General features: G+C 34.1%; 14 protein-coding genes across 22 annotated transcripts in view; 1 reads left to right on the top strand and 13 right to left on the bottom strand.

Annotated features, from left to right (window-relative positions):
- The window catches only part of LOC102589600 (uncharacterized), a 3,236-nt gene extending 2,299 nt beyond the window's left edge, over nt 1-937 (bottom strand). Inside the window, exon 1 of the mRNA XM_006359606.2 lies at nt 1-937. This exon is cut by the window's left edge and continues 787 nt beyond it. Within this exon, the coding sequence (XP_006359668.1) occupies nt 1-609 (609 nt within the window). The 5' untranslated portion in view covers nt 610-937.
- A 7,681-nt stretch (nt 938-8,618) lies between these two features.
- LOC102589273 (PI-PLC X-box domain-containing protein DDB_G0293730-like) lies at nt 8,619-10,136 on the bottom strand. Of its 2 annotated transcripts, none has more exons than XM_015314521.1 (2): nt 9,747-10,136; nt 8,619-9,660 (listed from the first exon to the last, which is right to left on the bottom strand). In XM_015314521.1, the coding sequence occupies exons 1-2, from the start codon at nt 10,031-10,033 to the stop codon at nt 8,991-8,993; spliced, it is 957 nt and encodes a 318-aa protein (XP_015170007.1). In that variant the 5' UTR covers nt 10,034-10,136; the 3' UTR covers nt 8,619-8,990. The 2 variants fall into 2 exon arrangements, with proteins under 2 accessions (XP_015170007.1, XP_006359667.1); XM_006359605.2 differs by having other exon boundaries at nt 8,619-9,665; nt 9,752-10,133.
- A 3,051-nt stretch (nt 10,137-13,187) lies between these two features.
- Nucleotides 13,188-14,600, bottom strand: LOC102588952 (PI-PLC X-box domain-containing protein DDB_G0293730-like). Its single transcript, XM_006359604.2, has 2 exons — nt 14,200-14,600; nt 13,188-14,125 (listed from the first exon to the last, which is right to left on the bottom strand). The coding sequence occupies exons 1-2, from the start codon at nt 14,479-14,481 to the stop codon at nt 13,436-13,438; spliced, it is 972 nt and encodes a 323-aa protein (XP_006359666.1). The 5' UTR covers nt 14,482-14,600; the 3' UTR covers nt 13,188-13,435.
- Nucleotides 14,601-18,517: 3,917 nt separating this feature from the next.
- LOC102588407 (translocase of chloroplast 120, chloroplastic) lies at nt 18,518-25,368 on the top strand. 2 transcript variants are annotated; one of them, XM_006359603.2, is made up of 3 exons: nt 18,518-18,708; nt 19,427-23,649; nt 25,070-25,368. In XM_006359603.2, the coding sequence occupies exon 2, from the start codon at nt 19,446-19,448 to the stop codon at nt 23,553-23,555; it is 4,110 nt and encodes a 1,369-aa protein (XP_006359665.1). In that variant the 5' UTR covers nt 18,518-18,708; nt 19,427-19,445; the 3' UTR covers nt 23,556-23,649; nt 25,070-25,368. The 2 variants fall into 2 exon arrangements, with proteins under 2 accessions (XP_006359665.1, XP_006359664.1); XM_006359602.2 differs by having other exon boundaries at nt 25,047-25,368.
- A 691-nt stretch (nt 25,369-26,059) lies between these two features.
- Nucleotides 26,060-26,626, bottom strand: LOC102588083 (dirigent protein 1-like). The gene has a single exon (XM_006359601.2). The coding sequence runs from the start codon at nt 26,624-26,626 to the stop codon at nt 26,060-26,062; it is 567 nt and encodes a 188-aa protein (XP_006359663.1).
- A 1,317-nt stretch (nt 26,627-27,943) lies between these two features.
- On the bottom strand, nt 27,944-28,743 carry LOC102587761 (dirigent protein 23-like). The gene has a single exon (XM_006359600.2). The coding sequence runs from the start codon at nt 28,561-28,563 to the stop codon at nt 28,012-28,014; it is 552 nt and encodes a 183-aa protein (XP_006359662.1). The 5' UTR covers nt 28,564-28,743; the 3' UTR covers nt 27,944-28,011.
- Nucleotides 28,744-31,272: 2,529 nt separating this feature from the next.
- Nucleotides 31,273-36,903, bottom strand: LOC102579686 (putative amidase C869.01). Of its 4 annotated transcripts, XM_006359659.2 has the most exons (10): nt 36,211-36,901; nt 35,324-35,538; nt 34,893-35,132; nt 34,574-34,772; nt 33,285-34,410; nt 32,904-33,212; nt 32,565-32,779; nt 32,226-32,468; nt 31,839-32,037; nt 31,273-31,723 (listed from the first exon to the last, which is right to left on the bottom strand). In XM_006359659.2, exons 5-10 carry the CDS (start codon nt 33,501-33,503, stop codon nt 31,370-31,372), a joined length of 1,539 nt encoding a protein of 512 aa, XP_006359721.1. In that variant the 5' UTR covers nt 33,504-34,410; nt 34,574-34,772; nt 34,893-35,132; nt 35,324-35,538; nt 36,211-36,901; the 3' UTR covers nt 31,273-31,369. The 4 variants fall into 4 exon arrangements, with proteins under 4 accessions (XP_006359721.1, XP_015170004.1, XP_015170003.1 ...); XM_015314518.1 differs by having other exon boundaries at nt 32,226-32,779; nt 35,324-35,417; nt 36,211-36,903; XM_015314517.1 differs by having other exon boundaries at nt 32,226-32,779; nt 36,211-36,902.
- On the bottom strand, nt 34,979-36,668 carry LOC107063080 (putative amidase C869.01). Its single transcript, XM_015314496.1, has 4 exons — nt 36,654-36,668; nt 36,211-36,528; nt 35,324-35,538; nt 34,979-35,132 (listed from the first exon to the last, which is right to left on the bottom strand). Exons 1-4 carry the CDS (start codon nt 36,666-36,668, stop codon nt 34,979-34,981), a joined length of 702 nt encoding a protein of 233 aa, XP_015169982.1.
- A 130-nt stretch (nt 36,904-37,033) lies between the features above and the next one.
- LOC102587102 (uncharacterized) lies at nt 37,034-39,835 on the bottom strand. Its single transcript, XM_006359599.2, has 4 exons — nt 39,584-39,835; nt 38,933-39,066; nt 38,383-38,699; nt 37,034-37,606 (listed from the first exon to the last, which is right to left on the bottom strand). Exons 1-4 carry the CDS (start codon nt 39,732-39,734, stop codon nt 37,255-37,257), a joined length of 954 nt encoding a protein of 317 aa, XP_006359661.1. The 5' UTR covers nt 39,735-39,835; the 3' UTR covers nt 37,034-37,254.
- Nucleotides 39,836-42,263: 2,428 nt separating this feature from the next.
- Nucleotides 42,264-45,305, bottom strand: LOC102579361 (eukaryotic translation initiation factor 4B3-like). Its single transcript, XM_006359658.2, has 4 exons — nt 44,487-45,305; nt 44,299-44,368; nt 43,435-44,250; nt 42,264-42,613 (listed from the first exon to the last, which is right to left on the bottom strand). The coding sequence occupies exons 1-4, from the start codon at nt 44,878-44,880 to the stop codon at nt 42,535-42,537; spliced, it is 1,359 nt and encodes a 452-aa protein (XP_006359720.1). The 5' UTR covers nt 44,881-45,305; the 3' UTR covers nt 42,264-42,534.
- Nucleotides 45,306-45,693: 388 nt separating this feature from the next.
- Nucleotides 45,694-51,066, bottom strand: LOC102586755 (probable magnesium transporter NIPA6). 2 transcript variants are annotated; one of them, XM_006359598.2, is made up of 9 exons: nt 50,624-51,066; nt 49,048-49,104; nt 48,857-48,947; nt 48,605-48,765; nt 48,374-48,501; nt 48,072-48,209; nt 47,315-47,407; nt 47,093-47,210; nt 45,694-46,321 (listed from the first exon to the last, which is right to left on the bottom strand). In XM_006359598.2, the coding sequence occupies exons 1-9, from the start codon at nt 50,745-50,747 to the stop codon at nt 46,233-46,235; spliced, it is 999 nt and encodes a 332-aa protein (XP_006359660.1). In that variant the 5' UTR covers nt 50,748-51,066; the 3' UTR covers nt 45,694-46,232. The 2 variants fall into 2 exon arrangements, with proteins under 2 accessions (XP_006359660.1, XP_015169994.1); XM_015314508.1 differs by having other exon boundaries at nt 49,048-49,132; nt 50,624-50,700.
- A 7,375-nt stretch (nt 51,067-58,441) lies between these two features.
- Nucleotides 58,442-59,262, bottom strand: LOC102586427 (peptidyl-prolyl cis-trans isomerase-like). The gene has a single exon (NM_001288676.2). It carries the CDS (start codon nt 59,212-59,214, stop codon nt 58,699-58,701), a length of 516 nt encoding a protein of 171 aa, NP_001275605.1. The 5' UTR covers nt 59,215-59,262; the 3' UTR covers nt 58,442-58,698.
- A 1,496-nt stretch (nt 59,263-60,758) lies between these two features.
- On the bottom strand, nt 60,759-63,298 carry LOC102585195 (proline-rich protein 4). 3 transcript variants are annotated; one of them, XM_006359595.2, is made up of 3 exons: nt 63,072-63,298; nt 61,702-62,730; nt 60,759-61,620 (listed from the first exon to the last, which is right to left on the bottom strand). In XM_006359595.2, the coding sequence occupies exons 1-3, from the start codon at nt 63,232-63,234 to the stop codon at nt 61,133-61,135; spliced, it is 1,680 nt and encodes a 559-aa protein (XP_006359657.1). In that variant the 5' UTR covers nt 63,235-63,298; the 3' UTR covers nt 60,759-61,132. The 3 variants fall into 3 exon arrangements, with proteins under 3 accessions (XP_006359657.1, XP_006359655.1, XP_006359654.1); XM_006359593.2 differs by having other exon boundaries at nt 60,759-62,169; nt 62,239-62,730; nt 63,072-63,293; XM_006359592.2 differs by having other exon boundaries at nt 60,759-62,730.
- A 2,724-nt stretch (nt 63,299-66,022) lies between these two features.
- LOC102584880 (translocon-associated protein subunit alpha-like) overlaps nt 66,023-67,985 on the bottom strand; it is a 4,535-nt gene continuing 2,572 nt past the window's right edge. Inside the window, exons 5-8 of the mRNA XM_006359591.2 lie at nt 67,362-67,439; nt 67,016-67,219; nt 66,482-66,559; nt 66,023-66,337 (exon numbers count right to left, since the gene is read on the bottom strand). Coding sequence (XP_006359653.1) covers nt 66,287-66,337; nt 66,482-66,559; nt 67,016-67,219; nt 67,362-67,439 — 411 coding nt within the window. The 3' untranslated portion in view covers nt 66,023-66,286. The remainder of the gene's footprint in view (nt 66,338-66,481; nt 66,560-67,015; nt 67,220-67,361; nt 67,440-67,985) is intronic.

Below are 67,985 nucleotides of genomic sequence, written 5' to 3'. Positions count from 1 at the left end.
ACCTTCCATTCGTCCTTCTTTAGCCAATTTCAACAATGGTGCAACCCCACCTTCTTCTATAATCAACTTCCCGTAACGCTCATTGTCCCTAGCCAATGATACAAGCGAAGCCGCTGCATCAGAACGATCTTCTAACGACCCTGTACACAAAATTGCAATCTGTTCCCATATCAGACACAAAATCGGTTCATTAGCTGCAATTGGAGGAAGCCCGAGATACTCATCATCACGATCATCCGCTGGAGTCGACACACGTAACAGCCATTGAACATCACCACATGAATTCTCAAGCTGTTGTGACGTTTTCTTCAATGCAGCATTTGGGATAATCGTGAAAACCCGACTCAATCCCCTGGCACAACATTTGAATACAAGAGTAAGTGCCTTGTCCAAGACTTGTTCCGTGTCATCAATAATTCGACGCGTTGGACGCTCGTACAAGTCATTGCTCGCCCGCGCTGCCTGTCTTAGCAGCGCGGCGAGCCTCTCTGTTTTGGCTTTAATTTCAAGACAATCTGCCTTAAAATTACAAACTTCATCAGCCGCTTTTGTTACCTGGTCTGCCAATTGTATTGGCCGTGCTAGAATTTGTTTCACTATGTCCGCCATCGTAATAGCGGACAATTAATTTTTTTTTCTCAAACGAAAAAATGAATATTGATAAATCAAAGAAAATAATAAAGGTGCAATCTTTTATTTTTTCTTTCTATGAGGGGTTTAGGGAAATGATGAAATTGGCCATAAACGGAAACGGAGGTCAGGAGGTGGTGATAGTGGTGACGGCGGGGGATGGATGATTCAGTATGGGTTTTGGAATGGTGAAACGCAAATGTCTCTATAGCTTTCCATGAAAATGGAAAACAAAAAATTGATGGACGTTACAACCTTATTTATAGGAATTAATGTTTGTAGTAGCCGAAGAAATTGAGTCACCATTTTAGCCATTGGATATCTTACAATGTCAATTTTTTCAGTTAAGTGAATGCGAATGTCAAAAGGTTGGCTAGGAAGTAACGGAGCAGACAATTATTGTAACCGCTCTATCTATTATTGAGGTCCGACTAATTCATATTCATGTTATGTCTACACCCAAGGTATATATTGGTAGTAAGTAAGTATTCGTAACATAGGATTGAGAAATATCTCTGCCGATTACTCTTAGTACTACGGAATATTTGCAAAATAATTTAGTTGAATTATTCAGCTATTATTATTTTACCCGCAGTTTATATAACACATTTTGAATGTCGAACGGCAAAAGAATTTTTTAATATGTCTATTAAATATTTTAAATTATCAATAATTATGACTATTAGTAGTATGTTTTACATAGTTGCCAACTATATAAATTTGTTTTTAAAAACTTAAAAAATTTCATGTCCAAATTTATGATCAAATTTTAAAATTGTCTCACAAGACTAAGAGTACAAATTGTGCCACATAAGTTAGAAAAAATAAAAATTATTGAAAGTTAAATATTAAGAAAACATCCATTTTACCTTCTCCATTTCAATTTATATGACAAAATTGAAATTTCAATAGTCAAATGAGGTTTTCTTACAACAATGTTTTTACCTATTAAATATTTTAAGTTGGCAATTATTGTAACTGATAATATATTTTATGCCGTTGTCATAATCTATACGTAATTATTATGATCAAAATTTAATAATTTGATTTTCTAAAAAGTGATATTTTCATACAGTTTATACGTATGGTAAGTTATGCTATAAACTCTCCATCCCACAAAGACAGAGGTAAAATTTGCATACATTCCATCTTTCTCAAACATTACTTGTGAGATTACATTGAGTATAGTATCGTATATTATGTCATACACGATTTTAATTAACTCTACCATTTTGGAGAGCCTTCATTTTTAATTTTAATTTTTAAAAAAACGTAACACAAATGCACGTATTACAGATTTACTGGACAGCTACAACACAAAACTATGGACTCATTTGGCCCTAAGAATACTTGGGGAAAATTTGAGAAAAAATTGGAGAAAACTTGAGACGTGGTGTTTGGTTATATAACTTGGTAAATATATTTGTCAAGTATCCCGAGTTCTCAAATAGTAGAAAAAACTAGTATTTGGGCCAAGTTCTAGTTTTTGAGAATTTTAAAAATTACTACTTTTATATTTTATAAAAAAATACTCATTATTTATTAATTTCAACTAATATTTGTTACTACCGCCTCCGAAGAAGTTTGAGTTTTAATTTGAGTGATAAAATTAAGAAAAAAGGAACATTTTGTGTTTAATGAGTTATAATTATAACTTAATCAGACAAGTTTGAGTATGCGATTAATGTATTGTCTTACCTATATTGTTATTTTGTTATTTTTGATTGTTAACAATTATGTTATAAGGCTATTTTTAACGGAACATATTCATTATAAAATGATAATATAAATTTATGCGTATTTTTAATATTTTTTAGAACTTATGGATATAAATCATATTTTTTTGAAATAGTCAAATATTTTTGGGAAAATTTGGGACCAAACACACATAGTGAAACTTCACCAAAAACTTCACTCAAATATGATTTACCAAAAATATTTGAGAACTTGCGGCCAAACGCTAGCTATGTATATGTTTCAACTCTTTGCGTGTAATTATTATCAACATTAAGCATGGTGCATTATATTGTGTACGTACATATATATAATGTTTTTTGCAATAGAACAAGAAAAAGGCTACTATGGTTTTGTAACATCAAGTACAAGGATATGCATGATGCATCATGATTTATGATTATTGTACTTTATAATATGAGAACATTCGTTATAATTAGTGCAATAATTGAACTTTGTTTTGTTAGGTGTATTAAATTAAATGTTCATGAGATATCACATTAGGAGCTTCATTGTCCAAACATTTATGTGCAATTCGAAAATGAAACATCTATCGTGTATAATATGGATTTGGAATTTTGTTCCATTGTCATTGCATTGTCAATATCCCCCCTACTACTTGTTTCATTTATTTCGTGAAGGATTTTATATACTCTAATAATGTTATATGACACTGAATATTATACTAACGTCTAATATATTCACAAAATAAGTGTTGTAGAACTACTCATGTTAAGATGGATATGCAGTACGTCATACAAGATTAACTTAGATTTAAATTGATTATATTTGCTATATCGTCGCACGTAACATATATGATGAGTTAGATTAAATAATAAGTTTTGTTTCTAATTATGATCATGATATGTAATAAGCTTAAATGGAGAAGGAAAGATTTATATAGCCGATTCTAACTTATTCGTGGATTGAGACATACTTTTTATTTTATATACATTAATAGTGCAAAAAAAATTAAACAATCTATGTGCTTTAACCGATTGTAGCAAGTTATTTTCTGTGTGACTGTATCTTTTTATTACTATATAATTTTGTTACCTATTTTCTAATGAAAGGTATTTAATTGATCACCCTTTTATGTACCATATATCAGTGCCCATAATTTAGTTAAACTTTTTTGTGAAGTATTCAGACTTGGTAATTACACTAATGTTTTTCAAAAATATATATTTGTCCACAAGAATTAAAAACTCAGGGTGATTGAGAATTGAGAGGTTTTAAGTACATACATATATACTTGTGATCTCACAATGGAGTCCCCCTTTTTAGGTTAAATTAAGTTTAGCATCATTAGGAAACTGCAAAGAAGGTTCAGATTTTTGGACACTTCTAGGACAAACTTATAAGTTGCAACCAATAGATTTTGATATTTTTTATTGAGATTAATTTTCTTTTATTTCCTTATTTAGTTCATAATGGTCATAAAAATAATACTTTTTTTATCCCATTTATGTGATTTATTTTGTCAGTTCCAAAAAGTATACTATATTTCTAGAGTTGGAAACAATTTATTTCCAAAAATATAGAATTATGAACGGAATTTATTAGTAAATCCTACTAATATGTCGCTAAATATCTCCTAGCTAATTGGATTTTGATATAATCCATCACTAAATGAGGTTTGCTTGACATTTTGTTGTTTAGTTGTGAAATTTTGTATGTGGCTAATTCCTTGTTTTCTTGTAGTGTTTTACCCTTACTGGAAAGATTCAAATTCACAAGTACAAATTTTAGATGTTTTTTTATTCTTAAATTTTGTATCAGGTCAAATAGTGCCACAAAAATTGAAACCGTCACGAGTACATATTTCTAATTTTGGATAGTCATCAAGCAGCTTATAACCACTTCTTCCACCTTACATTTTATGCAGCTCACTGTCTAGTTATCTTTAGAGAAATGCCTATATATTATGTATCTAACGTTTAAGCCACGTTAGTACTTAAATTGGAAACATAATTTCATTATACTATTTGATGCATTCAATGGATTTCAACTATTTGATTGGGTTCGCATTTCACTATGTGTACTCTTTTCCAACATGCGATTGATCTTAGCTATAATTATGAGATATTGGTACAAAAGAAAGTACATAAAATCATAAATGAGTTTTTTTTTGTTTTTGTTTCATGTATGTTTAATGCATGGTATCTGTATTAGGGTTTAACTAAATTTAGATTCAAACATTTCTATAGGCGCTGCTCCTTATAGGAATTTTTTCATTTCCAGACTTAAATTTGAAACCTCTAATTAAAGGTGGAAAAAAATAAGTTGATTTGTCTTTTATGACGACAAACGTAGTAAACAAGTTTTTTTTCTTCTGTGTGGAAAATAATGTGTTAATGCATTTGATTTAAGGAAAAACATTTACTTTCGTTTTAAAAGAATTATTTTGAACAAGAATCAATTATATTTTTACTTTTGAAAAATAAAATACAACTATTTCTCAGAAATTAAAAAAAAAACAATTGTTTCCTGCGAAATGAAATGAACCAAACTTATGGGCCATCTGCACGCTTTTCCGGAGGGAAAAAATTAATTGGATGGGTACCTTTTAATATATAATAACTGATTTTAGCGATACTTTTTATTTATTATCATTTATAACAATACATAGCAATATTATGATAAACTGCAAGATGTATTAAAAGTGAATTATGTATGCAATATATATGTATTATAACCTATTTAAAATATATTATGATTGTTTGGTAAGAAATTGACACATTATATTAAAATATGTGATAAATGTATTATCCATCAATAAAACTGGTATTATATGTGTTTTATAAATTGTTCTCTATAATATTTAATAAAATTGTATTATAAATGTATTGAGAGTGATCAAGTGAAAAAAAATTGTTATTGCAATAACTGGTAAATATTTTCCTAATATAGTATATTTATGTAAGTTTCCCCGGTGCATAATACATTTGGGCCTTAACGTTGGGCCTCTTCATTATTAGGCATTCTACTAGAATTATTACACAAATAGCCAGTTGGACTTACTAGGTATACACTGATCGATTATACATGATTCCAATATAATTTATGATAAATTTGTCTCATTTTCATTTCCATTTTGTTTTCTGTTTAATATTGTTCAAAAAATATGTGGGACTATATTTGATTTTAATTTTTATACTCAAAAATAAATAAAAAAATTAGAAGATCAGGTAGTTATGAAAGAGTAAAGTGAGTATCATGAATGTGTATGTGATTAAAAACGTATTAAGAGTTCTATTGAAGAAAAACTAATTAAATTATAAACTGTACATTGTACAAAATTATATAAATATGTCAACACTACATTTCTCAACAAAGTACTTACTCTATGTAATTTGAAAAACTCTGTATGCATAGAATTGGACTATATATAAATAATTGGAACAGATCTGGTACTCATACTATATATAAATTGAATCTTTGAACGTTTAGGATTAGACATATGAAGCATTGGACAACATCTTAAATAAAAATTATTATGTCTTGTCAAAGAAGAAATCCATGTGTTATCAATAGAGCTGTCAAAATAGGCTTGGCCCGCTAGGCTGGCCCAACCCAACCCTTGAATTAGATGAGGTTAGACTCAATTTTCCAGGACATTTAGGAACGAGGCTTTTTAGCCCAGCCTCATTTGGCCAGCTGGCCTCGTAGGCCCAACCCGCAGCCTCAGAGGCCAGCTCGCGGGCTGTGAATTTTAAAAATATTTATTATATATATTTTTAGTAGTGTTTTACTTGTTAAGATTTTGTCAATAAATAATTTTAAAATACCAATATAAAATCAAGACTATATTTTTTTACATATCTTTTACATTTTAGGGTCATTAACCCACTAAATTTTCTTATTAGCCCAAGTCCATTATAAACTAAGAATCTTTGACCTCTTTTACTTTTGTTTTTATGCCTAATTTTTCACTTCTCCTTTATCGTCTTGTTTATGAAAATAGTGATCATGTAATGTTTTTTGCTCGGATGAAACTTATGAATGTTGTATCGTGGCTATTATGTATTTGTTTTGTAAATATTCACTGAAGTATGTGTAATTCATCAGCGTTCGTATTGTTTCTACGAGGAAAATGTTATCCGTTTTTTGGTTGAGCTGGCCCGCTTAGGGCTGGGTTGAGCTGCTATTTTATAGGCCCTTCAATTAAAAGGGTCAGCCCATCCCAACCCATTTAACTCTCTAGCCCGTTAGGGTTGGGTTGGGTTGAGTTAGGCCAGCCCATTTTGACAGCTCTAGTTATCAAGTAAGTGGGATTTTTTATTTAATCGAGATACACACAATCTTACTGATAATAAGAGTTGGTTATCAAAAAGTGTTTTCTTCAAGAATGTGTATAATTGATTCTACTGAATTTGATTAAAATACTGAGCTAGCGTTTGATCATAAATATCGCTTCTACGTTAATCATTGCATTTGTTTTCCAATAAAATGTTGTTGCAATTCGTTTGTTCTATATTTCCTATTTGTATATATTAGTACTATTGAAGGAAGCTTAATTTTGTAATGGCCTACTTAGTTGTCGGTAAAAGGTATCGATAACCTTGAAGTTGTCAAAATTTTCAATAATTACCAGACATTTTCTTCATATTTGCTGCCAAAAGAAGCTAATTTCTGGTCGACAAAATCATAGACTAAGTAGAATCATTTGCCTAATTATTAATTCCGTCTGGTTTAGGTGGGGTGACAGACTTAAGAGAAATGAACATACCAAAGTTCTCACGTGAAAATGACGGTACAACTAAAAGAACATTTATTTTTAAAAAGAAAGTTTGGTGCACAAAGCATTCCACGTTAATAGGTTCAGGAAAGAATCCCACCTCAAGGAGTGTGATGTAGACATTGTATTCTAATGTAAGCACAACTCAAATTCATAACCTACATATGTCTCATGAAATTACATAACTTTACTGTTACTTCGAAACTTTTTTCACCATAAAATTGATTTTCCAGGACAGCTTAGAGAGTTTCTTCATAAACTCATTTTTTCGTGCATCACTCATTTGGGTTCGTGGATAAAAATAATGGGCGTCAATCACTCTTTAGCACCTAACTTTCATCATTTATGTCAATCATACATAATAAATAAATATTTTTTCTTTACAATAATCTTCTTCTGGCCCTATAGATGTGAACTGAATTGGGACACACGGCATAAGCTGCTGAATGTTAGTAATAAATATCTTCTTGTGCTTATTTGGTAACTAGGAAACTTATCCGCGCTTCGCACGGTCACTAAAAAATCTATTGAAACATAGGCAAGAATTGCCTTTTGTTCCACACAATATCTCAATCAAGATGGTAAAAGGAAAATCAGATTTTAGATAGTAATAGTTGTGTATTGCCTCTCTATATTTCCCTCGAAAAATTATGGAGTGGGAGACTCTGCTCTTCACTTTACCATATATATATCTAGTTGATTGCCAAAGGGCACAGGTCATGGAATACAAAATGCTAAATCAGTTTATAATGGATAATCGGGTTAATACCTCAGATAGTCACTCAACTATCCAGTCTTTCCTCAGAAAGTCACTCACATGGTGACTTTTTAGTGAAAATTAAAAGTTGAGTGACTTTCTGAGGCAAAAGTGGATAGTTGAGTGACCATCTGAGGTATTAACCCATGGATAATCACATTAATGACAGTTTAAATGCTATTGAAAAGGTAAAGAATGGGAGTAGTAGCCAAAAATTTAAGCGAATTGATGACAACTTTTACTACGTGAATGTTTGCCTCTTTAATAGGGTCTTTTAGGCATCTGAACATTAAACTTGATATAAGAAATAAAGAAAAAGATTAAAAAAAAAACAATTGAAAAAAAATCCAAAAAAACCAGAAAAAGGATAAATGTAAATGCCGGATAATGAGAGGTGCCACATCACTCTTTTATTATCTAGCTTTATATATATAGATTGGAAAGTGACAGGAAATTGAAATATATTACTCCGTTCTTGCCGTATTTGAGAAAACTTTAGAATATTGTTTTTCTTATGTTTTATTTTTAACTTATATATATACATCGACCACTAATTACTAGTCGGCCGGCACCACACTTACTGCGCAGTACTATTATAGGCGCATTGTCAAGTGTATTTTGACTTGTTCTTATTTTTCAGTTTACTAATCTCACTATTTAGAAATCATTACTTGTAATTATCTTTTAAAATAATCTAATAGTGAAAAACTACTCATGTACGTAAATTGTGTAAAATACATATCCTTCCAAACAATGTGAATTTCAGTACAACTTACCTATTATTTCGTTTACCTACAATTTCACTACATTTAAGAATCTCAAATTCCAAGCCAAGCAATTTTTACAAAGTAACAAGTGGTAACAAAACAATACATAGACACACATGAATTTAATAAGTACACTGAAAATTATACACACACACAACTGATAATTCTTGAGTCAAACTTCTCGAACAATCACTCAACTAATAATTCTTACCTCATAAATCACTTACTTTGTTGTCGAAAACTAGAATTAAGAACAAAAGTGATTTTCTGAGATAATAACTATGATTATCTAAGAAATCAATTCTCATAATAATATTCTTGAAGCAGAACTGGAATAGGAAAGAATAAGAGCTTGACATCATCAGAGCTTGCCTTCAATCCTTGCATTTGTAAGCCCAATACAAGCATCCACAAAATCTTCATCAATAAAATCTGTTGAATATATTTGTAACCGATCACCATAACCTCGACAAATACACTCCTTTATAAACAACCTTGCATGTGGACGAATCCGATTTGTCACCGGTTTCACACACAACACAGGATTATCTGCCTGAGGCGTCACCGTATTCTCCACTCTGTAAAAATATTTCCGGGATGTCACCGGTTGTTGCTCACTCAAATGCTTCATATTGCTCTCGAATTTCGTTTCAGGCAAATCAGTGTCAATCCAATTGTCCTTTAAATACCCAGCGTTCCACAACGGACTTCCATGTTTTGGCTGAGGTGATTTTCTTGGTTTCCAAACACATATTACTCTTTTTGGCAATATCTCTGCAACTGTCTTGTTAAAAACAGAGTCGTCTTGGTGAATAAGAAATTCCCCCAATTGATTCTCTAAATACTTGTCGAATTCCGGTGGATCATCGTGTCCGAACTCTGTTCGGATCTCCAGAATTATGATCTCTGATTGAGTCTCCGACAGGAATTTCTTAACATCGCTGATCACAGCGTCAACGTTGTAAGAAACTAGAATACCATGACATACACGACCATCTTTTTGAACTCTGATGTCAAGAACACGGGTGCCCATTACCTATCAATCAAAAACATACAGTAAATAAAAATGTACTCCATAATCACATAACTTAGTAGTAAGATGATCGCACAATTTAACATTACCAGCTGATTGTAAATTGAGAGAGATTGTGTTCGGGCAAAAGGGCGAGAAATAAATGGGATCCCGATTTTGTTAGTTGCTGAATCATGTGTACCAGGCCAAACCATCTTATTCACGTGAAGTTTATCGAGGGCAAGTGTTGACATCCAATTTTTCCTATCTTCTGGGCAATGATCACAACCAGGGAAATCGGTGCTATCTTTCTCCTTGAGATCACAAAGAAGTTTCTTCTGAGTACTAATTGCTTTTCTTCTTTCCATCTGTTTAGACAAAAAAGAACCCATTTTCACAATACCTCAAAAAGAAATACAATCTCTTTTTTCTTTCTCTCTAATGTTTATAGTTGGAAAGCATTTAAGTTTTTTGCGTTTAATATAACGCCTTTTTTTTCCTTTTTCTAATACATCAATTATTATGACAATTAAAGCAAGTTCCTTTTCAATATTTTTAATATCCATGTTGTGTTGACATGTCTTCAAAGTGAATTGGTCCAGTTGTCTTAACTACTGAGGGGTCGGCTTCATTGGAATTATTGATACAAATTTAGAAAGTCACAATTGTTAGTAATATTTTATTTTATGATTTTTGGATTGAATTTGATTTTATTATTTTTCCAGTTGGCTGGTTAGGCATGAGCCAGATGGCAATTGGAGAATTTAACAACAATTATGAGAATTATCATCCAAGAAAATGTGACAATATGATATATTTTACAAGTCCAATCCGGGACTTGAAAAGGTACAAAACTATATGTTTCATTTTCTAGGAGATGGGATTGATACGTAAAATATAGGAGATTTTTATGATCTTAATAGTCAAATTGTAACAGGTCAGATGAGATTATACTCAAACATTTTGCAACTAGAAATTTAATACTCTCTTTCTTTTAATTTGTTTGGCTTATAAAGTATTAGGATTAAATTAATTATAATTTTATGAATTAAAATTTATTATATTTTTTAAAAAAAGGAATAAAATTCACATGTTTAAAAAATATTTTAAAAAATCATTATTACTATCCAAATAGTAACTAAAACAAATAAATTAAAATATGTTGTAAAACAAGAGGAAAATGCAAGAATACTTAAACAAGAAAGTAAGGCAAAGTGTGATGGAAAGTATAAAGTTGAGAGCCTTATTTTAATCTCTTCAATTGTGTATTTCTTAAGGGTGAAGAAGACCCTTTTATAAGAGGTAGAAATCATCTGTTTACTACCTTAAAGAAACATCCATATTAAATGGATTTGTAACAAAATAGAGATTATAATTTCAAAGCACAGATGCATTTAGGCGAAATAAATTTGGGCTTCCAGCTTTCCAGCCCATCTTTATGGTTTGGTCACATTCATCTCCTAAACCCATGAAAATACTATAAATGAAGAATGGAATTATATATTTATGGAAGTTTCCCTATATGAATCCTCTGCAGTTCGAACACAAAAAATTGAAGTTCTAAAGCATTTTTTTAAACCATTATATGATTTAATTAGTTATAAAGGTTATTATTTTATATTTTATGTTATCATGTCATTTGATATGAATAGCTACATATTATTGTAAATTTATCTAATCTAATGATGCGACAAAGTTATACTCTTTTAAGTGGGGTTTGGCCCTACGATACCATATCACAGTATGAAATTGTGAGATAGAATCAACTTTTGGACATGCGATCATATCATGAGATAGAATCTCATATTCTCCAAAAATCATGATTTGAGAATTCCATATCATGATTTGAGATTTTTTAAATACAAAAATCGACTCACAAGTTTATATTTTGTTAAAACAACCACACATTTATATCTACTAACCATTTATTTCATATGTAAATAAAATTTATAATCACATCATTACTTTTTAAAAATTATTATTCTCACCAACATAAAATTTATTATTACTTTAAATTTGGTGAATATAAATGATAAAGTAGGAATTGATTTGGTGAATATAAATAAGAACGGAGGGAGTAATACTTTTTTGGTTTTTCATAATAAAAAAACTTCTCTTTCGGCTACATATGAAAATATTTAAAGCAATTTAATATGAAAAATTACAAAATTGGTGATGTATGTTTGATAATCACTACTTCCAATATGTTTGATTTTAACACGAAATTAATGCACAGAAAATGTGTAATTGCACACAAGTGAAACAAGGCATGAACCATTATGATATTGACACACAAGTGAAAATTGTCATAGCTTTTACAGTGTTACATAATTATTTGCGAGATTATCAAAGAAGTGATAAAATAGTTATAGTCTATGAGCATGAAAATATAGTTGCGAATGATATTGACCAACAAATGGCTCAAACGTAACAATGTTGGTTCGTCTTCTCGGTCATATGATCGAGAAATGCAAGTTCAACGTGAGGAGATTGTTCATACTATGTGGAGGATTATATTAAAGAGTAGTACATTACAATTAATTATGTTCAATTATTTTTTAATAGAATTAAAGTTTGATAAATTAAAGTTAGATGAAACAGTTTCTTAAAGTGGAGAACAAATAACTTTGTAATAATTTATTATGCGATGTTATAATTTTTTTTATTTGGTAAGATAGTTTCACAACTTATGAGATTTTTATGTTTATGAAAAAATATACAATACAAAAATTTTATATCCCATATCCAAACAAAACTCCAACTCCATATCATGATTTAATATTATGATTTCATATCATGATTCTATATCGCATGGCTTAATGGACCCTAAGTCAATGCATTAGCAAGGAGGAATGATAAGATTCTGAAAAAATGTTTATGAGACAAGTGAAGTAGGATAATCCATCAAAGGAAACTTCATAAATATACTAGTATATTAATAAAATATTTACCATTTATAGCAATAACATTTTTTTTCACTTGATCACTTTTAATATATTTATAATACTGTTTTTAATACATATTACAAAGAACAATTTATTATTCACATATAATGCAAGTTTTTATTGATCGATAATACATTTATCACACATTTTAATTACACCTTATAATACAATATGTCAATTTCTTACCAAACAACCATAGTGTATTTAAAAAAAACAGTTATAACACATATATATTGATTGATTGTAGCAACATAAACTCAGGCATATATAGTTGGGTTCATGCCTCAAGTCAACATAAATATACTAGCTACTTATTGAATTGGGGGTCCAATTCAATAAGGTGTGTAGCTACCTACTTACCTATCATTTTTATCCAACTTTACATTTTTTGAAATCTTACCCACATTAACGCAATCAAGTATCGATTTTATTTGAGTGAGACTATTCAATGCGCAAATCCAGACCGTGCTCTAAAGTAAGAGTTGCAAAATATATAGTGTTATATGTACCATGTCTATCAACTAGTAGTAACAACAAACAAAAGCTACTAAGATAAATCATAAATTCTCTTTTATAATTTTTGTTTCCTTGCTAATACTCCTCTCATCAAAACTTTGATTACTCTTATCCTTCCAAATAATGTGGAATTTCAGTACAACTTACAATAAATTCATTTACACGCAATTTAACAACATATATAATCTGAAATTCATAAGCAAACATTATTTTACCTAGTAACAAGTGGTAATTAATAATAATTAAAATACATACGAACACGGAACAACCACATATTAATGAAACAACATAAATTGACACGTACGATTAGTTGAAGGAAAGCATGGCAAATCTTCACCTTGTACTCAAAGTCACGTTGCCTTCAATCCTTGCATTTGTAAGTCCAATACAAGCATCCACAAAATCCTCATCAATAAAATCAGTTGAATATATTTGTAACCGATCACCATAACCTCTAGAAATACTCTCATTTATAAACAACCTCCCATATGGACGAATCCGATTCGTCACCGGTTTCACACACAACACCGGATTATCAGCCTGAGGCGTCACCGTATTCTCCACTCTGTAAAAATATTTCCGGGATGTTACCGATGGCTGCTCACTCAAATATTTCAAATTGCTCTCGAATTTTGTTTCAGGCAAATCAGTGTCAATCCAATTGTCCTTTAAATACCCAGCGCTCCATAATGAACTTCCATGTTTTGGCTGAGGTGATTTTCTTGGTTTCCAAACACATATTACTCTTTTCGGCAATAACTCTGCTACTGTCTTGTTGAAAACAGAGTCGTCTTGGTGAATAAGAAATTCCCCCAATTGATCCTCTAAGTACTTGTCGAATTCCGGTGGATCATCGTGTCCAAACTCTGTTCGGATCTCGAGAATTATGATCTCCGATTGAGTCTCCGACAGGAATTTCTTCACATCGTTGATCACAACGTCAGCATGGTAAGAAACTAGGATGCCATGACAGACACGGCCATCTTCCTGAACTCTAATGTCAAGAACTCGGGTGCCCATTACCTGTTAAAAATATAATTAAGTAAATAAAAAATAAAATAAAATTCAAAGAGATTGATCACACGATTTAACGTTACCAACTGTTTGTAAATGGACAGAGATTGGGTTCGGGCGAACGGGCGAGAAATAAATGGGATCCCAATTTTGTTAGTTGCTGAATCATGGGTACCGGGCCAAATTATCTTGTTTATGTTGAGTTTCTCTAGGACGAGGGTTGACATCCAATTTTTTCGATCATCTGAGTGATAATCAGAACCAGGAAAATCAGTGTTATTTTTTTCCTTGAGATCATACAAAAGTTTTTTCTGAGTATGAATTGATTTTCTTCTTTGCACTTGTTTAGAGAAAAAAGAACCCATTTTCACAATAGAAGAAGAAATTTAGCAGTTCTCTTCTTCTGGGAAGTTTTCTCTATGACGTTTGTAGTTGGAGAAAATTAAGCTTTCTGCGTTTAATATTTATATGCATTATAACGCCTCTCTTTTTTTCCAATGCATATATAGTAGAAACTTTATCCAATTACGAAAAATAAAGAAACTTCCTTTTAAATATTTTTAATAACTCGGGTATTGTTTGGACAAATTTTAAATTGGGTTGGTTTAGTTAGATACAGATTGGCCTGCTTCATAGGAATTATCGGTAATAGTATTTAATGGTATGATTTGTCCTTCATATGGGTTCACTTTTACTTTTTGATTTTAGAAATCGAATTAAGCATAATAGGACATAAATTCTTTAAGAACGTGAGACATAATTAATGAAATATTATGATACGAAAATATTAAAAAATATATTTCTCTTTAATAATTAGATAAAGAAAATTTAATTCAATCCTAGTCATTACATAAAGTACCCTCGATTTGTCATGATGTTCCAAATGGCAAACGTGGATGAATAAGCATATGCGACATCTTAGAATTATACAAGAAGTTTCAACAACCAATATGAACACAATAATGATATATTAATCAAAATATTGAATGTGATTCTTGTAATATTTGAAGTGAAAAGTATTAAAACGTGTAGCAGGTGAAAGTGATCTGTCACTTTTTAAAAAGGAGAAGATTTAAGTCATAAACAATTATAGTATGTTGAATTTCTTAGAGTATTATTAGTGTAACTCTCTAACTTATCATGGTGTTTATCATTTATTATAGGTCCCAAAATCAGAGTTGTTAAATAAAGTTGTTTGCAATTACATCATGACTTGATTTATAATTATTATTTTTATATATTTTAATATATAAAACTCATACTAAGAAAAAAAGGTAGATTATTTTAAAGATTGTTGACTAAAAACTTCTCAATAATATGTTGAGAATAGGCTATTCATGGTTATGGTTAAAAAATCAAATCAAACTGTAATTCAAACTAAATCAATAATTTTTTTTTGGATATTTGGTTTGATTTGGTTTTAAATTTTGAAAATCGATACTATTTGGTTTGGTTTTTGTTTTACTAAAAAACAACCGCAAAAATAACCAAATCGAACCGATAAACTAGGTATATAAATTTTATAATTATTTATATACTATTCATAAATAAAATATAAATATTTTGTTAAATTTTAATTAACTTGCCTTTAACTTTACCATTTTCTCAAGCCCACCACTTAAATTTTAGCCCAACTATTACAATCCTCAGTCCAAGTCCAAGTCCAACAAAATCTAATACCTTGGTCTTTACCTACCCTATCTCACATAAGATAGTCACACATTAATTGAATCACTTTGTTCGTGTAATAATAATTATAGTTTCGCTTAATTGATTAACTGAATCGACAATAGTTTTCCCGTGGATTGTTCATGTACTAGGTGTTTGTCTATCGAGATACGTATGTCCTCTAAAAATTTATTACTTTTCAAATCGAAAAAACTAGAAAACTAAACCAAACCGACAATTATTTTTTTCATTTGGTTTGGTTTTAGAAATTAAAAAAACCGACTAGACTGATTTGATTTATGTTTTTACCGATAACCGATCTAAACCGAACCACGAACACTCCTAGTTGAGATCTATCATATCAACAAGATTCATGAAGTTATAAGATATGGCTAATAACTTAATCATGGGACAAACATGTACTTCAGTTTAGAGACGGATTCGAAATTTAAAATTAATAACTTACAAATGGATGCAGTTTTTTTATATATATGACTAATAATGTATACATACAAGTAAACCAATGAACAATTTCCATTTGGGCTTCCCAGCCCATTTTTATGGATTGGTAACATTTCTCTTTTTAAAAACGGGCTTTAAGATAAAGGCTTAAAATGCAATCTTCCTTTATCTCGTAAAATTATTGGTTACCACTTACCTATGTAAGTATGTCAAGTTCATCAAGAACGGATGATGCTTAAACTATATTTAAAGTTGAGAAAATTGTATGAAATAACAAACTCTTGATTCAAATTAAATGTTATAGCCATAGTTTGTTTTATTTGTAATTCGCAGTAAATATCCCATTTTTTTGCCATCTGATTCGGTATACAATTAGCCATTTTTGATATACAATTAGCCATTTTATACATTTCGGTATAAATGTATTTGTGTTTGTATTTGTATAACGCGAGAGAAAAGTGTATATACAAATACAAATACATATATTTTCGTCCTATACACTTATAATTATACAAATTACAATGTATAAATGAATATATATAAAACTGAACAATTTATATTAAATAGGATGTATCTAGCGAATTATACAAATCAAAAGCTCCATAGCAAACATAAAAATTGTTATGGAGTGCAATTATGCAAACCATAACTATAACATACAAATATGATTTTTATGTTTGCTATTAGAGCCGTCAATATGGGTTAGGCCCGTTGGGCCGGCCTGACCTAATCCGTGATTTGATAGAGCTGGACTACGATTTTTTGAGCCCATTTAAGAAAATGACTTTTTAGCTCGACCTGAATAAGCCTGCCAATTTGTAGGACTTCAGAAATATGGATAGGGCCGACCCGTGGGCCAAATAAAAATAAAATAGATTATTAAAAATAATAAGAGTCTAAACTCAAAATCTGTTTAAAGTTCGAAATATTACAATTTAAATACAAATTATGTTTATAAAATATGTATTACATAAAATAAAAATTCCTTAAAATTTCTAGGGAATTACTACATATGCCATAGCCTATGGAATATTGTCATAGTTTTTGTGTTTTATTATGATTATTGGAAAATAATTAGGTTAATATTTCTATTTAGTTATTTATGCTTTTACTTGAAATCAAACTCAATAAATATTATAAATATAATTTTATTTGTGTATTTGATTAACAACTAGTAACACTAACACCATGTAATATTGTCTAGTTGATATTTTATGATAATATTTTTAAATTATAATTTAATTTAGAAAATTATAAAAAAATATACTTTTAAGAAAAGAGGGTTGGCCCAACAAAGCCACCACGTACTTGTGGGCTGGGCCAACCATTTTCTGGCCCACACAAAAAATGGGCTAGCCCGACCTGACCCATCAAATTTCAAAGCATGTATAGTTTAACTCGGATGAGGTGGACCAACCCATATTGACAACTCTATTTGCTATATGTGAAAGTCGCTTTTTAAAATTAGGTTACTTTTATAAGTGTGTTAAAAACTTAAAATAGAAAAAAGGAGTTAAACTGAATTAAGTGGCATGTAAATAATTTTTTTTTAAAAATTAGAGTATTTTCTTATAATCTAACGATTCATCACCATCGGTTGCTTCATCAGTAAATTAGCAAAAGATCATTATACCACAATTTAATTTTAAACTGTTGCTTAATCTCGTTTATATGAAGCCTCCACATATAAAAGATGTAGGTTACATGCATTAAATTACTAATATAGTATAAAAGTTGTACCATCATTTAAAGTTAACTATCATAGATTATTATTCTATATCTTAGGCTAATCTAATTGATGAAATGGTTAATGACCATAACTACAAATTAAACTAGCTCAAAATAAAATTTAAAAATTTAAAAATCTTAACTACAGTTTAAATTCGAAGATTTGAATCCAATCAAATTATTAGATATTCGACCCAACTCAATCTTAATTAAAATATTATAAGATAAAGAACTACTACTATTTATTTTCCGTCTCAATGTTTGTCATTAAGAGTCCCCACCCACACCTCTAAATGTAGTCAGAATATATAAAACTCATTAATCATAAAATATAAACACACACAAAGAAAAATCTAATTAATATTTTTTTTTCAATACAGTTTTTTTTTAATTAATTTAAATTTTATATTAAATGAAAAGGGAACAAACAAATGAAATAGTGATAGAGAACACGTGATAAATAAAGAAATAGAGTGTGATTTTTAGGACCGTTGGATCTGAAATCCCTTAACCCTCTGAATCCGTCGATAAACCCCTTATCCTCTCAAAACTTCACCTACTGCTCTTCTTTTTCCTTTTTTCGCCTCTTCAGAAATTGAGGTAACCACAAGGAAGATCCTCTCTTTTCTCTCTTTTCACCAATCTTAACCAACACCTTTTTTCTTTCACCATCTTCATCATCATCATCATCATCATCGTAATCTACGTAGACGGATCAGAATCGACATAGACAGGTACTTTTCGCTTTTCTTTTGGTCATTTCTACTGTTTTTGTTAGTATCCTTTATACTGGGGGTTTTAATTCATAGAAATGGGTTATCTGAGCTGTTTAACTGTGGTTGATTCAATTTCTGGGTTTTTAGTCTTTTTGGATTTGCTATATGGGTCCGACGAGATAATGTGATTTTTTGGGTGCTAGGGTTTATTTTTGGCTTGACTCATGGTGCTGATATTTAATTCTAGACGTATAGTTTAAGTTATTGTGAGATCTCTTTTTACTATGGTTAATTGGATTTCTGGGTTTTAGTTCGTTTGATTAGAATTGAAGAGAATACTGATTTGTAGTCTAAGCTATTGTAAGATCTCATTTGATATGGTTAATTGGGTTTTAATTCGTCTGGTTGGTTCATGGGTACTAATAGATAATGTTGTCCTTTGGATGTTTGGGTTTTTCGCCTTGATTGTTGTTTGCTGCTGATTTGTAATTCTTGAAAAAAAAAGTTCTATTGGGTATTCTGAGCTCTATTTTAAAATTTTACAGTAGTTGATGGAGTTTTATCAGTTTGTATTGCTTTATGGGTCGGAATAGCTAATTTGGTCTTTTGGGTGCTAGTTTTTTTTCTTTTCTTGATTTTTGTTTACTGCTGATAGTTTTGTGATTTGGTTTTCTTTTACTGTTATTTTTTTGTGATTATAATTCTGTTTGATGTTGATTTTGTTCTGTGGATCTAGGTTTTGTTGAAGTTTATTTATGATGGAAAATGGGGAGGAAATATTTGGCAAGGCCCGAATGGACGAGTGGAATGGTGTAGTAGATGAAACTATTGAAGTGCGGCAGGAGGATAAGGTAGCTGTGGTGTCACATGTATCAAAGGAATCGGAAGGGGATGAAGTATTTGAGGAGGCAATAGAGCCAGAATCTCCTGGTTTTGGTGTTGAGGATGGAGTTGTTAGTGAGGGAAGAAATGATGGCAACTCTGGGGATATTAATAGTTCTATTGAGGACAGTAGGAACTCTGAGTCAAGGGACGATGTTGAGAACTTTGAGGAAGCGGTTGAAGTTTTGCATGAGATGCAGCATACTGATGATGAGTCTAATCAGAAGGCGGATGTTATCTTGAAAGAGGAGCCTTCAGTTGAGAAGCAAAGTTCTCATGAAATCGCTGCACCGGATGAAACAGAAGTGGTTGAGAAGAATATCATAGTGGGGAAGGGTAAAGATGACATGTCTGAGGTTGCAGATCTGGGTGCTGCTATAGAAACTGAAACTTCAGTAAATTGGGATGAAAGGAAAGATAATTCTGGTGAACCAACTGAATTTGACAATGGAGTTTTCGATCATGTGAACTTGGGAGGAACTCAAAGTCATGATGATGCAAAGGAAACAAATTCTGATCAACAGGATCAAGAGGTTCATGGAAAATTGGATGCTCAGGATGCCAATGAGGCGGAAGCGGGTAATAATGTTCTGCAGAACCAGGTTCATTCATACAAAGATGCTTTGCTGCATGACGAAAAGAAGGTTGATGTGTTTGAAACATCTGCTGTTCAGCCTGCTGGGCATCAGGACACTGCTGACGTCCACAACAATGTCTCAGTTAGTTCTGGCTCTGTGCTGAAAGATGAAGGAGATACCGAATGGGAAGGAGTGCTTAAATCTTTGGATTCTGATGTTAAGGATGAAGAGCAGAAAGATATTTTCCCTAATGATGCTTCCACAAATGGTCACCTCAGTGAAAGCTTGAACCCAAGTGATGAACTCAAAGAAGAAGCAGGGCCTAGTCCAGAACGGATTAATGGTTATAATATGAATGAAGAGCAGATAGATGTAGAAAGAACAATGCCTAGTCCAGAACTAGTTAACGGTAGTAATAAGGATGAGGAGCAGCAGATAGATGGAGTAAAAGCAGTGCATAGTCCAGAACCCGTTAACGGAAGTAATAAGGATGAGGAGCAGCAGCTAGATGGAGTAAAAGCCATTAGTCCAGAACCAGTTAACGGTAGTAATAAAGATGAAGGGCAGCAGTTAGATGGAGAAAAGGCCGTGTGTAGTCCAGAACCAATTAACATTAGTAATAAGGATGAACAGCAGATAGATGGTTCAGACAACGACTCTGTTTCTATTCTACAAGGAGGACACTTCCCCGTAAAGGCAGAAGTGACAGAAAAAGAATCAACTGGTCCAGAACTAATGGGTGATGCTACTGATGATCAAGGACTGAAATTAAATGAGTCCCCTACTATGGAACCAGGAAATTTGAATGACAGGACCAATGAGCAGAAAGATGTTTCCGTTTCTGACTCTTCAGCTTCTGTGAACCATACCGGAATTTCAGTAAGGGGTAGAGTGACTGCAGATGATGAAATGTCTAAATCATCAGAAGCGTTGCCGTCTGACAATCATGAGAAGGTCTCGAAGGTTTCTCAAGATGCAGGGGTTGGAGTTGAGAAAGTTGCAGAGAAGGAATCAGTGTCAGTTGTTGTAAAGGGCCTGAAACAAAGTGTTCCTAGGGTTAGGGAACCTGAAGCCAGATCTGCAACGGAGCACCCATCATCTTCCAATGCATCTGCAACTCGGATACCGGCACCTGCCGGCCTTGGTCGTGCTGCCCCACTATTGGAACCGGCTCCCCGAGTGGTTCAGCAGCCTCGTGTAAATGGAACAGCATCTCCTGCACAAAACCAGCTTGTTGAAGAATCTACAAATGGAGAGGCTGATGAATATGATGAGACACGTGAGAAGCTCCAGATGATAAGAGTCAAGTTTTTGCGTCTAGCTCATAGGAATGGACAGACTCCACATAATGTGGTTGTTGCCCAAGTCTTGTATAGATTGGGATTGGCTGAACAGCTGCGGGGGAGAAGTGGAGGTCGTGTTGGTGCTTTTAGTTTTGATCGTGCAAGTGCTATGGCTGAGCAACTTGAGGCAGCTGGACAAGAACCCCTGGACTTCTCTTGTACAATAATGGTTCTTGGAAAAACTGGTGTTGGTAAAAGTGCAACCATAAATTCGATATTTGATGAAGTTAAGTTTGACACTGATGCTTTCCAGATAGGGACAAAAAAGGTTCAGGATGTTGTTGGCACTGTGCAGGGAATCAAGGTTCGGGTGATTGACACTCCTGGGCTTCTTCCTTCCTGGTCAGACCAGCGCCAGAATGAGAAGATCCTTCATTCTGTCAAAAGGTTTATTAAGAAGACACCCCCAGATATTGTTCTGTATCTTGACAGGTTGGATATGCAGAGCAGAGATAATGGTGATATGCCATTGTTGAGGACAATTACTGAAATTTTTGGACCATCAATATGGTTTAATGCCATAGTTGTTCTGACACATGCTGCGTCTGCTCCACCTGAAGGCCCCAATGGTACTGTAACAAGCTATGACATGTTTGTAACTCAGCGCTCTCATGTTGTCCAGCAAGCAATACGTCAGGCTGCTGGAGATATGCGCCTTATGAATCCTGTTTCGCTAGTTGAGAATCACTCAGCATGCAGGACTAACAGGGCTGGACAGAGGGTGCTGCCTAATGGACAGGTTTGGAGGCCTCACTTGTTACTTCTGTCATTTGCATCAAAAATTTTGGCTGAAGCAAATACATTGCTTAAATTACAAGATAGTAGCGCACCAGGACAGCCTTATGCCACTAGAACAAGATCCCCTCCTTTACCTTTCCTATTGTCATCCCTTCTACAGTCAAGGCCACAGGTTAAACTACCAGCAGAGCAATTTGATGATGATGACGAGGCTTTAGATGATGATCTGGATGAGTCTTCAGAGTCGGAAGATGAATCAGAATATGATCAACTGCCACCTTTCAAGCGCTTGACCAAAGCACAGCTGGCAAAGTTGTCCAAAGAGCAGAAGAAGGCCTACAATGATGAGTTAGAATACAGGGAAAAGCTCTTTATGAAAAAGCAGTTGAAGGAAGAGAGGAAGAGGCGGAAGATGATGAAGAAAATGCAAGCTGCGGCTGAAAGTTTACCACCAACTGATCCCAGCGAAAATGTAGATGAAGAAACTGGTGGTGCATCATCAGTGCCAGTACCCATGCCAGACTTGGCGTTACCTGCTTCATTTGATTCTGATAATCCAACTCATAGATATCGATATCTGGATTCTTCAAATCAGTGGCTTGTGAGGCCTGTCCTAGAACCCAACGGTTGGGACCATGATGTTGGTTATGAGGGCATCAATGTAGAAAGATTGTTTGTTGTCAAAGACAAGATCCCTATATCTTTGTCCAGTCAGGTTTCAAAGGACAAAAAGGACACCAATCTTCAAATGGAAATTGCAAGTTCAGTAAAGCATGGGCATGGAAAAGCAACTTCTTTAGGTTTTGATATGCAGTCAGTTGGTAAAGACCTAGCTTATACTCTTCGCAGTGAGACCAGATTCTGCAATTATAGGAAGAATAAGGCGACAGCTGGTCTTTCAGTGACTCTCTTAGGTGACGTCATGACAGGTGGTGTGAAAATTGAGGACAGGTTGACTTTTAATAGACGGGGATCGTTGGTTGTGTCTGGGGGAGCCATGTTTGGCCGTGGTGATGCTGCTTATGGTGGTAGTTTGGAAGCGACGTTGCGAGACAAAGATTATCCTCTTGGTCGTTTCCTCTCAACCTTGGGGCTCTCGGTTATGGACTGGCATGGAGATCTTGCTATCGGATGCAATTCACAAACGCAGATACCTATTGGACGATACACAAACTTGATTGGCCGTGTCAACATTAACAATAAAGGGTCTGGACAAGTCAGTATCCGTTTGAACAGCTCAGAACAGCTTCAGATTGCTTTGATAAGCTTAATTCCACTTGTCAGAAAGCTGATTAGCTACTCTCAACCAGCACAATATGGATGATGATGAAACTAAGGCCAGACAGCGCACCATACAACCATTTGGTGACTTACAAATCACTTCTATAGTGGCCATTAGCTGATCGGCATCACTGAACGTGAGTACTCATTTTTTTTTTACCTAGTTTCTTTCTTAGCCTTAAAATGCATGCTGTTATTTCTCGTGAGCATTTTATGAAGTGGTTTTTGTAACTTTTTTTATGGGTAAAATACGTTATTTTGTTGGTATTACAGTTATTTTCTTCCATGACAGTGGTACTGCTTTCTAGTTTCAATAGCTTTTGGGTTATCTCCATCTGTTTGCATAGTTTCTCAACTGGGATCTGCTGTGGTTCTTGTTTTTCGTGTTTGACCACTAATGAATTGCATTTGTAGTCCTTGTACTTGCATTGTATATGTATTTTGACTTTATACTTGGCCTTCACTGTTATCGCACACTGTTTGGTTATAATCTTTGGTAAAAAACCTTAGGGTGCATCAAGATAATGATGCTGGAAAATTTTTTATGCAATAAAGAAAACTAGAAGGGGGAGAAAATGGAAAAACCCTTTTACCTGTTTCTGTTCCCATAAGAGTGGATGACGTGATCTGTTTGCCGCTTCAAAATTTCTACTCTCATGTCCATAACCTCTGGTGCAATGATATATAGAAAGAATGCATGCCAAAAGTTAAAAGCATTTTTTATGTTTCTGTCTAAATACATCCTTTTCCAATCTGATGAAGAACCTCTGTTTTGATGTTCTATTTCAAAAAAAAGAACCTCTGTTTTGATGTTGGATAAATTCTACTGTTCAAATATTTACTCAATGTCTTACTCTATGTTGGAGAATGGTGAAGTTGATAATCAGAATTCCATCAGTGACCTAAAAATTTGTCCTACTGTGGTTAAGACTAGGTAGAGTTGATTGTAAAACAACTTGTCTTATACCTTGTAATGTAGACTTCTCATTTTGCTTTAGATATACCCGTATCAAATGACTGTGCAATGGGCAGAAGTTCTTTGTGGGCATACAAAGTATGCAAATAATTTGCTTTAAATTGATCAAGCCCAATTCCGTTTAGTAATGCTGCAGGGTTGTACTACCATTTTGTTCCTCTTCACACCAACCAATTCAGGTCTGCATCTAGTAATGCTGAACAATTAGACTACTGAGTGTTCATCTAGTTGGAGTGAGAGCTGGATTGATTTATATGAAGTTTGCTATTTACTGGAAAATGTTCCTATGCTTTTGAAGCATTATTTGCATTGTGTTCAAGGAAAAGTGATCTTGTATCTAAATGATGCTTCCCAATTAACAGCCATAATGCAGTTATATCTTCTTTAAAGATGCAATTAATTAGGTTTCCTGTTCTAGCATAGGAGGAAGCAGTAGTTCAGATTAAATTGCTGTGTATTTCAGCTTTAGCTGTATATTTGATTCCAAGTAGTTTGCAAGGTGGCATGTTGTTTCCATGTTGACAACTTCCATTGTTGATATAAACTAACAATGTGCAGATGCAATTTATTTTCTTGTGAAGAAAGGAAGGACTTGCACTGTCTGGCTTCGCTAGGAAAAGTGGTTTTCCAGATCATCCAAAGGCATGCCATTGTAGCCTAAGAAGAGTTTAGCTTACGCTCGTCTTCAATTTCCAATTTTGTTTATTATCATAATGCTGAGATTGGCTTTGCTTGTAAACTCTTTCGGGTTAATCCTCCTAGACTCAAACTTCAAGTCTTGTTTAGTTAGGTTTTTAAATGTTGATGATGAAAAATGGGTTAACATTATAGCAAGTAGAATTGGCTATTGCAAGTGCGGTTCTGTGGTCTTCTTCTTCTTCTTTATGTTTTCCTTAGTCTTGATATTGTTTTACGATATTCTGATGGCTAGAGTTTGTTTCCGAGTTGGATGGATGCTTGTTCTTGTATATTATTAACAAAACATAAAGGCCAAGTGGAAGAGCCAAAGCAGAATCATGATCATCTGCAGTCTCTTTACCAAACATAGTGGCCCTCAATTTCCCCATTGCCCATCAAATGGTCTTATCTTTTCTTTGATTGGAAGTACTGCTCAATAATTATTTTGATATGTTTATCGTTTTCCTATTGTTTTCTACGAATCCATGTGATCCTCAATGGACATCTTTTTTCGATTAGTGTAGAGATTAAACATTGTGCTGATCGAGTCTTCCATATCAACTAGTTTCTCTTCGTCGACTACTTCTTGGACCATATCTCTTCATTTGGTTGGCACGGTCATGGAAGTGTTTTGGTATATTATACACATATTTTTAACTTAAGAATACAACATTTAAAATGTTTCCGTATCTACTTTTTCAAAACTTTGTGCTTAATCAAATTAAGATACGTAAATTGAAATGGAGGAAGTAAAATACCGCATATGATGAATCTAGAGGGTAACCGGGGGATCATCCTTCGCCTAAGGTCGTCCCCTCTCATAAGTCAATAAAAACTTTGTTTTAATAAGTTTATCAATAAAGTAGTAGCGACTTTTACATCGAAACAAGAATTCAATAATGAATTATTATAAGATTATACTCAACAATAACAAGTTTATCATTAGAAAAATAAGTCTTCCCAGTAGCGACACCTTTAGCAAGCCGGAAAACACCGGATCCACCAATAATCGACAATTCTCTGTATTCTTGCGATTCCGCAACCCGGCCCATTACACTTACACTACTACCATTATAAGGCCCATTAGTGAACACAAAATTGAAGTCGAAAAATAAGGCCAACTCACTCAATGATGGCGATCCATGGATTCCCTGAGCTCGGCCCACTTGTTTCGAATTAGGATCCGGCCCAACAGTCAACGGGTTGTCGAACATTCTCAACATGCCAAAGAATGTGGGTGATTGAGCTGTAATGTTGGCTTGAGCAATTATAGGAGCTGTTTGGTTATCTCCTCCAAAAATTTCATGAAAGTAGAAGTGAAATTTGGTGGTTTTGGTGTTTGCATAAGGGAGATTTTTGAACCATTTTTCAACTGCTTTTGGGCTTTTATCTATGGCAGCTGCTGTGGCAATTGTTAATAATACTAAGCTTATTAATCGAATGACTATTTGCTTCTCCATTTTTCTCTTATTGGTAGGAATTGATTGGAATTTGGAAGAAAGAAAGATATATAAAGAGTAGTTGAATGTGATCTTAATTTTATTTGTACTATTGTATAAGCAAGTAGTCAGCCTCGTGGCTTCAACTACAAATCTCGACTAATAGCCGTTAACTTTTATTACTCTTTCTGTTTTTATTTTTATTTTTAAATGATCCACTTTGATTTAATACAGGGTTTAAAAATATATAAAAAAAAACTTTTTAATGTAGTTGTTAGTAGTCTTGTTCAACTTGTGTTTTTCTGTGAATGATCTTATTAAAATAAGTTTAAATCTATACATAAATAATAAATCGATGATTCTCTTAAATTGATTTTGTCAACGGTAAAGCAGTCTATTGCAGAATTAAATTTACTCTTCTACAAGAAATTGTTTTTTCTTCTTCTTTCTCTTTCTAGATGCATTTGCTTCTTTTCCACCTATTAACACAAATTGCTGATCATCCCCAACAAGCGAGACGAACGTGGAAAGGAAATACGACGATTTCGGACCCGTTGGGCCATAGATTTCCCAAGTAATATTTGGAGAAAAATTTGGCAAATAGTGTTTCGATTCTTTATTACTGACTTTTCGCGGTTGATTGCACCTCGCACCTTTAAGGAGTCGATCCTTGTGAGGAGGAGGACTCTTCTCTTGCTGTCAAAAGTGCTTACTCATGGTTTGTCCATACAATTTGTCATTATTTAACAAATATCCCAAATTTTCAAATACTAGTTTTTTCTAATATTTGGGCCAAATCTTATTATTGGAATCTTTTAAAAATTAAAATTTTACACCAAACTTTTATCTTTTACAAAAACACCCTCTATAGTAGTTGTTTGCGTTGTATTACATAATTTTTTACGTAAACACCAAAGTAGTGATGAAATATTCAATGAATATGAAAGTGATAATATGATTGTTGATGAAAATGATGAACAATCGGCTCAAGGTATTAAAGTCATGTGTTTTGTCTACTTCACGATGTATGAAATGATGCCTGTTGCACTCACTCCAAACTACCATATTGCTCCAGTGTCATGGACACTACTTGTTATTTGTTGAAACGTAGATCCAATTGACTTGTAATACAAACTTATGGTTAGTTTTGACCATTTTAAAAATTTATGGATATAAATCATATTTTTTTTTAAAAGTGAAATATGTTTCCCAAATACATGATGAAATTTCACCCAAATAATATTTGAAAATCTATGGCCAAACGCTAGTTTCATCTTTCTCGACATGTTACCTTACTATAAACTCGAGCCGTTCTATGATGATGCCAAGAATGAAATATTTGAATTGCCTGAATAATATCGGTTATTATAGAACTAAAAAGTTGCTTACAAAAAATAAGAAAAAATTCAAACATATGTGACAATTGTAACATTGTAGCCAACAATTGCATCACCATTAGAATTTGCCGAATTAGTTTGAGCAAGAGCATACCCACGGGCCAACCGAAAAAGCCCGGTCCCACCAACGATAGCCATCTCACGAACCGGGTTCATTGCCGGGTTCAAACTCAATAGGCTAAATGAACTCCCTTGATAGATACCATCTGTGAACCCATAACTAACCACCATGATAAGGCCCATATCAGTTTGACCAGCAGACCCATATAGTCCGCGGGCTCGACCTACTAGCTTTGAAGTTGGTTCAGGTCCAATAGTAAGTGGATCATCAATCATCAACAAAGCCCCAAATAAGGTACTCGAATTGTTAGTCCCTGCAGCTTGTGCAATTTGAACTGCACTTGGATTTGATCCACTGAGTTTGTCATGGAAGTAAAATTGAAGGGTTGTAACCACCTCTTTGCCTGTATCAACCCTCTTAGCCCATGACGTTTGGTCTTGGGCTTGAGCCACCCATGTAAATATGATCGCAAATATTACAAGCAGAACAACTTTACCCATGACCTCTCGTAGCTAATGTTGCAAAGAGAAAAGAAAAGAAAAAAAGACGAGATATAAGTTATCCGGTTACTAAGCACTTGTTGACTGTTGCAACACAAAATTAATCAAATAAGATATGATGAGGGATAGTGCTATTTATAAGCAGAGTTAAGGAGATTAGTTATAAATGACTGATTGGCATGTAAACAAATTAAGCAAACTGCCTTGCTAACTAATCTAGCCCCACATAAAAGTTGGTACAGTTTTTGTTGAATTCTTGAGAAAATAAAATAAAATGTAGAGTTTTCAGTAATGAGCATAAAGTCAAGTAAGGATTTTGCAGTTGTAGAACATTAAATCGTGCAATGTTTGCCCTAACCAAAAATAGGTGTAATTTTCAAAGAGTATTAACAACATAGGAGCAGGTGGGAGAAATCGGTTATTTCTATACTCACGCAAGAGATAATTAATCTTTTAGGATCTAATAAGATTTGTTTGGTTATGCTGCGTCAAATTTTATCTTACTCCTTGTTTTCCTTTTTTCTACAAAAATTGTAATACTAATTGAATTAATGTTGCTCTATTTAGAGGAACTAAAATCTTTATTGACATTTATATAAAAAAGTACTCCGATTAGTTATAAATATTCATATTTATTAATGTCGCAAAATATAATATATTGATAATTATATTATTGCCACCAAATCCTTTATTTGTTATAGTGCAAGCCTGATGTCTTGTACGAAATTATAATGAAGAAGAGTACTTAAGGTGTGACCAGAAGGTTAATAATGTAGGTTGAGCATTATGACTCTTAAGTTCAAATTCCAATATAGATAAAACACTAGATGATTTCTTTCCGATTGTTTTAGCCTTGAAGTGACATTATCACATGAAATTAGCTAAAATGCGCACAAACTGATTCAGTCACCATGATTAATTTTTTCTAAAAAAAGAATAGACAAATAAGAGTTGGTAATTGTGTGTGTTTAGTTCATCAAGTTTACCTACCCCTTAACTACTATATATTCCAAGTGTGGGCGTCAACAAAAGCATCCAAACTCAACAACAATTGAAATGACACACCAACCACGAGAGTGTCTCCTACTCAGAAATTAACAAAATTAGTACTACTGCATAAAAACATGATTCGTTTTAACTCATTCGATTGTGATGAATTATTGATCCACTTGCTTATTTGCCTCCATTAATTTTGATTCGTCCAGTTCAATTTATTTAAAAATTAAATTAATATATAATTCAAATTGATTTATGAGGAATTTAATTGGTACTTTAATTATTTTTTTATAGAACAACAAACAAAGAAATTAAAACTTATTTTTTCTGTCTCAATTTATGTGATGTAATTTACCCGTTCAAATTATATAGAAAAATTTTGCATTCCAAAACTACAGTTTAATATTTAATTAGGCATCAATTGCCATCACAAAAATTGGACGAAAGTAAGTATTTGTTCAAATCCTACTTTATTTTTTCAATTCGATTTGGTTCTTTTTCATTTTGTAATCATGATAGGTGTTGGTCCTAAGGGGTCTGATTTGATAATTTGACGAATAATATTTCGTAACGTCTCTGTTTATTAGTTCATCAATTTATTTACTCACCCCATGACTATGCTTAATTAAAGCATCCAAAATCAACCGTCATTAAGGGATCGTTTGGTACAAAGATGCATAATGCAGGGATTACTAATGCATGATTAGTAATGCAAGGATTAGTTTTTATCAAGTGTTTGGTTCATGTTTCCCATTTAATCTTATGTTTGGTTTAGAATTCTAGAAAAAATTTCTTTCCTATTATACCCTTGAGTTACTATGAGATTTTATATTTCATTTAATTTGTCAAATTAAATACTAAAATATATTTAAAATTTTTTGAGGTGTGATATGCCACCATAGAGATCCTTGATAATACGGTATATTAACCTTAAACTTAACATAGATTTAAGGCTACTTAAATTGTTCAAATACACAAAGCTTATTTTTTTTAAAAAATAGTTCAAGTGGTCAATCGACGAACTACATTTTAAGAAAAAACCCGAAAAAACCAACTCAATATAACAAATCAAACATGGAGAAAAAAATATTAATTTGTGAAATCATCAAATTACATGGAACGAATTTGGAGAATTTAAAAGAATATTTATAAATATTCTCATATAAATAAAAAAAAACATTAAATTACAAAAAAAAGAAAAAGGAAAAAGGGGATTTGTAATTTAGGGGTCTTATCCAAGGATTGTTAAACCTTGGATTAGTTATCCCTCCCTTTTCTAGTGATAAAATAAGACCTTGATTGAGGTATAACTAATCCATGGACTGGATTAAATAAAGTAACCAAACAATGCTTTTGTTGGACTAAATTTTAATCCATTGACTATTTTGATTAATACCTCCTACCAAACGGGTCCTAAAGGTAATAAAGCAAAGGAAAACTTCCTTTGTTGCTGGATTGAAGACTTCCCAAACAATAGACCACGGGAAAGCTGTCATGGTTCAAACTCGACAAAAATACTCTTTAATTATGATCTCTTTTTTTTCTTTTTAGATTGACATAATTATTACTATTAAATTGTATATTTATCGAATTATGAATATGTTAAGGGCAAATTTAGGAAAGAAATTAAATACCTTTTTGATTTTGTCAAACATCAATTATTTTGTTCGGAAGAGAGTGTTTGATTTTTCAAATTCGATTTCTTTTCGCTCTTTAAGATTGAGTTACATGCCTCTCTATATTTCAAATAAGAAATGCACACAGCAAACAAAAGGAACATAGTACATATTTTTCTAATAGTAGTACATTTTTAGGGCAAAAATGTAGGAGGCTTTCTAATTAGAGTTGCTTGCTCAAAGCCATAGGCAATTTCAATTAATTTAGGCTCTGAGCCTTTCAACCCACTAAAACAAGTGCCAATAGGCACCCCTTTGTCATAAGCAGCTGGCACACTAATTGCTGGAAATCCACCAATTGCAAGAACTGCAGCAACACTAGAGCCAGCAGTAACCAATGCATCCAACTTATACTTTTTCATCAACTTTTGGAATCCATTTCTTGTTAATCTTGACAAATTCTTCAAAGCTTTCAATTCTGTTTCCCCAATTCCATTTGTAGATTCAGCTGCCAAAAATATATCTTGACCAAATTCCTTTAGCATCTCCTGAAATGAGAAATCAAAGTTGAGTGACTTTCTGTGAAACTGAAACTTAGTTGGATGACAACTAGTGAAGTTAATTCGGTCAATCTTGTAGATTATTTGATCATGAATAACGTACCAGTTCGGGATTTTTTTGATTGAAGATTATTATATCTGATAAGGATCGAACAGGGGAATCGATTAGCTCTTTTAGATAAACATTTAAGGCTATCTTGAATTCAGCCAATACTGCTGATGCTTCACCACTCAGATTAAAGTCTAAAATTGTCTCAAGGTTGGCTATCATCACATTGTCTACCAAGACTGCACCTTGTAGCCTGCATTTGAGGAAAACAGGAAATTGTCTGAATGTATAACGATCTGTTAAGTAAAATGGTCTTTACACTCCAACATGATATTAAAATAGGCAGAGACTCTCACTGCCATCCGTTATATCTTCATTCTTCACAGATGACGTACCTTTTTAACAAATAATGATATCTTCAGAAACAACTAGCTAAGTTACCTTAGTGTTTGGAGATGTTTCTCAAAAGCTTGAGCGAGGGCAGGATTATTAGTGAAATTGAAGAAGGGGTCTCTCACTATTCCAATTCGCTTGCTGTTAAGGCCATCTACTTTCAGAAATTGAGTATAACCACCACGAGGAATGAATTTAGCTGCTGCAGCAGTTGCAGCTGCGTCATTGTGGTCAAAGCCTACGATGGCATCAAGAACATGAACAGCATCTGCTACTGTTCTGCCAATTGGCCTGTTCAACCAACGCATATGACAAGTTAGTATTGTTGTATTGGTATCATTCAGAAGAAGTATCAAATTAACGGATGTGGATTTAGAATGTGTGTACCCAACAGTGTCTTGTCTAGGTGTAACTGGGATGACCCCTGCTCGACTAGTGAGTCCAACGGTTGGTTTGATGCCTACAACTGCATTGGAACTGGCCGGGCATAAGATTGAACCACGGGTCTCTGTCCCTATTGACACAGATACCATGTTTGCTGCCACTGATATTGCTGATCCACTACTCGAGCCACAAGGGTCCGTGGAGAGAACGTAAGGATTCTGCATAGAAAAAGTGTGTACCGCTCATTAGTTCATTGCATAACTTTCCCATCATAGACTGCTTTTTGGTGGTCTTACTATCGGAAGTATTCTTTTATAGCTGTAGTTGACATATATAACTTACCTTTCCTTGTCCACCTCTAGGGCTCCAGCCATTGGGCGCCTTTAGCGTTCGAGAGTGAGCCCACTCACTGAGGCTAGCTTTCCCTAGTACAATCGCACCAGCTCTTCTCAGCTTTGTCACTACACCCGCGTCACGGGGTATCACTGATCCCAGTAATGAAAATGATCCAGCTGTAGTGTTAAGCTTATCTTTTGTTGCAATGTTATCCTTAAGAAGGATTGGAACACCACGCAACATTGACAAAGAGCTTGCTGACTCGTTCCTCTCTTTGTCAGCCCTGTCAGCTTCCAAGAGTGCATCGGGATTTATCTGTTAAAGACATAATTAAGTAAATAAGAATATATTTTTATATGAGATAATTACACATTTCAACATAATTACCTCAATGACACTTTTGAGAACGGGATTAAGCCGTGAAATTTCTCCGAGGTAGAACTCCACGAGCTGCCTCGATGTAAGCTGGTTTTGGCTAAAAGCAAGGTGCAGATCGGTAATGCTAGCTTCTTTAATCGAGAATGCATGGCAAATATCAATATACGACCATCCAAAAAGTGATATGGCCGTAAGAGTAAGTAATGCGGACAAAGAATAAACATTCATGGCAAGCAGACCACCTAAAAAGTGGATCTAATTGCACTTCACTCTCCAAATTATTTATGATATTTGAGTCCACAGGCTCTTTAAAATCTCTATTGAGTAATTTATGCCGGCAGTATCCGGCAACTGTCTCCTTATATGGAGGTATATTTTAGATCGACTAATTAGATCCTGTGCCTTATTCTTTCTTGAATTAATCAACAAAAGGAATAATTCAGCTGGGTGCTATTATTCTGAAACAGAGAATGAAATCTAGTCATAATAAAGAATGGGTATAGAAGAATAAAAATAATAAAAAAAAAAAATCCTCAACAGGGGATCAGAAGAGAACAATTAAGTGAGAAACAATGTCTCTGAAATTGGGGGGAAAAAAGAAGGAAACTATTTAGCTCAGCTAGTCAAACTTGAAGAAACTGTTTTGACTACGACTAAGAGATTTAGCATTGTGCAGTAAATAAAAGCATTCTATTCTATTAGTTCAACATTGCACCATTAGCTCCACATTCAGCAGCAAGCAACGTTCTTTGCTTTCTTCATTCCAAATATACTCGATCTTCAGGGTAAAGCAATATTAAATTACAGAAGGAGGTCGTCGAACTTTGCTAGATTGCTCAAAGGCATAGGCAATTTCAATCAGCTTTGGTTCAGTACCCTTCAAACCTCCAAAACAGATGCCAAATGGCATGCCATCACTTTCATACCCTGCTGGAATGGTTATTGCTGGGGCCACCTATTGCAAAAACGGGAGAGGCACGACCATTGCATCAAGCTCATGGTGGTTCATCATTTTCTCAAATCCATTTTGTGAAAAGTTTTTCAACTTCTCCACAACTTTCTTCTCTTCTTCTCCATATCCGTCTGTCTTCTCGGCTTCTACAAAAGTATGTTGGTCAAACTCAGCAAGTTGTTCCTGTAATCAAAAGGTTCATTGGACATTTTCATGTTACTTCAAAGTATGTAAACCACAAAAAACAAATGACAATTTTTATTCCACTTCCATCCAACTGTTCCTGTTTCTTGTTATTAGTTTTACTTAATGCCTAAAGACCTTTGTTGCAAAGTAAAGTGCGTACCAACTCAGAGTTGTGTTCATTAAAAGCGATAATGTCGGCCAATGACCTGACAGGAGAAGTAATCAACTCTTTCAGGTAAGCATTGATTGAGCTCTTGAATTCAACCATCATCACCAACGCTTCACCGCTGTGATTTGAATCCATAATCTCTTCAATATGTGGTATGCTCAGGTTGTCTACCAGAACTGCTCCTTCTTGTCTTAAATTCCAACATCAAGTCCACCAAATAATTACAAATAAAACGAACTAAATAGGACTTGTTATTTTTATTTGTGATTTTGCAGATAAAAGGTGACTTTGAGGTAACAAAGCTTCATACCTTAACAAATCTAGGTGATGCTCAAAAGCTGATTTTTCGATTGCTCCATGTATCATTTACACAAATGGGTGTCTGACAATGCCTATTCACTTCCCTTTTAGACCGTCTTCCACGAGAAACTGTTTGTAGCCACCCTCAGGAATATATTTAGCTGCTTCCGTGGTGACTTCATCTCTTGGATCTGATCCAACAATTACATCAAGCATGTAAACTGCATCTGTAACATTCCTGCATATAGGCCTGAATAACAAGGAAATGTTCTGTTTAACACAGCTTCCTTAAAAATTAACATCAATTTCCTGAACACACCTTAACTTGTGCAATGATATGATAACAGAACACTGGTCAGATTTCGGATAATTACTCTTCTACTTCTTGTGTTAATCAGTAGTAATAAATTTAAAGAAAGCAAGTAAAGAAAATACGCTCACCCAACAGTGTCCCAGTGGGGCGTCATTGGTATGATCCCTGCCCAACTTGTGAGCCCAACAGTAGGTTTCAGCCGTACAACTGAGTTATGATCCGCTGGACAGATGATGGAGCAGTGAGTTTCAGTCCCAAGAGAGACTGCTGCCATATTTGCAGCAACAGATATTGCACAGCCACTACTTGATCCACATGGTGATCCAGACGGGCAATATGGATTCTACATATTTTGAAAAGGTAAATGTAATACATTCTTTGGAGGAGCTATTAGATGCTTGTTATGTTAAAAATTGGATAGTTAGTCTTAGGAAGCTCGAAGATGATATATAATACTCTTCCTAGCTTTACCAATAAGAAGATGTATTCAATTCTATACTAATAGTTCTGAAGCATGAAAGATTATCCAGACAAGGAGCTTTAGGCTGGTAATCTGCACAATCTATCGACAAAATATAGTCATCTCCTTTCAGAACTATAGCTTCTTACTCTGTCTACATTCCTCAAATTATTTTTCACGTTTTGCTTTCTTGTTAGCTGTAAGGACTATGTGACACATACGACCAAGGGGTTTCAATCCGGAAACAAAGATTAAGTGATGAAACTAGAACTAGGCTGGAATATCTTTCTCATGTCGCATGCAGCTAGCGATAGACCATAGATTTTGAAAAATTATCTTTAAATATTTTCAAGTTACGAATATCTGGTTAAGACCAATATTTATCCAGTTTTGGGGTCAAAGTTTTTAGGTGTAAAATGCATGTCAAAACACAAGTTCAAAACCTCAAAATTTCAAGTTCCACCTTCAAAATCTATGGGAAGAGAGTATCATCATATATATCAATTGATCAAAGATGTTTCTCTAATAAAGAAATGGAGAAAAAGAGTAACGAACCACTCCTTGTCCAGATCGAGCACACCAGCCATTAGGAACTCCACTGAGAGAACGAAACTCGTACCATTCAATCATACTAGCTTTTCCCAAAATAATAGCACCTGCATTTCTCAATTTCTCCACCACTCCAGCATCTCGCCTCACTTCAGAATCAGATCCCAGCAGAGCATATGAACCCGCAGTAGTATTCAACTTATCCTTTGTCCCAAATGTATCCTTAAGAAGCACTGGGATTCCATGTAACTCCCCTAAAAAGCTTCCAGTTTCACTACTGTCAACTCTGTTTCGGTCAGCCTCATCAGCTGCCTCCGGGTTTACCTCGATAATCCCGCGAAGCAGCGGATTTAGGGTTTCGATTTGGTGAAGGTAAAAGTCGACTAGTTTTCTTGCGGAGCAAATGCGTGGTGGATTTCTTTAATGCTGGTTTCTTCAATCTTGAAAACCGAGCAGTCTTCCATCTTTGTTTTTCTGATTCAAGATAATTAGTGGAGATTTATCATCAACCTCTACTCCCTTGCCATGTGCATGTATGAAGCTACCTTTGCTTGAAGTCTCAAACATAGAGCCGATAGTCTTGGGGATTACTTATTATTTTAAGCTTTAAGCCACCTGTATTTGGTGCCCCAAGAAAATGTTTAAAGTGTAATGTTGACGGATAGGAAATAAAAAAAAACTATAGTTAGCTGTTCATTCAATTTCATCTTTACTATACCTGCTTGCAAACAGAAAATAAAATTGTAATATTGACATTTTGAGATGACCAAAGTGTAATGTTGACAAGCTTATTGTGGGAAAATAAGAGGTATCAAATGAAGTTCCACCGTACGGAAAATTTCAAAGTAGTTCTTTATTTTCATACTGTAGCAATCAACAATGATTTTGGGAATCAATAACATACGATTCCAAAATACTATGACGTACAGAGCAAATGTAGACACAAGTATACGCCAACAACATATTACTAAATAGAGAGTAATATAAACGTGATTAACTCAACTACAAATCAATTAAAAGTACACTAAGAAGTGAAATTAATACTAATAATCACTTGCAAGGATTGAACTTGCAAGTAGTTCTTCCATTTCCAGAATTAGCCCTCAAGAAATTCAAAGCTGTATGCATAACTTGTTGAGTTGATCCCATTAATGCCCAATTCATATGTTGAATAACACTCAATGGATGATATGGAAATTGTACACTGTTATAAGAATTCAAAAGTGCAGTTGTCCCTTCTCTTAACAAAGTTTTATAAGGTTCTCCTCTGCCTTGCATTCCTTCCCATAATGTTATATCACTCCCATATTTTCTAGCAGCAATCAGCCCAAATACAACACCTACTTTCAAATCTGGATTTATTACTTTCCAGTAGCAGCGGTATTCTGGCATCATCCAGCTCCTACAGGTAAAAAGAACGTCACATTTCTATATTTAAAATAATGTAATTTTAACTTTGAGCCTAGTCAAGGTTCTTGTTGTACAAATGTTTTCATTGTGTAACAAAATTGTACTAATTTCTTTATCTGATGTCAATATTTAAACAATGTTTTTAGCCCTGTTTGACTATGCTCCACCGACGCTGGGAAAAAATTTATAGCAACAAAAGTAGTTAAAGATGTGAACACAAATAATGGTCCAGATGTACAGACCCCATAAAGACAATTCCTTTTTAAAGAGAGTAGTTTAGCTATGCATTTACTGCTACAGTGTAAAAGATTTTGCATAACTGTGCATTTAAATGGTTGTAGTAAGGTGTCGTTTGGTAGCTGGTTTGGAGATCAATCATGCATGTATTAAATTCTGCATAAGTGATACCACATTTAGCAGCTAGTTATGAGGTAAATTATTCATGTATAAAATTAATATGGTGTTTGGTTTGCAATCTAAAACCCACATAATATATATATAAGTTACGAGGGAATTTACGTATAATTTTATGCCAGATAGAAGGTGAAATTAGTAATACATGAATAACTAAACCCTTCATAACTAATCACTACATAAAATAATACATAAATTCCCTTATAACTAATCAATATATTACTTATACCTGCATAACTTTAACCAGCTACCAAACGACCCCTAAAAGTGTTTTATATTTCATGTTACTAATCTCACTTTTTAACATATGAATATATCTTCTAGGTGACGTTATCAAGAAAATGTTAGACTTACTGATGTGAGCAAGCTGAAGCATCCAAATAGGGGAAATGAGGCATTGGGGGTAAAGGAGGCCATGAGGGTAAATGAGGCAATGAGGGAGTAGGTGGATATGGAAGTGTTGATGGTGGTGTAGCAGGGGAAACAGGATTGGGGTGTGGCTGTGGGTATGAAAATTTTGGACAGAAAGACATTGGATCTGAAGGCTGAGAAATCAAAGGATCAATTGTGTACATATTCATATCAAACATCCTAAATATTAATCTTGGTGACTTTCCTGGTCCTCCTCCTGTCCCACATCCTCTTTTCCCTTGCTCATTACTGCTTGTAACCTGTGAAACAATAATAACAATTACGTCTCAATCTCAAACAATCTGAGGTGGATCATATGAATCTACATTCATAGTGTCACTTCATTTAAGCTCATCAGTCTCATGCTAATGTCATGACGAGTTGATTTCTCAGATGTTCAGTGTGTTGAAGTAAAATGGAATCAAGAAGAAAAGTGACTTTCTGAGAAATCAACCATCCGTAAAGAAAAAAAAATGAAGTACTTTAGATAAACCTGTGCAACACAGCCACTCAAATCTGGATTTCCATCAAACTTCATGGCAAAATTTCCTAGCCAATTTGTTGTATCTTCTCCCCATGTTGTCATTTGTCCATTGTTGTCTGGGCACGCCATTGCTACATTTATTCCTGCACACAATTTGGCACTCAAAAACTTAAGTAACAATGCTAGTAAGAAGAGGATTCTTTTCGAGTCTAATCAAGATTCAAGACTGAAAAGGGAGCTTTGATGCAATGTAAAGAGTCTTTGTCATAGATTCAAACAGTGGAAAGTAACTCTACCAGAAATGTAAGGTAAAACTACGTACAATAAACCCATTGCGATCCAACCCTTTCCCGATCCTACGCACAGCAGGAGCTTTATGCACTATGTTGCCCTTATAACCAAGATTTTCAAGATTCAATTTTTCTGTTATAATCCAAGAATATCAAGAAGTAGGACAAAACATTGGATAAGAAATATCAAAAAACCCTGTCCATAACGGGAGCTTTCTGCACAGTCCTGCCTTTTAATCAAGATTTTCAAGACTCGATTTTTCTGTTATAATCAAGAAGCAGGACAAAACATTGGATAAGAAGTACCAAAAACAGAGTTGATTATAATGTCATATGGGAACTTAAGTAGTAATTAAATAGTTTTAGTTACCATTTAGAGGATAATCAAAGAGAGAGATTTGGCCATCTTTGCATTGGTCACAGAAGACAGTTCCAGAGACCATAGTATAACCATGAATTCCCCGAATGGCTGCTGCAACAATTAGAAAAGCTGTAAAGTAAAGTTTTTGTGACCAATCCATGATGTTCTTTTGAGTTCTGATGGCAAGAGAAATATGGACTACTTAAGTAGTAAAAGCCAGTAATGGGTTGGTTTCGACTCCAATCTTGAATGTGAATAAAAAAAAAAAGCAGGGCAAGAATTTATGAAGCTTTGTTTATACAGCAACACTCAACTGTCTCAATTAATGAGTTTTTTGAAAAATTGGCAAATACTACATCCTCCCTCCGTTTCAAAATAAGTGTTGTTGTAGCTCATTTCATATTTATTTAAAAAATGTAAGATATAGTTTACTAAGTTACTATATTTTTCTTGATATTTGACCACCATTAAGAAGTATTACTCATAAGGATATAGTATAAAACAGTTATTGTTATTTTTGTCATTGATTTTCTTAAGCCATATATTTATTTTGGGACGGAGGCACAATATGGGTACGGAAATTCATTTAAGACATGGTAAAAATCATTGTGATCCAGCTTTTTATCATGCAAACTAAATCAATTTATTGCAATCACCAACCATTCTTATTTACCATACTGCTTTATGTACAGATGGTACATAATTATAGACATAATTGCAAATTAAACTACTACTCTTTTAGAAACTTAGTTTCATGATCACTTAAATATCCTTCAAATTAATGTATCCATGTGTTTTAGGAACCATGAATATAATTGTTTTTAATTAAAGTGTCAATTTTAAAGATTCTTGATGACCCATTACAACTTAATTGTACAACTACTTTTGGATCAAGCGTTGAGGCATGTACGCAATAACAATTATTCTCTTTTAGGACTTTCGATCACGCGTTGAGAAATGTGGATAGTTGTACTTTTAGGACTAAGTAAGACAGACTTTGAGGGACAAATAGAAATAAAGCTCCCATATTCTTTCTACAATGTACATCATTATTAAGCATTCGTTAAAAATTAAACCAAGAGTCATATGTCTCATGTGACAAGAATTGCTCATAAGAAAATGAATTATTTATTTAATAATACAAATGTGAAACGAAAGAAAGTTGCAATTACAGCTATGACTTTCAAATTGAGGAAACATAAAGTGTAAATATGCAATAATAATAGACAACATCTTGTTGAGTAATGCAGTTTCCAGTTGAACGTTGACAAGCAGAGTAAAAAGCAGGTCCACTTTTGTGTTATAAAGGGATATCCGGTTGATGTGTGTGTAGTAATTATATAATAGTATCTCTTACGGTTGATGGTTAGTTGATTATCTAATTTTTCTTATCAAAATTGTTATTACTTTTCTCTTCTTTTGTTTTAATCAACATACTATTTATTGTTTACTGTTATTTCTTACATTTGATTTTTTTTCCTATACCTAAGTTGATACTTTCTTTTTTAGTCTGTTTCAAAAGAATGATCTCTTTCCTTTTTTGGTAATATTTTAATTTCAGCTTTTCACGTACCATTTTTAAGGCCACAAGACTAAAGAACAATTTTGTATATTTGACATAATTTTAATTTAGGACCATAAAATTTTGAAGGCTTTTTTATTTTCGTAAACTCCGTATCAACTCAAACTAGGTCACTTTTTTTTGAAATAGAGGGAGTATAATATACTTGAGTTGAGGATCTATTAATAAAAGTAGAAATAAAATTACATACATAGCACTCTTTAATTTGATTTCCATTTGTAAATTTACCTTGGTTGATGCATAACATATTAGAGAGCCGTCCGAGTCGTGTTCATGAATAACATTAGCTAAAGAAAACAATAACAATAGAACTACAAATGACACAATGATGTGCTGTCGTACCATGAAAATGTATTATGATTGATAATTAGAGACATTATTACTTAATAGTAATGTAATTAACGTGTCAACACATCGCAAAAGGACTAATCTATCTTTGAAGATAAAATATGTAATCTGAAGATCGCCACGTATCTTGGATAATGAATGGACCTATTTTTTCTTAGAATAAAGTTGTCAGCTTATTTTATATAAAAAATCTATAAATGTTGTAAAATGATAAGGGAAATAGTTGACAATTACGTTTTAGTTCCAATATAGCTTTAGCTTTAGATGTTAGGTGAAATTGTTGCAAATAGTTCTTTAAGAAAATCGAAGTTACAGTTTCTTATCATAATGCCTTTTGATCTCTTGCCGACCAACTCGAAACCAGGGAACACACAGCAAATGATCATGTTGTCCAAAGAATTTAAACTATAACACACATTACCATTTTATTCTAACTTCTTTGATATGTGTTACTCGAACCAAAAACATTTCAAAAACAGATAATATGCATATATTCTATTATCCGATGAAATATTGATATTTTTGTACTAATCATGATATGTTATTAAAAGAAAGCTCATTTAAAGCTTAACCTACTAGAGACAAAACGTTAGTATTTCTTAAATTTAAAGTCTAGAAGAAGCAGAGTGAAGAGACGAGAGTTCAATAAAGATGAATCTTCATTCCAGTTAGAATTTAGAACATCTATTTTATACTAACAAGAAGAAGAACAGAACATGATAAGAAATACGGAAAAAGTCCAAAAAAAAATTAAGTGTGATCAAAAATCAAAATCTATCATCTTTAACAGTCTTTATCCCCTTTGTGTTCCACACCTAAGAATGATGCTTAAGAACAAACAATTCTAAACTGAGTCAACAGAAAAAAGAACAAACATAAATAGCAAAATGATAATGTTGGTGTAGGTACACAGAAAACAAAACACTAAGAATAACAAGTTCTATCAAAATTGCCTCAATGCTTCGCATCACATGAATCTATTTCAAACTCTGAAGGAAACATAGCTCATAAACTTTTACTTCCTTTGGCATCATATTTGTGGCTCACCACCAGATTCAGCAGTTTCCTTTACAGTTTCTTCAACAGCCCCGTTTACAGTTTCCTCAGCACTACAACAAAACATTACAAAAATGAGTGTCAGGAACCATGTCATTTAGGTACAAGACTGGTGCACAATCAGCAAAGTATGTAAAACCCAAAGCTGCGGCTCAAACAAAACAGAGGAACAAGAGAGAAAGTTCCCCCGTCCACAGCATAATCGACCCAATCCTATCTGACTCCAAGTTGACTCCTTGCCAGAAAATGCACTAACCAGAAGCAAGAATCAGCACATCAAGCATTTTAAAGCCTCATTCTTTTCACAAGTTAGTTAGAGTTTGTACAAAATCATATGTATACATTTTGCATCCAAACCCCCACTTTATTACCCTAAATTAGGAGGAAATGCATCGAATACAAATGTTCCTCTGAGGCCAATACATGGGAAAAAGGGGAAGGCAGCTTTTTACTGCATTGCTCGACACCAAGGTTGTTCACTAAGTCCTACCAATGAGTGTCAGGTCCAAGAGCTGGTTAATAATCATTCAATATCAAGCAAGCAGATAAAAAACTAGTGTAATCGATGGCTTTACAACTACACTTGGACTATGTGAATACACAACTACATCATACTTGGTACACACCATGCTCTAGCATATGGGAGTATAGGGAGTTAGATTTAGGGAAATTCAGCAAACAATAAAAGTAAGCTTAACATAACTTGTTAAACCCCTAAACAAGGCTACACAAATATCTATAACCAATTAACTAGTCACAGAATGTTTTGCGAATAGAAAGCAGTAATAATCCATGAAGTCACGAAAAATTAAACAGAAGTCAACATACGACAAGAGTTGATAAATCTAGAATCTAACATAAGAATCCATCAGACCTGGAAGGAGGAACTTCATTCAGCTCGGGCTTCCTCCAACTCTTCTCGGTCTTGTCCTCGCGAAAAATCAGCTTCCCGTTAGGACTCCCCCAAGCTTTCTTTACAATCGGAGCACCATCAATGGACTCAGAAGCCTCCTTTACCTTCAAAGACTCAATCTTTTGGTCAATCTCCTTCCAATCCTGTCCCTTCTCCTTCAATACCTCCTCTCTTGGTCTAGCTGCCCCAAATGGATTAGCCCCTTTCGGCTTCACCACAGGGACAGGCACAGGCGCAGGCTCATTACCGTTCTGCTGTCCTTCACTCAACGGCAATGTCCTTGGTTGCAAATTCAACTTTGGCCTACCACCACCAGCAGAAACTCCGTTCTCTTCTCTCTTCTTCCCCCAATTTTCTGAATCCACGCCACCGTTGGAATCATAGCCGCCCCTTCTTTCTCTTAAACTGTCGAATGCACCGCCACCGGAGGCAAATCTCCGTCCACCTTCCTCTTCCTTCCTTTTGGTCCACCGATCCGAATCGGAATCACTTCCGTTTGACCCAAAACTCCCTCTCCTATCAAATCTTCGACCAGAAGAGGGTACAAAAGCTTTATTCGCTGCCCAATTATCAGATTCATCAACTTTAGACTGGGAATCGGAGAAAAAACCTCCCCTTTCACCTCTCTCCCCCCTTCTTTCAAAACCATTACCAGCCGATGTTTTCTTAGCTGCACCCCAATCATCAGTCTCGTCGGCACGAGAGGGAGCAATTTCCCTATCGGTATCCCTTCGGAACCCTCCCTGCCTATGAGAATCATCCGACGAACCCCTCCCCCTTTACCTGTCGTAACCGTACAATCTGAAACCACCTCCGAGTCGAGACTGGCCAAGTTCCTCCGCAGTGCGCTCGCGAGGACTGGTAGGGAGCATCAAAACTTTATCCGGTGTCAAGCCTTTGGTTGCCACAGTGGCGGCAGTTTGAGATTACTTAGCAGCGCTATAAGTGTTGAACTCCTGAAGGGATAGGGTTTGTGGCTTCTTCTTCTTCGTTTTGGTGGTGGCAGCAGCGGCCAAAGATGGAATTGTCGTAACCGTACGATCTGAAACCACCTCCGAGTCGAGACTGGTCAAGTTCCTCCGCAGTGCGCTCGCGAGGACCGGTGGGGAGCATCAAGACTTCCTCCGGTGTCAGGCCTTTGGTTGCGGCAGCGGCGGCAGTTTGAGACTTCTTAGCAGCGCTATAAGTGCTGAACTCCTGAAGGGATAGGGTTTGTGGCTTCTTCTTCTTCGTTTTGGTGGTGGCGGCAGCAGCCAAAGATGGAAAATCGGCAAGGCCACCGGCACCGCCGCCATTGGAGTGATTTTCAACCTTCACTGACTCTTCCTTTTGAAGCTCCAACTCGTTCTCCTCCGAATCAAGTGCCCACGCGCCTGGTTTTGCCCACGCGCTCACGGTTGCCGCCATGTTTGCTCTTTGCTATTGCTGTTTGGACTGTTTATCTCTGTGTAGGTTTTTTTTGAGAGAATTCGCTTTCGTTTCAAGCGAACAAATAGGGTTTTTTTAATATACATATAAGAGGATCCGTTGATTTAATCCAACGGGTAAACGTTCGATAAGAAACGATTTTACGGAATAGATTCGTTTTGATCAACGGTGGAGATTAACTCCTTCATCTGAAAGGAAAAGGACTTTGCGTTGATTATATAATTTTTTTTATTTTTTATTCAAGACGTGTAAATGTGTAATTGTAGACCACAAATATTGCATTCCATATCTTGGTGTAATAACTAAGAAATTACAGGTAATCCTCATAATAATTTATTGATGAGTAGAAAATAAAGAGGGAAAAGGAAAACCACCAAGTAGAAACACTTGAAAAAATAAGAAAGAGTGTTATGAAAAAAAGAAGATAGTGAGAGCTTGTGCTAGGATTTATCACAGTTTTTAGGGCAATAGGCCTCTTTTATACCGATTTAAGACTGATAATATAAAACAAGATTATACCGATTGAATTTAGTAAGAGGTTTAATGATTTATTAAATTCCTTAATAATAATTTCGTCAAGCTTTTGCAATATGTTGAGTATCTTGTTACTCTTACCAAACTAAAAATTATTAAATTGAATTCACAAATAGTAAATAGAGTCTAATACATAGTGATAGTAATTCATAATCTTATCATCAAACGACAATTACTAATTATGATTGAGTCCTAAAAATATCAATTACAAGGAAAAATATTATGATAGTAATTGTCTAACTATGAGAATAATTTGTCTACAAAAAGAACAAATTTACTCTTAGATGTGAAATTAATTAGCTCACCATACAAAATATGAAACAGATTTTAAAGAGTGACGGGTCAAGAACTAAGCAGGGTCGGGTCATTACCCGTCAATAAGCAGGCCAGATTTCCAAATCATGAACTCCGAAAATACATGATCTAACTTACTGCTGTAACCTTCTTCACTATGCAACATTCTCACACTAAAAAACTCCTAATATGTCTGCACCAATTTGGTGGCACAATAAATTACAACATGAATCAACTAAAATACTCTACACAACCAACTGAATGAAGAGACATCACCGGGTATGTACAAACCTCAATTTGAACAGCAGCTCAGCAAGGATCCATGCCAAGCTTCAGTTACAAGGTGACTTCAACTCAATAGCCTTTCCCAAAATTGTGCTTGTAGAAGAACTCATCTCCCAGTTCTAAAGCTCAACATTGCTGAGCTTAAGCAAGAATGCTCAAAAATCAAGCATCAGCAACTTTTGCAGTCGAAATATAGAATGTAGATCTATGAGATGATATCAGCGGAAATAGTTTGAATCATTCAACATTATGTAATGTCCATCCTCCATAACTTTTATATCTTCTCCATCATACCACGATATATTTCCTGCATAAACCAATGTATTATAAGCACAAACTTGCAATACTTTTGAGTCGTATAAATATATTGAGGCTTCAATTTGGAGTTCCAAGTCTAGCTTCTACAGAAGCATTTCCAAGAACATAAAGTATACTCCAGACCTGAGCTTCTACTGAAAGTTCTATAACATCAAAATTAATGCCAGCAAGTGCTTAAAATTTCTGCCAATCACAAGCTCAAGGGAGTCATTGGTCCCAATGTCAATGAAAGGATGCTAATGTGTCACATGATGGAAACGCATGCTCTTTTAAGATGTTTAACCATAGAACCAAGTACCCAAAATTAGAAGAGCATGTGCACCAATTAAGAAAAATTAGAGCAGCTAATCTCACTATTTCACCATATGCTGCAGCGTAAAGATGTGTGCTCCTTTTGTGGTCTAGCCCCATAACGAGAAGGAATAATCATGGTGAAAGGTCGACTAAAATCAGGCGGAGTACAGGTTCGATTATTTTATTTGTGTTCCTTACCATCTTCATTGAAATCAGAAAAACACAAAGTAACCAAATTTAGAAGTTTCATTGAAAATAAGTAGTCAAATTGACCTAAACTAAAATAGGATAATTACACCCAAATCAACATATGTTTTTAGGTATTGCAGACATACAGATCCAATGCCATACATTTTAAAAGATTTTAGACTGCATGATATCAAGGATATACATACATCAAGATGAGAGACATACGACTTATATAGCTAGCTGGGTAGCAGGCACATGCTTCAACTACAATCTTTACCTGGTGGATTTGCTGGTTCTTGTTCTCTAGTCAGGTGGAGTAAAATTGTTCCTGAAAGAACTGTGATAAATCCACAGATCTCAGATACTATGCTACTAGCATCTTGCCCAGCCCAGTCCTGCAAAGAAATATAACAAAGCAAATGATGGGTTCACAGCCTTTACTCTGTATACATATTAATAGAGGACCACAACAAAGAATAGCTTCAAATTGATAACATACCTTGAACATTATTGCGCTTGCGATGATGGTCAAAGTGGTGAACATTACATAATATATTGGAGAAACAATTGCAGCATTGAATGTATCCAGTGCCTATCAAAATGATGCATAAATGTTAGAAAATGCTTCAGACACTCCCCCCCACCCCACCCCCAAAAAAAAAAAATTCATGTGAATAATCCTGAATATCATGCATATCGCTAAATTGCAAAACCAAAAATTAAGCATAATAGCATGCACTGCCCATTTACTGCACTTTGTAATGGTCAAGGAGCATCTCAAGGTTCATGTAATAAGGAAAGTTTTAATGTGAAGCAGCTTTTTGCTAGATTCCCAACCAGAGCACTTGTTTCAGATATTAAAACAGCTCACATATCACACAAGAAAGAGCAACAAGTTTATTGCCAAATCACAAAAGTTGAAACACAGATAGAATGTAAAGACTTGGCAAATATTGTAGCACTGTTGGTATCAAGTATTGATTCTCTGTTTTATATTCGTGTCATTCACAAAAAATACTCTGCAAGAATTGATACCATTACATGGATATCATAAAGACAAATAACTACAATAGGAGTAACATTCAAATTCAGAGGAACTGACATCATATATACACATGACGTATGGTCTGAGCTAGTCCTGTATATAGGCAGTTGTTTTAGAGAATTGGGAATTCACGCTAGGAAAGGCAATGCAAATGACTTATCAGACGGATTACAGCAGATCTCAGTCAAGCTGGAAAGTATTATGCCATTACCCTGTTTAGATAATTTAACTGCGTGATGACACAGATTACTGCAACAGCTAGAAAAAACCAAGTCTGCGGATAGGCAATCTGACTAATTCCTTCCAAAGTAAGTTTTATTGCAATTCCAATAGCCTTTATGCTGACAACCTGCAAATACAATAAATTAATAGAAAGCCACAGAAACATCTTGACGGGCTTGGAAAGTGTTCACGTCTGCAAAACTGCATTATGTCCAAGAAGAACGTAGCGTACAAATTCTAAGTAGGAATAAAGATGATGACTTGAAGAAGCCTAGAAGAAAACATAATTACCGTAAGTGCACCCATTAAGGAACATATTCCCAAATATATCAGCATGTTTGTCTGCCCATAACGAGGTTCATAATGAAACATCAAAGCTGCTACTATGGATATTGTTGCTGCCACATAAATCACAAATGCTGCAGACAAAATCAGAAGGAGAAATTCGTAATGAGCTCAAAGGAGAGAGAAAAATCATAACCTATAGCAAGATAAACAGGAAAAAACACTAAAAATTCAGACCTGGTTGAATTGCCAAAATCCAGATTTCTTGTATAGAAGTTGGCATATGCTCCTGAGGTGCATGTATAACAATTACCACAGATCCTACTATGCACAATATGCATCCCACTACACCTAATCGTTGTAGCCGTTCCCTCAACATAAAGTGTGCCAAGACAGCACTATTCAGATTCACCAAGGTTAGTTATGGAAACATCAGCAGGAGTTCCTTGACAGAGTTTCAAAACAGCACATAAGACTTCAAAATCTCACCTGATAATTATACTCAACGCACCAAGTGGGGTCACAAGAACAGCTGGAGCATAAATATAGGCCACAAAATTGGAAACCTCCCCAACAATCACTGCGTATCCAAATCCAAATGTCATTAAGACCACAACAATACTAATGCATATTTAACCTGAATGAAGTTTACTCGTGGAGACAACTCATGATGCACTTACTTGTAATCATGCCTGCCCACCAAAGGGGTTCAAGCAAATAAGTATAGCCTCCAACTCCTGCAGTGAAGATCACAGTCACCAATAACTGTTTAACCAGGCGAATTGAAATTGACAAAGTATACAATAAGGAAAAAGGATACGAAAGAAAATGTTAAAGTTATTTTGCCAATTAAAGTACTAAATGGAAAATTGACACGCTAGACTGCAGTCTGAAAAACAAAACAGTATAAACTTTCAAGCAAAATATGCTCCGCTACAAGTACAGCCATAGATTACTCCTTGTGAACTCATAAGTACTTCATGGATAAAAGCTTCTGCTTGCACGATAATGTCCAACCGAAAAATGGTTCTTCTCATATTATGTAATGGATTGGCAAGATCATGAATAAGAATAGAAGCTGTTCAAACTGGCGTTGCAAAAATTTAATCAGCTAGAAAACTAAGTATTATTTATCAATCTTCCTACTCATGGTTTAAATTAAAGTAACTGACAATGGGGTTAGAAACGTGAATGTCAAGGATCCAATTCGCCAATTCACATCATGTAACCTCTAAACAGAAAAAGAATGGACCTAATGGGGTTAGAAACGTTGTCAACAGACACGGCAGGAAAACGTTAAGATGAATAGTTTGCCTTTAGACCTCATATTTGATACTTTAGCATTTCCTGTCCATTTCCAAATATTGGATTTCTAGATTTTTTCTTTTCTTTTCATGTGTTCCATCCCCCACTTCATTTCTGTTTCCAACACATGCCTGAACAGTAAGACCTGACTGAAAGTGATCCTTAAAGAAATTGAATCCACCACCGAAATGAGCAAAATCCTAGTAAACTTAGCTCTAGTTGTATGTCAGTAGCACTGTTTACCATACGGTATCTACCAACCCAATTAAGGAACAAAGAACTGTACACCCTTAAAAAAGATTGTCATGATCAATCAAAGTAGAACCAACATAAATACAACAAATTGAACAGAACAGTTCACCCTATATTGAAGATATACAATGTCATAAACATGCTTAGGAATTAAGTACTATATAGAATAACAACATACACCAAATAATGAATTTTAAATGCAGTACACTCTTTCACTAATATAATTTTGCCCTTGTGAGTTTCACAACGCATATCTGGTCCTAAGCCATGATAAAGGAGGAGGGATGGTCAGTGTGAAGTAATCCGACTATAATGAATCTTTTGAATATCGAACAGGCCTCAATTTAGAGGAATGGATACGGCGGTTCATAAGCCAAATAATTCACAGTTGATTGATATATTATTTCACTAATATCACACATTGAAGCAGTTCATAAGCCAAATAATTCGCAGTTAATTGATACATCATTTCAATAATATCACACATAGAACAATTTCTCAACTCAATTCCATCCTTAAATACTGGAATTGTGCATCCATACAAGCACTGCAACTTTAATCCAGGAGCAATTACATATACACAAAATAAATGAGAAATCAAGCAAGCGAACAGATTTTCCCAATTCAATCAGCAGTAAATTGACTAATAAACCGAAGTTAAGATCTAACAGAAAAGAGTTTTTATTTTATTTTTCAGACCTGCTCGAGTGCCAGCAGCAGCAGCACGCTTGAGACCTTTCTTCTTCAAGATAAAACTCGTTCCAATAAACAAGCTTGAAACCATTGCTAGAACTAAACCAGTTGTGTTCTCCGAATAACCCATATTCTTACTTCTTCAATATATATACATACACACAATCAAACAATCAATCTGTAAGAATAATCCCTCCACTATATACCCTTCCTACTTCTTCTGTATGTATATATACAGATACACTGTCAAAAATGTAAACATATACAAAACCTGAAAGAATGTTAGTTCCACAAAATTCTTACAAGGGAATTGGGAGAGGGAGATCTGAAACAGTTGAAGAACAAATTAAACTACAGTTTCAGATAATTCTCTTTCTCTTCTCCCTCCCCAATAACTCAAACTTATCTTCCTCCTCCTCCTCCTTCAAAGTTGTGTGTTACGCGGGGACTATTTTTGTTAGACGTGAAAAATGGAGTAAACTTAACGCCGTTAATATGAGCTTTTGGAAAATGATCAGATAACGGTAACGAGTCTAACGAAGAAGGCAACGTCACCCGACAAACAAAAAGGGTGTGAGCTGTGACCCAACTGACCCTAATCAGGCTGCTGCCGCATATTCCCTTTCATCTCTAAATTAATTATAATTAATGTGCTATTTTCACTATTTGATTTAATTAAATTAATTTTTAATACATATTTTAAAATGGAGTAACAAAATCTAAATGATACCTAATTACGTTTTCAGATCACAGAGTCTCCCTCGTGAAATCATGATTCAAAATTTAAATCATCACGATTTATTATTCTATTTTAATTCACTTTCAGGATACAAAATCCTTTATAATTAGCTTTTAAATAAATTTTAATCGACTGCCCATTAGTTATTTACTTTTAGATGTTTTTTTTGGGAAGGGGGGAGTGAGATTTGGGGAGGTTCAAATCCTGGCTTCTATAATAATAATAAAGATGTGGCAACTCTCAAAAAAATTAACTGATTATAAAATTAATATATATTTTTCATTAGAATCATCTATATTCTAATTTAGGTATTTGATTTAGTTTGACAAATCTATCTCTATGCATATAAGAATGAAAACTTTAGTATACAGTCTATACACTTTCGCAAATGGGCGACATATTGATTAGTCCACAGACACTAACTCTAATACTTAAAAGACTCATGTTTTAAACATTTTAGAATAGAAAAAGAGTCCATTTCTTTTTTCTCTCTATTTTGCGAAAAGAATTAATCTCTCTTATATTTTTACTTTTATCATTATTCAATTGGCTCAAATGTACACCTTCTCCATTATGATGGTCTAAGATGAACCTCCAATTCAATAAAGCAGAATGATAAAATTAATCGACATGATTTATACATCTAGCACTAGTATATGATGATTATTTCAAAAGCGGCTTCTGTCCGGTAGAGGTTCTGTCCATTTTCTCCAGTGGAGCATTAGATGCTTTACACGTGTCCCGTATATATTTCAATGGAATGATTTGTTTTATTCTTGGGAAAACGCTCAAAAATGCCCTTAACGTATTAGAAATGGTTCAAAAATGTCTTGCTTCCACCTATTGGTTTAAAAATGTCCTTAACATTTTGTTTATGGTCAAAATTACCCTTAAGTTAACAGAAATATGACATGAAATTTAACAAAACAAATGGACAATTTTCATTGATCCACATCATTTTTTTTCAAATAAAAAGACCCACTCAATCTAAACCCAAATCCGTTTTTGATTAGTCCTTGCATCTTTTACCCGTTCCTTGAGGGATTGTGTTTTGTTTTATCGAAATCGGGGAATTAGAATTTGCATAGTGTCTGAACAGAGAGTGAAAGAATTAGTGAGGCGGGAATTAGGAAGATGAAGCAAAAAATAATTTCGGTGCTTTGGCAAAGAAAGGGGAAGACTATTTCTTGATTAAGCCTGATCATTAGAGGATTTCATTGATCTCTTCTTCAGTTTACGCAGTAATTTTATCACATATGCTTTTGTAAATCTGTTAATTGCCTATGAAATAGCTACAACATCAGTTTTCTCGTATGAATTTACTAAATTTATTTTTGATGGGCATACTGGTATATCGATTGCTATTTTCGCTAAAGAAAATCTATGAAACAATGTTTTGAATGTTGTCCTTCAAAGAATTAGTAGGGAAGAGTGGCTTCAAGCAATTCCACGAGCATAGTTGTGGATTTTGTGAAAACTGATAGTATAGAGTTTCAGCAAAAAGGCATGCTCCAAGATTTCTGGCTTTAATATTTTTTGCCAGTGAAACGGGTTTGGATTTGGATTTGAGTAGGGTTTTTTATTTGACGTGGACCAATGAAAATTGACCATTTGTTTTGTAAAATTTCATGTCATATTTCTGTTAACTAAAGGGTATTTTTGAACCTAAACAAAACGTTAAGACATTTTAAAATCAAAAGATGAAAGGAGGGCATTTTTGAACCATTTCTAATACGTTAAAGGCATTTTTGAGCCTTTTCCCTTTATTCTTTAACTAGGATTAACTTTTTTTTATCCGTCTCCAAAAGAAAAAAAAAACGTCTCTCTCTTTCCTCTGTTTCATCTTAACTATCTCTTAATAGTGTTTAAGGAGGAAGACATGGTACATCAAAATAACTTCACAAAATAGTGGAATTTATTATCATCGATCTGTTTTTGATGATTTTTTCATAAGACTTTGTCACGATTTTGTTCTTTAGTGAAATTAGATAATTAAATTAGGCTGAAATTAAAAATTGTGTTAGGAATTGTATATTGTCTTTCTGCGCATTGAGAGATCGATCAAATTGAGATTTTCAATATTTATGTGTTGCTTTGTTGCCCCTCTTTTTTCAAAGTGAATTTTCAAAAAAAGTTAATTTTGCAATCTGTTTATTGGTTTTGTTATTTATTTTTATGTTAAAATCTTTTATTTTGAATTAAAAATCATACTACAAATAGAGAAGAGGATATAAATAAAAAATTTCAAAAACAAAAAGAATAGAGAGGACAGCACGACAGAGACGATGTATTACTATTTGGTCATGAAAATATAAATATTTGGAAAGAGATGAAGGACCATTGTAAAAATAATTAACCCTGGTTAAAGGATGATTACATCAATTCATTAAAATATTTATGAAATACGTGTAAAGAATCTAGTGCTCCGCGGGAGGAAATAGACAGAAGCTCTACTGGACAGGAGCCGCTTGCGATTATTTTAGACATCTATATATATTTAATGATTATGCTTAGTTTACATGGAATGTAATCAAAATAAGTAAAATAGAGATCCTACAAAGCCAAGAATACATTAAACCAACCATAAATTAGTTTAGAACCAACTTGAAACATTGTCAAGGTAAAATATAAGAAGCAATGAACGTGTCTAAAGACTGTTGCAATTAAGAAATCATTTTTGCAATTCTTTAAAAGAATTTATAAGAAAATACTTACATATTTTTCACCAAAAAGTAGATAATATAAAACTAGAACCAGTGTTTTCAAAATCGTTTTTGGGGTGAGTCCCAGGGCGAGTCTCGGGGTGAGGCGTACCAAAAATGCTTCGGGGCATAAATTAACGACGTAGATTCATAAGGCGTAAGTCCTAAAATCTGAGGCGTAAGCCCCGAGCATAAAAACGTAAGTCTTGGGCGTAAAAACGTACGCCCGAGTGTTTTTAATTTATTTTTTTGAACTTTTTTTGCTTTAAATCATATTTTTATTATAGATGTAATGATATTTCTCAAATAGTAATTATAATACTTTTTTTCTTCGTTATTGATTATTAATACTTATCTCAAATAAAAATCATAAATCATTGAAAGGTTTACTTTTGCTTATTTTATTAGTAATAAAACTATAAAATTGAATATATATATGAGACTACGCCCCGTAGATCCGTGGGACTTACTCCCCGTGTCTCGGGGATTACGCCTCGTCATGTACTGTATAAAACATTTCGCTTCACGCCCCGCCTTTTAAAACAACTAGAACTATATATAAAGTATTGAAAAAACATAAACACGAAGATACATATTTTCAAGCTATTGATTCATACATCAAGTTTCTTGTATTGCTCATTATAATTCAAGAGATTAAGGAATAGGATGTTCATTCGTGAGATTTCAAAATAATGTACAAATTAATTCTTAGTGATATTGGGTGGCTAATTCTGAAATTTTATTTTGTTCTTCTTCCCCCATTACTTTGCAGTTGAAGTTCACTCAAAAATCATTCTTCAAGAAATCCCAAATTTCAAATATGAACTCCCTTAGGCGTTCTTCATGAGCTTTTGTAAAATGTTCACTTAAAATAAAGTTCGTTTGTAGAAACTTAACCTCAAATTTCGAGCTTCATTCACAGTGCAAATTGAATGTACGTAGCTTTAGGATCAAAATTCACAGTACAACTAACAATATTTTTTCAACAGAAATTATCACTTCGAACCCAACAACTCCATTCAATCTACTTCTTAGCTAAATCTTCAAAATCAAATGAAAATTTTAATACATAAACATTAATAGTTCATCCTATGGGTCTAATTTGTTTAGTGGATCGAGCCATGCAAAAGACAAAAGCAAGTAAATTAGATTACTTAAGTGAAATTGAAAAATTGAGCTTGATTTCAAGTGATACGTCAAATTAAGAAGGGAAAAGAGTCTAAAAAATACTTGAACTTTGATCGAAATTGTTGTTACGATACCAAATTTTGGAAAAGACCTTTTATCCCCTGTACTATTTAATAGTGTATTTTAAAGGTATATATGTGTCTACGTGGACATCATAAATATTGCCTCATTTTTAAATAGTAATGTGTTCACGTGAGCACATATATACCTTTAAAATACACTATTAAATAGTGCAAGGGGTAAAAGGTCCTCCATAAAGTTTGGTATCGTAACAGTAATTTCGGCCAAAGTTGGAGTATTTTTCAGACCCTTTTCCCAATTAAGAATAATAAATTTTAGTGATATCGAGAATACAAATAGCCAAATATATAGGATTATAATATAATAAAAGACAAAGCTAATTTTCATTTATTAATAGATGAAAATAAAAAGGTATATCCCCAAGAAATAAAGAATATGACCTAAACTTCCATTGAAGCCAATAATGTTCTGCGAGGTCAAGGACCACTAGTTTCCACCAGAATTTCAAAGTAAACAACCACTATTCTCCATAGTGGAGAAACGAATCTAAGGAGTAATTTTTATTTAGATCTTATATTTTTATACATTTTAAAATTTAATATATACAAACATATAATTGTAAACTTAATTATTAAAACGAGATATGAATTCGTAATAAAGTTGGAAAGCATAAATTTTAAATCATGACAGGCATCCGATTATATATTCACTTCAGTATCAATGAATGTGGTAGAAAAAATACAATTAAAAAGCTGTCCACTTCCCATTTACGAATGAATTCCTTTTAAAAGTTTTTTGAAACATAGAATCCAATCATTTCAAATTCTGAAAATGATGCTAGGACACATGGCCACTTGTATATGGTCTTAAAAAGGACCTCTAAAACCTCAGGAAAAATCTTTTTGATCAAAATGATATTTTAAATATGTTATTTTACTTCTTTAAATATTTTTATCCTTTTAACTTTAATACTTTTTAACTAAAAAAGGAAAAGACATCAATTTATTTAAAAAAATAAAAAAATAATAATTTTTTAAATTTTCTGGTTAAATTTTGACCAAATTTTTTGGTCATTTAGCACTTTCCAATAATTAAATCCCCTAAATGCCTATTAATGTTCAATCTACAAAAGAAAAATACTAGCATTGACTATTTTTATCCCAAGGTCGAGAATATCAATACAACAAAATGTGCACCATTGCCACATTTTGCAAATGGAATAATTTTGTCATTCATTAAAAAAAAGCCTATCATTACTAAATAGCTTGATTTTGCCTTTATGGACTAATAAAGTTGAAGGGCAAATGAGAGAAAAATTCGCAAGTACTGATATATTGATGTATTAAATAATATATTGGCTAAATACATTAGAAGATCCTCTAAACAAGTCTTCATATTTCATTTAGTCACCTAAAATAAATTTATTTTCATATAAACTAATCTATACTAAAGTGGTGTTGTTATGAGGACAAGTTAATCATTCTGAAGTGACCTCAAGCTCCTAAAATTAGTACTACCTATATAATAAACGCATAATGGAATCTTACTTCAAATATTTTTGATTGGCACGGAATATAAAAATAAAAAAGTTGTTTAGCACGGAACTCAACAAAGTAAAGAGACTTTAACACAAATGTATGGTGTTAGATATACAATTATATAAACTTATCTTTTGAAAAATATGAAAAAGTGCTACATAAGATAAAACTAAAAAATATTCCGAGGTACAAACTCTTTTAGGGTCGGCTTGGAAAATCACTATGGTAATTAAATTTGGCATAATTACATTGTCTGTCCCGTTTGATTGGTCATGTAATTAGCTAGGTGTAATTATACTCTTCAGTCTCCAATTCACAAGGGAGACTGTGAATTGCTGATAATTACATGGTATAATAACAAATTGTTTACTTTTTAATTTCTTCCATTTTTATTTTTTTTTGTTTGTATGTATTTTTATGTTTATTAAGTTCTTTTTTTTTTTATATATTTTCTAATTTTTTTTTTTATTATTTACATTTCATTTCTTTGTTATTCTCAATCTTTACTTCATGTGATACTATGCAATTTTCGTATTATCTAAAATAATTATTAGTATAATTTTGCTAGTATTCTAATTTTTAAATTAAAGTAGAATTCATTGTTGAATAAAATTATGGACTTACGTTTTCATTTTCTTTAAATCATATTTATGTATGTTATGTTGAAATTTGACAAGAGTATTATGTTAAATTTTTTATTTTGAATTTAAAACCTATGTCATATTTTCAATTTCATTTGTTTTAGGAGTATTGACTCGATATTTTACATTGCAAGCTATTTTTTTTATAAGCTACACTTGATAGATTATCTTTTTGTCAAATGTTTTGTAATTTTATGACATTATATTTATAATATTAATCTTTTTGTCAAACATGCATTTCATGATGTTCACATAAATTTTATACTTTTAGTTTTTATGACTAATTTAATTAAAATATACTAAATTGGAAAATATAAATCAATTATTTTTTATAATATTAGTTAAGAACATATGTTTATTAATTAATATATTTTCAAAAGACAATATATATCTTAAATATTCAATTTAATATCATTTATAAAGGCCCTTATTTGTATAATATAAATTTTAATTTTAAATACTTAATCTTTATTTTCAAAACAAACAGGTCAATGTAGGTACTTACTAGGCTGAAGTTGTGTAATTAGATAGTTACTAGGCTGTTAATTAGAACAATATCAAGACCCTTAGCAAACATTTTTCCTCTGCAAAAACTAATGCAAATGTTCTTTTCGTCAATAAATCAGTTAGGATTACGTCTTTTAGTAGTTGAAATAAACCAAGGAAAACGCGTAACTTGGTTTTGTATAGTTTTGGAAGGGTAAATTTATAGCAAAGTCCGAAGTTATTATGGAAAAAAAGCAACTACTATTATTGGGGAACAGTCTAGACAAACTTTTCTTGTTATGCTAATTAACGACACAAGGGCCACCTTACTTAATACCACGCTCACCAATCTATTCGAACCATATACCACAAATTTAAAAATCCGAATCAGGACCCACAGCTCTGAGAAAGAGACTCTCACAATTCACGCAAACCACACCGGTCAAAGGTCGGTCACATCATTATCGGTTCAGCACAAAAGTAGACTACACTAAACCAAAAACAGGAGATTAAGCAATAAAATCGAGATTAGCAGCAAGTCTATTAGTATCTTATTTAATTGTAGTCTTAAGATTAAACATAAACCGGTAGAAGCAACACAACAACCAATTACGGTTAACCCTAGAACTTGACCCGACCCGACCCAACAAGACACAAGCAGGAAAGATAGGTTGAAATTAAAAACAAAGCCTAAAACGGCGACTCAAATATAGAAAAGACTGATAAAACTAGATCATCATCAACGTTCAAAACATCATCATCAGATCTAGAGTTGACCGCAGTCAGCAACCACAACAGGCTTGGAGCACCTTCCAGAACTAGATCCAACAGCCTCGGCCTTCTTAATCACATCCAAGCCTTCAACAACTTGTCCAAACACGACGTGCTTTCCATCGAGCCACTCAGTCTTAGCGGTACAGATGAAGAACTGAGAACCGTTGGTTCCAGGTCCAGCATTAGCCATGGAGAGAATTCCAGTGCCGGTGTGCTTCTTCACGAAGTTCTCGTCCTTGAATTTGGCGCCGTAGATCGACTCTCCTCCGGTACCGTTTCCGGCGGTGAAATCACCTCCTTGACACATGAACCCTGGGATCACACGGTGGAAGGTTGAGCCCTTGTAGTGCAAAGGCTTACCCATCTTTCCAACACCTTTTTCACCGGTACAGAGAGCTCGGAAGTTCTCAGCGGTTTTGGGAGTGGTATCGGCGAAGAGCTCCATCACCACGCGGCCAGCTGGTGCACCGCCGATGGTAAGGTCAAAGAAAACCCTTGGATTTGCCATTTCTCTCTAGATGTTTCTCAAACTTACAATATGGTACGATTTGTGCTTAGGGTTTAAGCGAGACAGAATATTATATAGGAAGATGTGAAAGCGGATAATTTATGGAAAAATAATCACCACCGTTTGATCGGACAGGTGTCAGGATCTTGGAGAGTCTGGCAGAGGACGGACTTGCGTTAAAAGTCACCATGGTTGGTGAAAAGTTACCATAGTTAGATAAGAGATATGGCTAATCACGTGATATATGCGTCACTGATGCTAATGGGACGTTTTTAAGGCGGCAATTTCTACAAGCCCATGTCTAAGCCCAAGCTTTTTCTGTACGATATCTACAAGCCCATTTGTAATGGGCCGTTTTATTGGGCTGTGTTTGCAGGCCCGCAAGGAATCCAAACGTTGCACTCATTCTTTCTCATCTGTACATTTCTCTCTTTCTAGTAAAGCTTTTTTTCTCTCTTGTTAATTTTGTGCATGAATTGCCATGCTTCTCCACTTCCTTATTATTATTTTTTCGATCTGCTTTGAATTGTTGTTTCTTGAGCTAAGGTCATATCTGAAGGCTGAAGCAACCTCCGAGTTCCGAGGTAAGGGTAAGGTGTGATGTTCATGAGATTAAACTGGATATGTTGTTGTATTAATTTGTGCATGAAGAGTATTTCAATAATGGGATAAGGCTCAAATAGTGTCCGTTTGACTCATTTATGTCAATTTCTGGACATTTTCGCATATTTGAGTTTTTTCTAATTTAAAAAGTGATTTAATTAACGATATGGCTGGATCATAATTGACTACGTGTAAAAACAAATTTTGACATAAATGAGTCAAACTAGTAATATAAATTAGTGTTTTCTCAAAGTCCGATGACATATTTGAGTCTTTTCCTTTCAATAATTATAAACGGCTTGTAATGTTTTTCCTCTTATAACTACCAATTTATCATATAAACCTTGTTTCTTAAACGAAAGCAAAAAAAAAAAAAAAAGGTTTCATTCACTCACGAGCTATGCAGCGGTGGCCTCAGTGCAGTACAATTTATTTGTATTATTTCAAATTATTCTCAAAGATTAAAACTTTAAGTTAAAGTGTGGCACTGGTTTACAAAAGTACTCTAAGATTATAGCTGGACAAATTTAATGGACTTAATTAGGAATAGTTCCCATAGGAAATGAATTATTGTCTGTTAATTGCTTAATCATGGATTGCTAATTATAGGAAGATTGATTGTTTTATCTACACAAGTAGGTAGATAGCATTTAATGATATTTGTCGGTAGCCGTGGAATCTGCTACATAATTAATTTTGACTCTTTAATGCAACCGTAAATGAGCATATAAGCCAACAATGATTGATAGAAATGTGTCATCTCTATCAATCGCCAATGATCACTGAAAATTATAGATTATTATACTCTAATAAGTATCCTAATACTGACACATTAGAAAGGAATAGGATCAAAATGGAGTTTAAAGAAAGGAGCAGTACAAGTTTCCACGAATAACAAAGAGCAATATGAAGAGTCTAAAGAAAAGAGCAGTACAAGTACATGAATAAGAAAAACCAACATTGCATTAAAAAGATATGAGTAATACAAGTTTCTATGAATGAGAATAAACAATAACATAACAAGAAAATTTAAAAGATCCGTTCTTGAACGTATACAACATATCATGATTATTCACTACCGGACCATGATTCACTTGAAGATATACAAACATTTGCATGAAAACTTAACTAAGCAAACCAACACTGTGAAATTAACTCCCCTATTTCTCTGATCTTTTACTTTGACATTCTCAAGCATCATATCTCTTGGCGGTCGATTTTATTCATTGAATTGCAAATAATTTTCATGGTTTTAAAACAGAAAAAGATTCAGCCCTACATACACCCAAAGGAACTCTTGAATTTAATGTTTGGTCTATGGGTGAGGAAATTTAGGTGGAAGTGGTGGGAAGAGAGGATGGTGGAAGGGAGGAATTTTAGGGAATGGTGGAAGTGGTGGGCATGGCTTTTTGTAAAATGGTGGCTTGTAAATTGGAACAGGTGGTGGCAGGGGTTTTACTACTGGTGGCTCATAAATTGGAACGGGTGGTGGCAGGGGTTTTACTACTGGTGGCACGTAAATTGGAACTGGAGGAGGAAGTGGCTTCACTATTGGTGGCAGTGGTGGAAGGTGTGGAAATGGTGGGCATGGCTTTTTGTAAATTGGAACAGGTGGTGGAAGGGGTTTTACTACTGGTGGCTTGTAAACTGGAACTGGTGGAGGAAGTGGCTTCACTATTGGTGGCAGTGGTGGAAGGTGTGGAAATGGTGGGCATGGCTTTTTGTAAATTGGAACAGGTGGTGGAAGGGGTTTTACTACTGGTGGCTTGTAAACTGGAACTGGAGGAGGAAGTGGCTTCACTATTGGTGGCAGTGGTGGAAGGTGTGGAAATGGTGGGCATGGCTTTTTGTAAATTGGAACAGGTGGTGGAAGGGGTTTTACTACTGGTGGCTTGTAAACTGGAACTGGTGGAGGAAGTGGCTTTACTACTGGTGGCTCTGGTTTAGGCTTGGGTTTGTAAGTTGGAACTTTAGGGGGGCATGGTTTTTTAACTGGAGGAGGCTTTGGTTTTGGAACTGAAGGGGGACATGGTTTTTTAACTGGAGGCTCTGGTTTGGGCTTGTAAGTAGGAACTGGAGGTGGCTTAGGCTTGGGCTTGTAGACGGGAACTGGAGGAGGCTTTGGTTTTGGTTTGTAAACAGGAACGGGAGGAGGAAGTGGCTTTACTACTGGTGGCTCTGGTGTGGGCTTTGGTGTTGGGTTGTAAACGGGAACTGGAGGAGGAAGTGGCTTTACTACTGGTGGCTCTGGTGTGGGCTTTGGTGTTGGGTTGTAAACGGGAACTGGAGGAGGAAGTGGCTTTACTACTGGTGGCTCTGGTGTGGGCTTTGGTGTTGGGTTGTAAACGGGAACTGGAGGAGGAAGTGGCTTTACTACTGGTGGCTCTGGTGTGGGCTTTGGTGTTGGGTTGTAAACGGGAACTGGAGGCTTTACTAGTGGTGGGGGACATGGCTTTTTAAAAAGGGGAGGAATAGGTGGAAGAGGGAAAGGGTGGCCCCAGTGATTCAATGGTGGCATTGGTGGGAATGGTGGCAACTTAGGGAACTTCTTCATCCAAGGATGATCTTTTGGGAAAGGTGGCAACTGTGGCAATGGTGGGTACTTAAAGTATGGCCACAAGAAAGCAGAAGTGCACAAGGGTGTTGAGAACTTGAGATTTCCAGCTGGTTTCAATGTATGTTTTCCATCAGTTTTGATAGTAACAATCTTGGATGATTCAATGCCATTGTGTGCTGGACATGGTGCAGCTGATGCACTGTGTAACTGTGCATAGCATTCCTCTTTCAGCTTGCCATCTTTCATCATCTCCTTAGGAAGTGACACTTCAAACTTGCCATCTTGGTCAAGCTCTCCTTCACCCCTTGTTTTGATTTCTCCATTTTCAAGCTTGCAGTCAATGCTTACATGAAGTCCTGAAACCAATAATATAACATTGTTATGGAAATCTACTATCAGAAAATGAACCTTGAACCTAGCTAGCTAACTTTAATTCAAAAGCTAGCTCAACAAGTGATAAATCTTTCAAAACCACATAAAAGACGATAACCTTTTATAATCTTGCATGCTCAAGAGTCAAGACGAGACATCTGGAGCATGAACAAGAAAATGTGTGATCCAACATTGGAAAACACAATAATAGGGATAAGCCTGACTCGGATACCATGTGTAGTAGTAACTCAACTCCATCATATAACCATTATAATTGTAAGACAGTTAACATGACATGCATTCAAATGAATTAATAAGAAAGAACCTGATAGAGCATGAATAGTGTTAATGTTATTCTCCTTGCAATCAGCACATTCTCCAAAACCAACCACCTTAATTGTCTTGTCATCAGCAATGCAGAAACTAGAGAGTAGTAAAGACAGGGACAGTCCCAGAAGGACTCTGCCACAAAGGGACTGAAGCCCCATTCTGTTAATACAAAATAAATGTAAGTTGTGAATGGTATTCTTGAATGTGTTTCTCTCAACTGACCTAAGGGTATATTTATAGTACTTGTTTACTTACCAACAAGTAAAGAAAAAGGCTGTTTTTATGACCGGCTCACCGGCACGTAGTTAAGGTCCTCACATGAGTTTAGGTCCCATGGTCTTGAATTTTTATGAATGACAGAAAGATTATAAAATTGGAAGGTGATTTTTGTAAAATAAAAAATAAAATTATTCAGGAATGGGTGGTCACAGACATAGGTAGCTGTTTGATAAAACGCCATTATCATCATTCAATGAGGTCTCCAACTGTACACAAAAATCCCTTTTCTATCTGTTAACCTACTTTGTTAGCTCTCATTTATGTCACTTATTTTACTGAATATCCTCAATTATATGTGAAACTTTGACTACTTTTTTAACTAAACTGTTAATGATATGATTGCCGTTCTTTCTATTATAGTATATACTTCTTTTATTTTGTTTTAAATTGTGAATACAAGGGGCAGGTAAATGTTGGCATTTATAGTGAGTGACAAAAACATGGTCTCCCAATCTTCACGTGATTTTTTGACATTTATCAACTAACTTCTACTGCGGCAAATTATGGAACAAAAATTATTGTACTAATCATGAAGAAGGGTAATTCATGATTATTTATGTATTATTATTCTAGACTACTTCTACCATAGCTGCATCCTCTTCCTATAATTCAATAACGTTCAATCTTGCATCTTTTGCATTGGTTAGTTGCAGTAGTGTTAGAGTCCCACGTTAGTTAGATGGATTGATGATCTGTTTATATGGACTTGGGCAACACCGTTTGTCGTAGTTTTACAAGTCATATTGATCCAAAGTGGTAAGGAATCTCATCCACTAGAAAATTACATTATCCATAGGGTAAGTCTTTTTTAATATAAGGAAAGTTTGCTGTCTTCCTCTGTTGTTGTCAAGATTTTGTTGGGTGCGCGAATAAAGTATCACATTGACAATTGAACAGTTTGAGAAGCTACATATATAAGTTGTAAGAATACTTTAATAATGCGAGTTATTTTCAAGAAAATAATGTTAAGAATGTCTTTGTATCGGTTTAACCCAATAAAGTGTGGAATAAAATGGAAGTGCATATATAAAAGACTTTTCCATTGGTTCCATCGTCAACAATTGATATGAAATCCTATTACAATAGTGTAATATAGTCTGGGTTAATTAGGATGTAAACTCTCATTTTTGTTACTTATATATGATTGATTACCTCTTTTATGGCTTTTAAAAATCCACTTCATCTCACCCTTTTACGAAAAAAAAGAGGTTGATTTCATAAATAATCATGTAATTAATACTGAATGGTCATACGAGAAATCAACTTAAAATAAAATCGTGCCATTTGAAAAGTTCATTAGCTATTGGACAGCTGAATTGACACATAACTGCAAAGATATGGAGTATCAGTAATTTGTTTGATTCCGCTTAAAATATTTTTTTTTATATAAAAATGAGAAAGAGGAAGAAAATTGATGTCCTTTGTTTGTCCCGCAAATTAAATCCCACCTCTATCTACCTCGTGGCGGCCTTTCACCTATCTATTTCTGACACACAATCACTGCAAAAAAATGTTACTTCCATAAATTTGACGTTTTAGCTCATCTTTTTGTTCTTTTATTGACTTATGTGTCACACACTAATAAAAATTGTTTTCAAACTGTCTCGTTATATGACTTTCATTTCTACCCTATCTTAAAATATAACTAAACAATATCTTGATTGTCATTGCTCTCCAGCTTGCTTTGTTTAGTGCTGTTCAACAATATCTTTATATATATAATATTAAGAAAATTACTAAGTAGTAGGTAGTAAATTTAGTTACTACTGTATATTAACTTTGAAATTTACGTTGTGAATACACTGCTATCTCTTTTAACTTGGGTGGAAAAAAAAGAATAAGAAAGGAAAGTGGTTAAGCTTTCTTAGAACCGAGTAAATGATTCCCCAACTGATTAAGCATGATTTCACTTGAATGCGATTTCCCACATGCAGCGTTGTACTAGGCAAAGAACAAAATTTATAAGTCACACGTTAGAAGGTTAGTACTTACGTTGTCAATATTAATTCCAATGTAACACAATAACAACAAGCTTAGTAAAATCTCACAATGGAGTATGGTATGCAAATGTTCATTCGTAACTGTTAATGGGAAATATTTTCAGATGACAGTAAAGATATCGTGGGGTGCGAAATGAGTGAAAAAAATTAGTTTTTTCCTTTCTTCTGGTTTTTGTCGAAGAGAAGGAAATTCGTTTTTCCCTATTCTCAAACCAAAAAGAGGAAGGAAAATGATACCTCACGGTTAGCAATAAGTTTTGTGAGGATCCACAATTAAACATATAATGAATGGTAGCTTTATTTATTTTCTGTGGCATCAGGCATGTGATGATTAATTGCATCTACTATTTTAGAGCAATAAACAAATGTGGATACTAGACATCCAGCAAAGCTAGAAAATAAAATATCTTTAATGAAATCTTTTGCTTCTTCACCAATCTCCTAAATGTCATAATAATGAAACAGGGCTTGATGATCTGTATATTGATGTGATCTGCTTCCATCTAAGTTAGGTGTTCACATTCCCATGGTCCAACCTATCGCTGTTTTTGTTAGGTTTTTACCACATTAAAAATAAATAAATAGGGCAGTCTGGTGCACAAGCATCCCACATTAGCAGGGTATAAGGGGTGTGATATAGACAGAACTATCTAACTCAAAGAAACAAACGGGAAAGTAAATTTGTTGCAAGGGAAAAATGAGAGTCTGAATTTGACAAAATTGTTTCTTTGCATCCTTGATACCCAGTTAGTTCATTGGCAGTAAAAATTGGAGGATAATAAGTTATACTTCATGCTACAACAGTGAAGCACGTCTAACAATTCTAATTTAAAACCTCACGTTTTGGAGATCACGTGAAATCCAAGCCGAACTCAGGATTGTAGACTTCTCATACTGCTTCATACAGCTAAAGCTAGTAGCTTCAAGCCATTCATTTCTTCTTCTTCAACTTGTTGGCCTGCGACTGAGAATATGCAGTTCCCTAGAAAAACAGAACAGGACAAGTTAGTCAGCGAATTCTTGAAAACCAAGTCCAAAAAATAAAAGTAAGCATTGATAATTTGAAGACTCGATTGCCAAAACATTTCCAGAATTATATTCTTTAACATTATAATAAACCACAAACCTGCAACCATTCATCTGTGGATGCATCAGTTGTTGCAGTTCCAACTTCAACCTTTGCCTTTGGTGCTCTCTTAGTTTTCTACACACATCCAAAATGAAAAAGAGAATGATTCAGAAGGGGGAAAAAAGCACAGGAATTTATATGCTTAAACCCCTAATGTGATTATTGCTGACAAAAAACAAAAAAGATATGTTACTCAGAAAAGAGCACTAAGTTGCACTAGATGGCAAGGTATATTTATTAGGTCCCAGCTGCTCAGCAAATCGTTTTGTTCTCATATGTAATGCCTCAAGTCTGAAAAACCCTCTCACCATCACTGGCACATCAGCTCTCAGTCACTCTTAGAAGCAGATTTCAGGGTCCTCTGACACAAGACATGTCAAGAGGATAGTGATGTAAGATATAAAAAAAAATAACCCCAGATACTAACTACTTGTGGCCCCTCATACATGCCCTACAGGCATTTTACGAAATAACCGAGGTTTTGAAGCACATTTATCCAGTCTTACAAGGAACATAGGTAAGTATAAGCACCTTCGAGAGATTTTGTATCTGACCACGGATCCAGAACCCAAGAAGACCAAGGAGGGCTACAGCAAGACAAAACAAGAAAACTGACTCAACACTGAGAAGACCACCAGGTTCAGTCACTTCAATAGTTCCATTGTAGAACACGTTTTGGTAAGCGTTCTGATCTATCTCGTAAATAATTGTACCAACCAGATCAAAACTTCCAGGCTGAAACATGACAGAACAGAGTCATCAGTGCAGAGAAGAAACTGTGAGAATTACGTGAAAGCAAATTATATGAAAATAAGCTGGACAATATTTTCCCTGTTAGTTGATGAGAGAAGAGGGTAACAATGCTCTGTAAACAAACCTGCATAAATTTGCTGACAGCAAATATATATGGAAAGGTAGCCTGAGCTGAAGGAGGAACTGTTGCGTTGTTAAAAGCCTAGTAAATGAATGAACATACACAATTAGCCAATTCTCGTATCCAAATCACAGTTAACAAAACATGAAACATCGAAGAGATGTTTGAACAAACACATATAATACACAACAATAACAATAACGACTATGACAACAACAATAAAGACAATGACAACAACAATAACAATAACGACAAAGACAACAACAGTAAAACTGATAATAATAATAGTAGCAGCAATAATAATAATAATATTTTTTTAAAAAGAATTCCAAAAAATGCCGGTATAGATATGGGTTATTAAAAGCAGGAAAAAATCCTGTGGCAATATATCTTCAGCAATTGCTACATGTGATTACCAATTCTCATGACCAAGTACCTTAAAGTAAACTAATACCACGAACCCTTTTTATATCACATATTGCATATCAGCAAAAACCAGAACAATACTGATAACAAGAACAACCACCACAACAGCAACAATTACAATAACAAAAACAATTCATTCGCAAAAGCAATGTCAATAACAAAATAAGACTAAGGTTTCACCATAAGGCCATCATAGACAGT

The sequence above is a fragment of the Solanum tuberosum genome, unplaced genomic scaffold (genome assembly GCF_000226075.1).
Source record: "Solanum tuberosum cultivar DM 1-3 516 R44 unplaced genomic scaffold, SolTub_3.0 scf00290, whole genome shotgun sequence".
NCBI lineage: Eukaryota > Viridiplantae > Streptophyta > Magnoliopsida > Solanales > Solanaceae > Solanum > Solanum tuberosum.
This window is presented reverse-complemented; position numbering and strand designations above follow the sequence as displayed.

What these genes read in the sequence shown, in the direction of transcription:
- LOC102589273 (XM_015314521.1), bottom strand. Translation starts at nt 10,033, where the DNA reads ATGGGTTCTTTTTTGTCTAAACAGATGGAAAGAAGAAAAGCAATTAGT. An exon ending in ATTTACAATCAGCTGGTAAT is followed by an intron (nt 9,661 to 9,746) that starts GTTAAATTGTGC and finishes TTGATAGGTAAT; the next exon opens with GGGCACCCGTGTTCTTGACA.
- LOC102588952 (XM_006359604.2), bottom strand. Translation starts at nt 14,481, where the DNA reads ATGGGTTCTTTTTTCTCTAAACAAGTGCAAAGAAGAAAATCAATTCAT. An exon ending in TGTCCATTTACAAACAGTTG is followed by an intron (nt 14,126 to 14,199) that starts GTAACGTTAAAT and finishes TATTTTTAACAG; the next exon opens with GTAATGGGCACCCGAGTTCT.
- LOC102588407 (XM_006359603.2), top strand. Translation starts at nt 19,446, where the DNA reads ATGATGGAAAATGGGGAGGAAATATTTGGCAAGGCCCGAATGGACGAG.
- LOC102588083 (XM_006359601.2), bottom strand. Translation starts at nt 26,626, where the DNA reads ATGGAGAAGCAAATAGTCATTCGATTAATAAGCTTAGTATTATTAACA.
- LOC102587761 (XM_006359600.2), bottom strand. Translation starts at nt 28,563, where the DNA reads ATGGGTAAAGTTGTTCTGCTTGTAATATTTGCGATCATATTTACATGG.
- LOC102579686 (XM_015314518.1), bottom strand. Translation starts at nt 33,503, where the DNA reads ATGAATGTTTATTCTTTGTCCGCATTACTTACTCTTACGGCCATATCA. An exon ending in CTAGAGGTGGACAAGGAAAG is followed by an intron (nt 32,780 to 32,903) that starts GTAAGTTATATA and finishes TTTTCTATGCAG; the next exon opens with AATCCTTACGTTCTCTCCAC. An exon ending in ATCAAAAAAATCCCGAACTG is followed by an intron (nt 31,724 to 31,838) that starts GTACGTTATTCA and finishes TTCTCATTTCAG; the next exon opens with GAGATGCTAAAGGAATTTGG.
- LOC107063080 (XM_015314496.1), bottom strand. An exon ending in CTCGATCTGGACAAGGAGTG is followed by an intron (nt 35,539 to 36,210) that starts GTTCGTTACTCT and finishes CAAAATATGTAG; the next exon opens with AATCCATATTGCCCGTCTGG. An exon ending in CCCCACTGGGACACTGTTGG is followed by an intron (nt 35,133 to 35,323) that starts GTGAGCGTATTT and finishes CTTGTTATTCAG; the next exon opens with GCCTATATGCAGGAATGTTA.
- LOC102587102 (XM_006359599.2), bottom strand. Translation starts at nt 39,734, where the DNA reads ATGGATTGGTCACAAAAACTTTACTTTACAGCTTTTCTAATTGTTGCA. An exon ending in CTTTGATTATCCTCTAAATG is followed by an intron (nt 39,067 to 39,583) that starts GTAACTAAAACT and finishes AATTGTGTGCAG; the next exon opens with GAATAAATGTAGCAATGGCG. An exon ending in GCTTCAGCTTGCTCACATCA is followed by an intron (nt 37,607 to 38,382) that starts GTAAGTCTAACA and finishes TTTTACCTGTAG; the next exon opens with GAGCTGGATGATGCCAGAAT.
- LOC102579361 (XM_006359658.2), bottom strand. Translation starts at nt 44,880, where the DNA reads ATGGCGGCAACCGTGAGCGCGTGGGCAAAACCAGGCGCGTGGGCACTT. An exon ending in ACTGCGGAGGAACTTGGCCA is followed by an intron (nt 44,251 to 44,298) that starts GTCTCGACTCGG and finishes CGACAGGTAAAG; the next exon opens with GGGGAGGGGTTCGTCGGATG. An exon ending in AATGAAGTTCCTCCTTCCAG is followed by an intron (nt 42,614 to 43,434) that starts GTCTGATGGATT and finishes GTTTTGTTGTAG; the next exon opens with TGCTGAGGAAACTGTAAACG.
- LOC102586755 (XM_006359598.2), bottom strand. Translation starts at nt 50,747, where the DNA reads ATGGGTTATTCGGAGAACACAACTGGTTTAGTTCTAGCAATGGTTTCA. An exon ending in GCGTTGAGTATAATTATCAG is followed by an intron (nt 48,766 to 48,856) that starts GTGAGATTTTGA and finishes GAATCTGAATAG; the next exon opens with TGCTGTCTTGGCACACTTTA. An exon ending in AGAACCAGCAAATCCACCAG is followed by an intron (nt 46,322 to 47,092) that starts GTAAAGATTGTA and finishes TGGTTTATGCAG; the next exon opens with GAAATATATCGTGGTATGAT.
- LOC102586427 (NM_001288676.2), bottom strand. Translation starts at nt 59,214, where the DNA reads ATGGCAAATCCAAGGGTTTTCTTTGACCTTACCATCGGCGGTGCACCA.
- LOC102585195 (XM_006359592.2), bottom strand. Translation starts at nt 63,234, where the DNA reads ATGGGGCTTCAGTCCCTTTGTGGCAGAGTCCTTCTGGGACTGTCCCTG. An exon ending in CACTATTCATGCTCTATCAG is followed by an intron (nt 62,731 to 63,071) that starts GTTCTTTCTTAT and finishes TATTGGTTTCAG; the next exon opens with GACTTCATGTAAGCATTGAC.